Below are 69,950 nucleotides of genomic sequence, written 5' to 3' on the forward strand. Positions count from 1 at the left end.
TGTTCATTGCTCGTGAGAAAGGCATCGATGTAATCCAGGGCCTCTTTCTCCTCCGAGTCTGGCCTCATAAAGCAGGAGGCGTTACAAGGGGATGGTGAATCTGATCAAAGACAGAGCGGTGGTAATACCTGGGGCTGCCAAGCTGCAGGCTTGGTGACAGGCAGACGCCTTTGTGGTGCGTGTTGGAGCTCATGAGCAGGTCCCAGCGGCCCTGCTTCAGGATGAAGGTGACTTGGTCGTTGTAGCCAGCGCATCGAAGCAAGGCTTTCATGGCCTTCACTGCGAACCTGTGTGCAGAGCGAGCCTCTTGTTACTGAGTGAGCCCAGGCCAGGCCCTGCTGCGTGCCTGCGGGCGACGGTGCAGAACCCAGGCTGGGTGTCGGACTGGCGGTACCTGACGGGCTGAGGGGTGTGGGCGTGTCCTCCTGGTTATGCTCCTTCTCGTGCGAGCCTTAGGCAGGTGGGGGGCAGAGTATGGGGGGTAGAGTTAGGACGGGCAGGCTCTGCTGAGCACCACCAAAATTTCTACAAACTTGCCACCCCTGGCCATAGGTCAGCCCCATGCCCCATTCACCGCTGGGCTGGGGCTGTTCTCACGACCCTAACCCGCCGGTGAGGCTCATCTGAAAGAAGAGCACCATGGCCAGGATGTGTCGCCTATCGTCCCGACAGTTGAGGATGGCCACGAGATGGTGGAAAATCCAGTTACGCTCCTGGAAACGGAGCAAAACCATGGCCTTGGCATAGGAAACACAAACACCACATCATCGAGGTGGGCAAGGACTGGTCCTCCATTTACAAATCTAACCAGACCAGTGCCACATGTAACCCCTCTGGGTTCTTCCCTTTGGAGCCGGAGGCGAGAGGGGGAGGGGGAGGTGGCCCTGGCCCAGCAGGGACCCACGGGACGGCCTGGTTGGCGTACACCCACCACTCGGCTTGCTGGGCTGCCTCATGGTGCAGGGGGCAGTCTGCATCGTCACCCAGCAGCTGGGGGACGGCGCGGTGTCTGGGGGCTCGGCAAGCACAGCTTGGGGGGTCCCAGCACAGCTGGTCACGCAGCTGCTGCTTTGCACCTGGGCCCCAACTGAAGGGCTCCTCCTCTCCCGTGGGAAAAAGATTTAAAGGGCCCATGCTCTCTAAACCCCAGAGGGGTTACACACAGGACAGGGGATCCCGGGCGACTAGTCACACGCAGCTGGCATGGACTAGTTCCTGCTGGCTTAAAATGCCCAGTGGCCTACATGCTAGAGACCCAAACCCATAATCACTCGACTGGAAGCCCTTCCATGAGGCCAGCTCTGAGCACGTAGTGCTGGGGCTGCAAGAGAACTGCAGACAAAGAAGGGTGTCGGTGGGGTCGGTGGCCTTCCTCATGTGCCCAGAGATTGGGTGATGAGAGACAGAAGGGTGGGTGAGAGAATATCTTAGATTCACCCAAGACAAGCGCTGGAGCTTTCTGTGTTAGCTTCTCTCTCACCCACAGTCACTGGGCCAACCAAAGACATTCCCTCCCCAACCTTGTCTCTCTCATGTGCTGGGCCTGACAGGGCTACACCAACGCTGCGGAAAGACATGGCGGAGGCTGTCTTTGCCCAGCCATGCCTGCAAGAGCCACGCAGGAAGCGGTTTACGCCAGGCAGCGCAGGGTGGAGAAGTAGCCGACTGACCCCTCGGTCAACAGCCTTTCCCTCCGCTCTCCTCTGCTGGAGATGAAGGTCACAGGTCTGCTCTCTTCCCTGGGTTGCCCCAAACCAGCCACTGCCCTGCCTTTTAACTCCTCCTGCAGCTGGAGCATTTCCTGCAAGTGTGGTGGTGCAGAGAAATGGCTGGGCCCAGAGCAGCTCCTTAACCCCGATTGCCCATTATGAGGTTTGTGCACCCCATCGCATCCCCAGTGGTTGTCTCTTCTCTAAAGTGACCAGTCCCAATCTTTTGAATATGTCCTCATAAGGAAACCATTCCATATGCTTCATCGTTTGTCGCCCTTCTCTGCAGCTTTTCCAGTTCTAATAGATCTTTTTTGAGATGGGGCAACCACATCGGTACACAGCATTCAAGGTGCAGGCATACCATGGATTTATATAGTGGCATGATATTTTCTGTCTGATTCTCTATCCTTTTCCTAATGATTCCCAACATTCTGTTCGCCTTTTTGGCTGCCGCTACACATTAAGTGGATGTTTGCAGAGAACTATCCACAATGACTCCAAGATCTCCTTCCTGAGTGATAACAGCTAATTGAGACCCCATCATTTTATATGTATAGTTGGGATTATGTTTTCCAGCGTGCATTACTTTGCACTTATCAACACTGAATGTCATCTGCCATTTTGTTGTCCACCCAGTTTTGTGAGATCCCGTTGTAACTGTTCTCAGTCTGCTTTAGACTTAACTATCTTGAGTAGTTTTGAATCATCTGCAAACTTTGCTATCTCACCTTTTACCCCCTTTTCCAGATCATTTGTGAATACGATGAACAGCACAAGTCCCAGTAGAGAGGACAGGTCACCTCACCCGGGACACCCCACCCCTATCGGTCATATCTCCCCTTGGGGGTGGGTTAAACACAACAAGTCCTGCATCGTGGCAGGGGGCTGGACGAGCTGACCCTGCAATCCCGTCTCACCCTGAGGTTCTGAGTGCTGCTGAATAGCACCAGGAGAGAGTTTCAGCGTGTTCTGGCTCGACTATAGCACTGGCTAGAGTCACGCTGTCTCTCTTCAACCCAATGACTAGACCCAGTGGGAGGCTGAGAGACCCCCTCAGGCCGTGATGCGGACATACAGCGCTCCCTCCCTTGCTGCAGGGGCTGGTACTTACGGCCAAGGGGGCAATGCCAGCCTCTCTCTGAGAGATGTCATGATGCTGACACAGAGGCTGCTCCCGCAGCCTGTTGAGCAGCTCCCGTAGGACCTTTCCCGTGGTCTCGGGGTGGGACGTCAGCATCCTCAACATCTCCGCAGCAATGCTGCAAAGGGAGAGAGCCAATGGCACCTGGTCAGAGTCCTGCCAGCCTCCTTCACCTTCCTGGCACCAATGCTGGGTCTCCCACCACTGGCCAGCCCTTTGTTGCCCTCCTGCTGCAGTAAGGCCCCCATTGGCTGGTGCAAGCTTCATGGGGCCGGATCTGAGTGTCAGCCCCAGGGGAGGCCAAGGGATGCCGTACAGGGTTTTGCAGATTGGCCTGTCTCCAGGGCAAGCCAGCCTGCAAAACCCTCCAGGAGAAGCAGCAGCTCTGCAGGGAGCAGGAGATCTCTGGAGGGTTCTGCACTCCTATCCCTGGCAACACGACCAGTCCAGGGACCCAGAGTGCAAGCAGCGGCAGCCCCAGCCCTGTACCTGTCACATGACAGTAAGCAGCCCAGCAGGGTTCTGACCACCTCCTCGCTGTACTGGTAGCCCAGCAGGAGAAGGGCCCTGAGCAGTTCCTGCTGGGCCAGCAGCTCGCTGATAGAGTCCAGGTTGTGGTACATGCTCCTCAGAGCCTCAGACACCTGGAAGGGAAATGGGTAGAGGGGGGGCTTGGCTTCTTCGTGCTCCTATTGATCTGGGGTGCAAGGGACCTGCTGCACCTGAGAGCCATCTACCATCCCACATCCTCTTCTCCAGCCCCAGACCTAGAGCACAGGACCAGTTCCTGGCTTATCGATTCATAGACTGCAAGGCCACAAGCGGCCATGGTGATCACCTCGACTGACCCCTTCCTTCCCCGCATAGCACAGGCCAGAGACCTGCCCCCAGTAATGCCTAGCACCCAGAGACAGAGACACTCATGGATGGGCTCCCAGCAGGGTGTTCTCACTGCAGCTCTTACCCACTCCAAGTTTGGGCCGGGACCCCAGGATCACATGCAGCATGTGCCTGGCTGCCACGGAGTCATGGACTCTGATAGCATTGAGGAGGAAGTCCATGCACTCAGACGGGTGAAAGTACTTCCCAGACTTCTGAAACAAACCTGCCAGTGAAACCCCTTTTGCTGCCCAGCGCGGTTCCAGTCGGTGGCTGAGCAGCCAGGACTGGCTCAGCCAGGAGTGCAGGCAAACCCCACTTTGCTGGGACAAGGCTGGGTTACTGCACCTAGGCAGCACAGTACCCAGCCAGCAATCAGAAGCTGTAGTGTATGGCAGAGGCCAGCATGGCAGTGCACAGGGGCACAATACTGTGCAGCACGGCTACACTCTCTAGTGCTCAGCAGGGGTTGGCACTGATGCACAGATACAATGATGCCTTTTATTGCATTAATCTTTGGGGAAGCTCCCACCACACCTGACAAGGAGCGGGGAACACGTTTGGGTGAGCTCCAGTGCATCTTGGGATGTGGCATGTAGGCAGGCATATTGGGCTGCATTAGTAGAAGCATTGCCTGCAGATGGAGGGAAGTGATTATTCCCCTCTATTCGGCACTGGTGAGGTCACATCGGGAGTGTTGCATCAATTTGGGTCCCCCACAAGAGAAAGGATATGGACAAATCAGAGAGAGTCCAGCAGAGAGCAAGGAAAATGATTAGGGGCCTGGGGCACATGACTTACGAGGAGAGGCTGAGGGCACTGGGCTTATTTAGTCTGCAGAAGAGAAGAGTGAGGGGGGATTTGATAGCAGCTTTCAACTACTTGAACAGTGGTGTAGCAGGGTGCACACTCAGCGACGCAGAGCCTCCTGCTAGTTGTTCAGGAGTTAGCTCATCCCAGTCTTGGAGTGCCTCCTGCTGGCCAGCGCTGCTGTCCCTACTTCTCTTTCATTATCAGTCTCCACCACTATACTCCAGGCCCTGCATCCCTCCCATCCCATGGTGCCCTATCTCCTGGGTACTGCCCCATGGCAGTACCCCACACTCTGGGTCTTCCTCCCAGGGGAACCTGAATCCCTAAGCCCACCTTGCAGCAGTGGCTACTGCCAGTCATCATCTAGTCCCCTCTCACTGGGGCAAACCGCAGTCTGTAATGGCCCCTCATCATTGGTAAGGGGGTTGGACCTACTGCCTTTCCCTGCAGCCCCAGTACCTCCCCTGGTCTTTAGCCTGGGGATTCACCTGACCCGAGCTTCCCAGCTCTGCCTTCCTGTCCCCAGCACTGCTCTGCTTGAGATACCCTGTGCTCCCAGGCAGCTAGGCCCTTCTCACCCAGGGCTGGAATAAGCCTGACCCAGTGCCTCACTTAGGCCTTATATCAGGGCCAGCGGTGGCTGCCTCCCCAGTCGGCCTACGTCAGCTGCCTTTAACCTTTTCTCTGGGAGTGGGGTAACTGCCCCCTCGGGGTCGGGTACAAAGAGGATGGAGCACGGCTGTTAACCCGGATGGCAGATGACAGAACCAGGAGCCATGGTGTCAAGGTGCAGTGGGGGAGGTTTAGGATGGAGATTAGGAAACATATTTCACTCGGAGGGTGGTGAAGCACTGGCATGGGGTACCTCGGGAGGTGGAGGAATCTCCTTCCTTAGAGGTTTTAAGGCCCGGCTTGACAAAGCCCTGGCTGGGATGATTTAGTTGGGTTGGTCCTGCTTTGAGTAGGGGGTTGGACTAGATGATCTGAGGTCTATGATTCTATGAGGTGGAGTGGGCCATAGGCAGGGCGCTGGCCCAGCTGGATGGGGTCAGTCACACGCCTGGGTCTGTCTCTTCCCCCTGACTCCTAGGGTGTTAATTCCTGATAACTCTGGGCACAACAATCCCATGAAGCACTGACTGTAATTACCATGGCGATATCGCTGGTGTTGGTGAACCAGAAGGTGTTCTCGACTTGCCAGTCCCTGAGAACCTGTAGATACTCTTCACTCTTCTTTGCCAGCATCATGCCTGCACCAGGAGGAAACAGACAGGAGGCAATATAAATCAGATGTTAGGTTAGCAAATGGGGGAGTTTTGCAAGGAAGTTTAGAGAGGGTGTGTGACAGACAAGTACATCTAACAAACATACTGTAAAATCAGGCCAATAATCCCCCACCCCCTCTCAACTAAACAAATTAATCTCCCCTGGAAGAGTAAAAATAAACCAGGCAGAAGTGCAGCAGCAGCGTAGGGCTTTCCAGTTGATTGCACTGAATGCAGGATGTACGATTACCGTCCCTGTGGGCAGGTAGCATATGTGGGCATTTGGCCCAAGGAGCTACTGGCCCTCAGAGACCAGTAGGCCAGAGGGGCAGAACTGCTGGAGCCAAGAGAGATAGTGAGGTACATAGAGGAGACTTTTAGGGATGCAGTAGAGTGGTTCCACCCCAGTCTGACAGCCTCTGTGCTGCTGCTGAGGAGGGTGAAAATTTCCAGGAAGCAGAACATTGAGCTAGAGCAGAGGGAGATGATCCTGTAGTTGGGACCTACCTTCCAGATGAAGTCATGATGTCCTCTCACACTGAGGCTACCCCACCTGAGGGGGGAACCCCACTTACAAAGAAAACCAGGGAATAGTAATTGGGGATTCAACCAATAGACATATAAGCAGTTGGGTTTATGATGACTGGGAGAACCGCATGGTAAATTGCCTGCCTGGTGCAAAGGTTGCAGGTATAACGAGACATTCAGACAGACTTATGTGCAGTGCTGTGGTATGTAATCTAGCGTTTAAATCGGCCTCTGTATGAAATAGCTAATGTGACAGTGAATTTTTAAAGAGTCTCCAGATGTGATCCCTAGTAAGCCTGACTTCAGTACCAGGCAAATTGCTGAAACTTCAGGAAAGAACAGAATTATCAGACACATCGGTGAACACAGTTTGTTTGGGCAGAGTCAACATGGCTTTTGTAAAGGGAAATCATGCCTCACCAATCTACTAGAATTCTTTGAAGGGGTCAACAAGAATGTGGAGAAGGGTGATCCAGTGGATATAGTGTACTTGGACTTTCAGAAAGCCTTTGACAGGGTCCCTCACCAAAGGCTCTTAACCAAAGGAAGCTGTCATGGGAGAAGAGGAAGATTATCTCATGGGTCAGTGGTTAAAAGATAGGAAGCAAAGGACAGGAATAAATGGCCAGTTTTCACAGTGGAGAGAGGTAAATAGCGGGGTCCCCCAAGGATCTGTGTTGAGACCAGTGTAGTTCAACATAGTCATAAATGATCCAGAAAAAGGGGTAACCAGTGAGGTGGCAAAATTTGCAGATGATACAAAATGACTCAAGATAGTTAAGTCCAAAGCAGACTGCAAAGAGCTACAAAGGGATCTCACAAAACTGGGGGACTGGGCAACAAAATGGCAGATGATATTCAATACTGATAAATGCAAAGTAATGCACATTGGAAATCATAATCTCAACTATACATACAAAATTATGGGGTTTAAATTAGCACTCAAGAAAGAGATTTTGGAGTCATTGTAAATAGTTCTCTGAAAACATCCACTCAGCATGCAGTGGCAGTTAAAAAAGCAAACAGAATGTTATGAACCATTAGGAAAGGGATAGATAATAAAACAGAAAAATATCATAATGCGTCTATATAAACCCATGGTGCGCCCACACCTTGAATACTGCGTGCAGTTCTGGTCACCCCATCTCAAAACAGATATACCAGTATTGTAAAAGGTGCAGAGAAGGGCAACAAAAATGATTAGGGGGATGGAACAGCTTCCATATGAGGAGAGATAAAAAAGACAGGGGGCAAGTCTACACTTCAAACACTGTATCGCTGTAGCTGCACTGGCGCTGTAGTGTTTACGTGAAGATGCTCCTATGCCAACAAGCTCTTAATCCACCTCCTGAGAGGCGCTAGCTGAGTCAGTGGGAGACATGCTCCTGCTGACATAGCGCTGTCCACGCAAGGAGTTAGGTCAGTAGAAATACATCGCACAGGGGTGTGGATTTTTCACACCCCTGAGCAACGTAGTTATAACAATATAGGTCTGTAGTGTAGACTTTGGACCATTTAGTTTAGAAAACAGATGACTAAGGGGGGGATATGATAGAGGTCTATAAAATCATGACTGGTGTGGAGAAAGTGAAAAGGGAAGTGTTATTTACCCCTGCACATAACACGAGAACTAGGTGTCACCCTATGAAATTAATAGGAAGAAAGTTAAAAACAAATAAAAGAAGGAATCTAGTCACACAATGCACAGGCAACCTGTGGAAAGTGTTGCCGTGGAATATTGTGAAGGCTAAAAGTATAATTGAGTTCAAAGAAGAATTAGATACGTTTGTGAAGGATAGGTCCATCGGTGGCCATTAGACAAGATGATCAGGGCATGCAGCCCCATACTCTGCATGTCCCTAAACCTCTGACTACCAGAACCTGGAACTGTATGACAGAGGATGGATCATTCAAAATTTCCCGGTTCAGTTCATTCCCTCTGAAGCACGAGGCACTGGCCACTATCAGAAGACACAATACTGGGCTAGATGAACCATTGGTCTGAGTCAGTATGTCCATTCTATATAAGTTATGACAAGTAGAATATGGATAAGGGATGCTAAAGCCATCCGGGGAAACGTCATGGCTTGCAGGACTAAGGATAATAAGGAGGTTTTTTTAAAAAAGGGTATTAGGAACAAAAGAAATCCTAGGAATGGTGTAGGCTCTATTACTAGACGGAGACTGTTTAAAAGGATTCAGAAAAGGCAGAAGTGTTCAATAAATATGTTTTCCATGTTTGGAAACCCCATGTCAGTGTATTTAGGGAGGACAAGGGGTGCTCTTATATTTTTGCCGCAGCATGAAGGAGTGGAGGTGGTGAAGTCCATCCACAGCCTATTGGCAGATCTCCTGCTCCTGCTTCGCACAGCACAGAGTGAGACACCCCACCAGCTGGCCCAGGACTCTGAACTCCTCCACTACCTGATGGAGAGAGGGAGCAAAGGGAGTCACTCGCCCCTGCAGACCTAGCGCAGCGAGTCCCCCTGGCATTGCCCTAGCAATGGGTTAGAACCGAGGAGGCAGAGACCCACCGCAGAGAGACTGGGGACAATGACAGCAGGAGGAGCCGTGGGGCTCATCACCAGGGGCTGAGGAAAGCTCATCAGGGATGGGGAAATCTGGGCAGCAAAGTCAGCAAATGCTGCCCCTGAATGGAGACCCAGGTAACAATTGAACTAATGTCCAGTCACCATCTCAAGGGCAAACTCCTAATCCCAGCCCTTTCTCCCACCCCACTCCCTTCTCTGACGTCAGGCCCAGGAACTTGGGGTCACCTTGGATTCCTCTGCTCTGCATCCTGCCTCTCTCACTCCATCCTGGAGCTCCCCAGAGCCCTCCCTTTCTGCGCTGTCCCCAGCCTGCTGGCTTTCTCCCCAGGCTGCAGCCTTGTCCTCTCAACTCCCCCTCCTGCCAGCCCTTCCCTTTTCCCTCCTGCAGCTTGCTCCCTCCTCCTCCCCATGTCGCACCAAGCCCCTTGCCCTCCTCTCCTGGGGTCTGCACAGCTTCCCCCCACCCACACCCTAGTGCTCTGGCTCCTTTGGCCCTCCCAGTCCTTTCACTTTGTCCCCTCTCACCTCCCTTCTTCAGTCAGGGCTCCGGGTTTGTATAATTTTTGTTGGTGCCCAAGCAGGGCCGTGCTGTGCATAGGACGGACCGGGAGAACTGTCCCAGGCTCTTTGCTTGGGGGGCTGGCTCTGTGCTTTGGGGGACCCCACGCTTCAGGGGGACACCAGGCTCCCCTCTTGCCCCCAGGCCACCCTGGACCCCGCATCCCTCTGAAGCGCGGGCAGGGGTAGACACCACCATGTTGCACAACGGATACTTGACAAAATTACCGGACTTAGTGAGGAACACTGGGGAAGGGGCGGGGGTGTATTATGTCATTCAACCCTAAAATAGCACACCATTTTTCACACTGAAAACCCCCCCACAGTAATCTAGCTAATAACAACAACAATAAAAATAAATTAAACTAATAATGAAAAATATGTGTAGACTGTATATGAGATTATTACATGAAAAATGAAAATGAGCTTACTTTGGGCTTTTACAAGGCACTTATATCATTTAAACACATTTGGTACCCTGAGTAATGATAACACTTCTTGCAAATCACATAACTAGGAACCCACGGTCACCTTCCCTCACCCCATTGCAAAGGCACAGGGGTTATTGCTGGCTGCCCTAGGGCTGCAGAAAACCTTATGGGCAAAATATATGGAAAGAAGGGGATCAATTTGTACAGAGGGTTGAAGGGGGACTCCCACAGTGCATTAATTAACACTTAATAAATACATCAAAATTAAATATAGTACAAAGATAAGAAGCTGTAATGACAAACTTTATTTCATGAGAAGCATCAGGAAAGAAACCCAGAAGGAGTAATGGTAGGGGAATCCTAGGAGACCAAAGGGGCTGGTAGAGGAGCAGGCAGAGAACAGGGTAGAGACAGAGTTGCTGCAGGGTTGCCCCAGTTTTCTGCATCTCCTCCGAAACACTGATTTCTATCACTATAGGAGGGAACAATAAATGGAATGCCCAGAAGAATGAATGACTTGAGGACAGTTTCCTGAAGGGACCCTTACCCATCTTTTCTAGCTTCAACATTTATATTTTTACTTAGGTGCTTTGGCCCACAGAAATAAAAATCCGCACATCTTTCATGTGGTTTTGGACCAATGGAAAAAACTAGGTACAATTCAAGTGACTTTTAAAATTGCCTATGAAACCGAGTTAACAAAATAAATGAGCTTATGAACAATTATAGTTTCAAGTGAAAAACTTTGCAAAGAAATTGTAAGTTTTCTTACAGGAAAAGCCACAAACTGTCTGGAAAGAAAGAGAAGACTGAATTACTTGCCTAAGTGAAATTAAATACCCAGAGAATTGCTGGGCCTGCAATGATGATGACAGGGGCTTGCTCACCTGTGGCTCCCCCTCCCTGGGCTGTTGAGGCACAGCCAGGCATGTCTGCATCTGCAAGCAGGCACCCTGCTACAGATGGAGCTCCCCTTAGCCCTGGTGGTTGGGAGCATTCCAGCCAATGGACTTGGGAGGAGGGGGAAGGCAAAGTGGGAGATTGTAGGGAGCAGAGGGGGAGGGGAGCTGTCACTGGAGGCAGAAGCGGGGGCTCTCTGGTGAGGGGTGATGGGGGCAAAGGGGCCCGTGGGGGTCGGGTGGGGCGGCAGCGGGGTGTGTGGGTCTCTGTGGGGTGGGGGGGAGTGATGGACAGAACCAGCTGCAGCCCAGGTCTGCTCTGTGGGGGTTGCTATAGCCCCCCCAAGGAAACCCCCTCTGTACTTTGTATTTAACATCAGCCCCGGAGTGCCCATTGCTGCTCCCCCACCCCCAGGGCTGCGTCTGTCTCACAGTGACAGGCTTCTCCTGCTTTCGGCCTGCGGCTCCCTGCTGTGGAGGCGTGGCCAGGCAGCTCTGGCAACGCCCTCCACAGCTGCCATTGGCTGCTGTTCCCGGCCAATGGGCTGGCAGCAGGGTCAGGGCTGGTGTGGGAGGGGGACGGAAGCAACGTGCGGAGCTGCGCTGCCTGTGCCCAGACTCTCTGTGGCGCGGGGACGCTGGGGGGGGGAGGCGAGATCCGTTGGCGGGAGTCACCCCTGAGGTGAGGGGGCCCCCGAAAGCCTTTTTAAACACCCACTCGTCTCTCTAGCTTGGGCCCCTGAATCGCTAACCATTTAAACATTAAAGCCAACTCTTCTAAGAAAACAACCCCATTTAAAAAAGCAAAACTATTTTTTTTTTCAGAATAAAAACGAAACTGCTTTTAAAAACCATTTTGACCCCTCCATTTTTTGGGGAGAGTAGGGTGACCAGATAGCCAGTGTGAAAAATCAGGGTGGGGGGTAACAGGAGCCTATATATGAAAAAGACCCCCAGATCAGGACTGTCCCTATAAAATCGGGACATGTGGTTACCTTACTCTCCCCTAACATTCACCTTTGTGATCTGGGGAGGAGGAATTAAGTTGTCTGCATGACTGGGCTGCTTTTGGCTAATTTTTTTCTTTTAGTTAAAATACATTTTTCTTTGGGGGCCTTTCAGTATTAAACATTAAATCACCATACACAACAATCCTTAATGTTACTCTACCAATTCCCAAGTGTAGGGCCCCTTGCAGATATCAACGAATGTCTTGGGGATTGTTTGTTTGTTTTTAAACATGTTTCTTTCATGCTTAAAATTTGGGGCTGTTTTGAAATAAAATGGGTGCATCACAACCATAGTAAGCACCCTACAAATACCCAGAGCTTTTACATGTTTGATTTTCTTTAGCACAAATGCTTGTTCTAAAGTATTGTGGAGGTTTGTGAACCCTGGAAACATTTCAGTTTTGGGTTAGACCCATGTTTATTTTTGTAAATTATTATTTTAATGACTTTGAGTTGCTAGAAAGAGTGAGGCATAGCATTTGACCAACCCCTGGGTTATATTTAAACTGTCCAATAGCTTTCAACCAACTCCTGGGGTCATATTTAAACTATCCAATAGAATTCAACCAACTCCTGGGGTCATATTTAAACTGTCCAATAGAATTCAACCAACTCCTAGGTTATAGTTAAACTGTCCAATAGCTTCTGCTAACTCCTGAGGTTTTATTTCAGTTGCATATTAATCAAAGCTCACCATCCTCACTCACTCTCCTCTCTTACTGTGGGTGTACACCCATCAAATTTAATTACTGATCCCTTATACCATTAACCCCATGGCAACAAGGGTGGCTAATCTCAGTCACTTTGGCTATGACCTGGGGGTGTGGTTAAAACCATTCAGTTCAACAGAGTGGGTCAGCTCTATTGTACTCAAACATGTCTGAACCATCCCTGGTTTTTTTAAATGGTAAACAGATTTTTAGGGAGGTTCCCCCCCCCAGCCACGATTCTACAACATATATTTCAGCTTTTTGTTCTAAATGGGTATCTTTTACACAAAGACAACAGATCACACTGCAATAAGACTGGTGCCATTATTTAGTAAGGACAGAATGGCCAAAGAGTGACATTATGTAATATATATTTTCAAAGTTAAAAACAGGGAGCACACCTCCTCTTGCAGTCCAGCAGAAATTCAGTTCAAGATAGTTTCTGTTGAAAGAGGACAGTCTCCAAAAACTGAGATTTTACACCAGCCTAACTCTTTGTTTCAAACAGATTTCAAAAGTCTGTAGTTAGCAGGTAGATTCGATCATCACAACTCTGAATTAATAGATACTTAAGGACTTTAGGCCCTCCTCCTAACATTCCCTTTTTGTGATCTGGGAGGGGGAATTAAGTTGTCTGCACAACTGGGCTGCTTTTGGCTAATTTTTTTTCTTGTAGTTAAAATACATTTTTCTTTGAGGCCTTCTTAAAGTATTAAACATTAAATCACCATCACAACAACGCTTAACATTACTGTAAAATGTTTTTGTTTTAGCTTGCAAATTTTCCCTATGCTAAGAGGGAGGTTTATTCCTGTTTTTTTATAACTTTAAAGTTTTGCCCAGAGGGGAATCCTCTGTGTTTTAAATCTTATTACCCTGTAACATTACCTTCCATCCTGATTTTACAGAGGTGCTTCTTTTACTTTTTTCTTTATAATAAAGTTCCGTTTTCAAGAATCGGATTGGTTTTTAGTGTCCTAAAAACCCAAGGGTCTGGTCTGTGCTCACCTTGTTTACCTATTTGGTTAGTATATTATTCTCAAGCCTCCCCAGGAAAGGGGGCGAAGGGACTTGGGGGAATATTTTGGGGAAACAGGAACTCCAAGTGGTCCTTTTCCTGGATCTTTGTCTAACTCACCTGGTGGTGGCAATGATACTGCCCAAGAACAAGGAAGAATTTGTGACTTGGGGAAGTTTTTAGACCTAAGCGGGTAGAAATAAGCTGAGGGTCTTATATGTGGGTCCCCACATCTGTATCCCAGAGTTCAGAGTGGGGAGGGAACCCTGACAATATTGCATGTTTATCCCCTCACCATTCTCTAACTTAATCCTTTTAGATTTCTTACAAATAGTCTTTTTCTTAAGCAGGGTTCTGTAACATTTTCCGTGGACCAGACAGTCAATATAACACTGCAAGCAGGCAATGTCCAGTTTGGTCATGTTCTTTAAAACACGGTCAAGGTCTCCACTGAATTGCACAACATTTATCCCTTGCACTAAATGTTCTTGAGTTAAGCACGGACATTGAATAGCATAACCTATGGCAATAACACCAGCATCTTTAGCCTTCTCAAAGAAGTAGTTAGGAATAGAACAATTTCCTAATGCTCTTTTCACTGCATCAGAGGAGTGCTGGCTGTAACAGACAGTTGTGCTGGAGATGTGATTTAGCTTGCCTACTATGTGTGTTCTGGCTGGACTACATTATTGTTGTCTGGTGTTGTTTAACATCTTTATTAATGACCTGGATGTAGGTAGAGAGAGTAGACTGGTCACGTTTGCAGATAACAAAAAGCTAGGAGGAGTTGCCAACACTTTGGAGGATAGAGCTAAAATTCAGAGGTATCATGGTAAATTGGAGGACTGGTGTTCTTAAAGGAACAGCGGGGAAAGTCCTTGGAGATAGAATTATGGAGCTTGACCCAAAGCCCACTGGAGTCAGAGGACAGACCCATCAACATCATGTCATATTAGATTGGACTCCTACGGAGGACCTTGCTGAGTCACTATTCCTGGCCTGGATTTTCCTGCCAGGGAGTGCTGCATGACGAGATTGCTCAGTGCAGTTAGGAGGCAGACAGAGTCACGTTGAATCTGTGATGACCAGACCATGAGTTTGATCAGCTAGGCAATCCTTTCCATTGTTGTCAGCTGCCCATGCACCTCTTAGGACACGGTTCAGGGGAGCAGGACCTGAGAGAAACAAATTGGGACAAATTGCTAAGGAGAAGTACCAAAAAATAGCTCAAGCACATAGGAGAAAATCAGCTAGGCTAAGGCAAAAATGAGTTCTAACTGGCAAGGGACATAAGACAATCAGAAGCAGCTCTATAAATGCATTAGGAGCAAGAGAAAGACAAAGGAAAGTGTGGGGCCTGTTATATCCTTGGGGGCAGCCGGTTTAGGAAGAAATCACTTGAGGCCAGAGAGCAGACAGCTAACAAAACCACCATTTTATTTACAGACACAGAGCTCACCCAACCGGCCGAAACCGGCTGGGCTATCCCCTAATAATCTAACTCAGTTGCCATAGGAACAAAAACCATGACAACCAAATACACAACAGGGCCACTACTCAGCAGGGAAGGAGAGCAAATAATGGATGACACAGACAAAGCCAGGGTGTTAATGCCTTTTTTGCTTCAGTTTTCACTAAAAAGGTTAATGAGGACTAGATGCTTAACACAATATTAACAACAAGGGGGAAGGAATACAGGCTAGACTAGGGAGAGAACAGGTAAAAGACAATTGAGGTCAGTTAGATGTATTCAAGTTGGCAGAGCCTCATGATATTCACCCTAGATGGAGCTAGGCAAAGCAATCGCTGCATCTTTAGGAGGGCTGAGGCTCCAGAGGACTGGAGAAGGGCAGACACAGAACTTATCTTCAGAAAGGGGAACGAGGAGGCCCCAAGGAATTATAGACCTGTCAGCCTAACATTGGTACCCAGAAAGATACTGAACAAATTATTAAACAGTTTGTAAGAATCTAGAGGAGATAATAGGGTAATAACCAATATCACCATGCCAAACCAATCTAATTTCCTTCTTTGACAGGGTTACTTGCCTAGTGGATGGAGGGAGGCAGTATATGATGATGTATATGAAGTTTAGTAAGGCTTTTGACATGGTTCCACAAGACATTCTCATAAGCAAACTAAACCAGTCTGATCCAGATGAGATTGCTATAAGGGGGGGCGCACAACTGATTGAAAGACAGAACTCAAAGAGGAGTTATCACTGACTACGAGGCAAACTGGGAGGGTGTCTCAAGTGGGGTCCCCCAGGGGTGTGCCTGGTCCAGTACTAATCAATATTTTCATTAAGAACTTGGTTAATGGAGAGGAGATTATGCTTGCAAAGTTTGCAGATGACACCAAGCTGGGAGGGGTTGCAAGTACCGGTACTTTGGAGGACAGATTAGAATTCAAAATGAGCTTGCTAAATTGGAGAGTTGGTCTGAGGTCAACAAGATGAAATTCAGACAAAACAAATGTGACACTTGGGAAGAAAGAATCAAATGCATAAAAACAAAGTTGGGGATAACCGGCAAGGTGGCAGTGCTGCAGAAAAGGGTTTGGGGGTTATCATGGATGTCACACTGAATTTGAATCAACAGTGTGATGCTGTTGAGAAAAAATGGGAAATGTCATTCTGAGGTGTATTAGCTTGGAGCACTGTGTCCAGTTCTGGGCACCACGCTTTAAGAAAGATGTGAACAAACTGGAGCCAGTCCAGAGGAGAGGCAAAAAATGATCAGCAGTTTAGAAAACCTGAACTATGAAGAAAGGTTGAACAAATTCAGCATGTTTCATCTTGAGAAGATGGAAAGGGCACCTGATAACAGTCTTCAAATACATTAAGGGCTGTTATACAGAGGATGGTGACCAATTGTTCTCTATAATCGCCTGAAGATAGGACAAGAAGTAATGGGCTTAATCTGCAGCAAGGGAGATTTAGGTTAAATATTAGGAAAAACTCTAAGGGTGGGTAAGGACTGGAACAGGTGACCTAGGGAAGTGGTGGACTCCCCATCATGGAGGTTTTAAAAAGCAGGCTGGACAAACACTCATCAAGGACGGTCTAGGAATGCTTGGCCCTGCCTCAGTGCAGGGAATGGAGTAGATGACCTCTTGAGATCCCTTCCAGCCCTACACTTCTATGATTCCCTCTTCCCGGGCTCTGGAATCGAGGAGACCAAGTCTCTGCCAAGGACATTTCCCTCTTTTTGGGCAACAAACCACCCACAGAATCTACTTACTCTGAGGAACAGAAGAAGAGGGGTGAGGTGTCCCATGCTTGGGATTCAATGAAGCCTTGGTCGCCGAGCCCCGCCCCAACTACAGGACTAGGCCCCTTCCTGCACTCATGCCTCCAGACCTCCAAGATGTTCTGCAGCTCCACAAGGTTGGGCTTCTCATCCTCAGACATCAAGGTCTTCAGCACCTCACTCATGGCTTTCAGAGTTTGCATGCAGAGCAGAGGAGAAGCTGGAGGAAGTGGTGTTACCCAGCCAGGCGATGAACCAATGCCTTGTGTGACAAAGTTCCTCCTCTACCTTGGTGGGTCCTGCGCTTATTGGTGGATTTCCTCACCTCAGCGATCTTCCCCTCTGGTGGAACCCACATTCTGGGTCAATTCCTCATGTGTCTGAAGCGTAGTTGGGAGGTTTGGTGGTAAACCGTGGCCGCCCTCTAATCCGGTTTCAAGCCAAGGGCCCTGTGGATCTCAGCTGTTTATAGTGCCTCCTGTAACAGCTGCATGACAGCTACAACTCCCTGAGCTACTTCCCCATGGCCTCCTCCAAACACCTTCTTTATCCTCAACACAGAACCTTCCTCCTTGTGTCTGATAATGCTTGTAATCCTCCAGCAGTACACCCTCTCACTCTCAGCTCCTTGCACCTCTTGCTCCCAGCTCCTCACATGTGAATCTTATTGACTAACTGGGAGGCTTTTAACTAGTTCCAGCCAGCCCTTGATTGGTTTCAAGGTGTCCCAATCAATGTAGCTATCTCCACTGCCTTCTAGAAAGATCTTAATTGGCCCAAGGTGTCTTGATTAACCTGGAGCAACTGCCATTTGGTTACCATGGTACCAGGGATTTGTGTAGCTTGGGGCTAATATACCTGTTCCTCACTACTTTATTGTAGCCATCTGGCCTTGCCCCATCACACCTGGCGTGTGACACCTCCCAGGCCATGGCAGCTCCTGGTATTCCAGCTCACTCAGTCACTTGTACCCACAGGGGACCTACTGCAAACTCCTCCTGGCAACAGGACCCCACCTGCCTTTGCTGTCCCCAGGGAGGCCACTGCACGCAGTCCAACCCACTGGAAGAGTCAGACAGGATTCCGCATTTGGAGGGGGAGGGGAGATTTCCAGCCAAGCTTCGGTTCCCCTGGCCTGTGTGCGTCTGAAGCCGCCAATCTCAGGCCTGTGCCCCCAGCCACACACTGAGGATGAATGTGCTTGTGAAGGGAGTGTCTGTTCCGCAGTAATTGCAGGTGCATGTGAAGGATAAATGCCTACTACTGCTACCCTAGGAGGGAGTTACTCTTTTATCTCGGGCAGTGGGGCCTGTGCTTTGGTGCTGCAGGTCCTGAGCTGAAGTCCTGCCAAGGAGCTGTGATCATTACACTCTTATGCTAGTGCCAGGTAACTCAGGGGGCAGGTACATAAACAACGAGCAGGATTCCCACTCGGTTTGGGGCAGCTCCGCACGGCCAGTTTGGGGCTTACCTTGGCATACAGAGCAGCCTCCACTCCCTACATGGTACGGGGTCCCAGTGCTACAGAGCTCTGTGCCAGGGGCTGGCTTTGTGGGGGTTTCGCAGCTCATCTCTTCAAGGCCTGTGTGGTAGCAGCCGCAGCAGAGAATCCCAGGCCTGATTCCCCGCACGCTGGGTCTCCTGAATGGCCCCTGCCCTGGGGGGACTCCATTCCTCCCCCTACCAGCAGACATGACAGGGTGAAGGGGCAGCTGATCAGGAGTTTGGGGATCTACATTTAACATCCCTTTGCAGCTCTCGCCCGAGATCACATTGCTGGCGTCGGAGATTGAACCCAGTCCCATAAAGCAGGAGGCCTTAGAAGGTGATGGTGACTCTGATCAAAGACAGAGCAGTGGAAATACCTGGGTCTGCCAAGCTGCAGGCTGTGTGACAGAGATCTTAGAAAACTCTTGCCCCCTCACTCCCGCCCCAGCAGGGATCCAGGGCCTGCCTGTTCTGCTTGCTCTGACTGCCTCTCCTGCCACCAACAGACAGCCAGAGCCATCGGGTGTAACCTGGGCAGGCACTGGGCTCCCATCATCAACCCACCCCTGAAATGCCCTGTGCTTCAACATGCGTGGCCCCCCTGCAAAGGAGCCAGCAGACGGGGCTGCAACACCAGGGGGCATCTCATGCTCTGACCAGTCCCCTGCAATCCTAGGCTTTAACAACCCACCGTGCACCGACCATCCCCTTTGATGAGTGGAAAACATCCTCCAACCCTGCAGCGTGATGGATCAGGGTGGGCAATTCAGTCAGTCTCCACCTGATGCTTCTGCTGCCACCCGTAATGCCCCAATCAGCTCTAGAGGCTGCAGCTGCTGCCAGCAGGAGGGGCCATTCCCCCCGCCAGGGTTTTCCTGTCTCTCCATCTCATGGCAGCCCAGAGCAGTACAAGGTCTATGGAGTTTTCTCCCCCCAGTGACACCGTGATCTTGCCACCCAACCCCCAGAGGGGCCAGGCCCCACCACAATGCAGGGCCATGGCTCCGGCCATTTTTACAGCCCCCTCTGTCCACTCAGGAGGCGCCACTCACAGGCACGAAAGGGCTGAGGCACACACAGCTCCTGCTGCTGCTGTGGGCTCTTCCGCCAATTCTTCCCTGGCTCCAGGAGGCACTTGGCTCCCAGCCCCGCTGGGAACTGAAATGCCAGGCACCCCAGGGCCTTATCACCAGCTCATTCCCAGGCTTGGCATGGCAGTACATTTCCTTCCCAGTCACCGTCCCCTGGCATTAAACAAGGGACTCCGCGCTGGGCATGTGCACCTGGCAGCACACAGCCCCTGAGAACAGACAGGCCAGGCTGCAGGGCAAGGGCTCCCAGAGACAAACGGCAGGAGGGCAATGCTGGGAACTCCCAGGCCGCCTTCAGCTAGAGCATGAGGGCGCCCCGGCATCCTGGAGAGCATGAAGCTAGCTTCAGCTCAGTCTTTGTCCCCCCCCAGTTCTCTGCACTAGATGAGTCGGACTCCTGGAGGGACGAAAGTGTCGATCAGGAGTTCCTGGCTTATCCAGTGTCGGTTTCCAGCTCTTGTAAAAAACTGGTGACTTCCCTTACACAGGAGCTGGCGTTCTTCAGGCTGTGCTGAGCCCGTAGACGTTCCACTGTAGGGGCGTGTGCACCCAGGGCATGCGAGTCGCAGACGTTTGCCAGCAGTACCACGGAGCAGAGCCTGCGCCCGCCCCCCCGCCCCAGCGCACAGGCACGGGCATCAAAAGGGCACATCCGCCACCTCCCTCTCCAGTCCTTCACACCTGCATGCTGCCAGGTGAACATCCCTATTTCTACTGAGACCTCAGGGGCAAGGTTTATAGGAACTGACTGGGGTTGGTTCCCCGCCCGTGTTTCACCCCTACAGCTCGCTGGGGATCTAAACTGCCACTCACCGGTTTGAGCCTCTACCTAGCCAGGGCCTGTTCTCTCCACCCAGGCAGTTGCTAGCCCTGAACCCCTGCAGGAAGCCATGACACACAGGTGCTTGGGGCTCGTGAGAAAGGCTATCGCTGGCTGAATGATCCCTGCCTGTATGGTGGGGATTGAGGCCACTTTGCCAGCAGGTGCCCCCAAGTCCTGTGCTGTGGTGAGTCATTAGAGGGGATGCGGCTGGACAGAAAGGCAGAATTGGGTCCCCAAGCAGAGCCCCTCTACTACCTGCCTGTGTCCTAACCGCCAGGATAGTGGCCAATCCACCTTCAGGTCAGGTTCCAGCATCAGGCCCTGTCGATACCCAGAGCTGTTGCACCCAGCGTGTGCTGATAGACTCTGGAAGATCCAGTATGTTTACAAACACTAGACTCTGCCTAACACCAGGCACGGGGGCTGGGAGACGGGGGATGTGTAGTGTACAGAGCATAGCTCCCAAACGCTGAGCAGAGGGGCTGGGAGGCGGGGATGTGTAGAGTACAGAGCACAGCTCCCCTACCGCTGGGCAGGAGGCTGGGAGATGCATAGGATACAGGGCACAGCACCCCTAATGCTGAGCAGGGAGGCTGGGGATGTGTAAGGTACAGGCGCAGCACCCCTAAGTTGGGCAGGGGTTGGAGATGGGGCAATGTAGGGTACAGAGCACAGAACCCTAACGCTGGGCAGGGGCTGGGAGATGCGTAGGATACAGCGCACAGCGTCCTCTAACACCGGGTCGGGGGGGCTGAGAGATGGGGGGTGTAGGGTACAGAGCACAGCACCCCTAATGCCTGGCAGGGGCCTGGAAGCTGGGAATATGTAGGATACAGAGCACAGTGCTCCTAACACCAGGACACGAGGCCTCGTCCATGTCAGGGCAGAAATGATCACACCCTTCGAATGGGGAATCTGGCAGGAGCACTGCTTTACATTAAGGTTCTTTTGGTGATAGGCTAACCTTACCCCTGTCCTGCATTTTGAGTGTGAACAGCTGTAGATGGAAACCCAGATGGCAGAGATGGAGCAGGACTAACCGTGATCACTTAGTCTAGCCCTCGCCCTGTGTCTAGCCTGTACAAGTGTTGAAAACAGCAGGTGCCTTTTCTTGCCCTGAGATGATTTTGGAGATGTCAACGCTTGCTACGGCTTTCTCCCTATATGGGTTGTGGGATCCAGTGGAGCGGTCTGTGTTCTGTTTACAGGACAAGATGTGTAAATCTTTTATACCTCTATGTATTACTGTAAATACAGTTATTTAATATATCAAAGAAATAAAATAAATAAAAGCATAAAAATACATCAGAAAGCACCAAATTGAAACAGAGGATTGCTATGTACAGGGGGGATTGCTATGTACCGGGAGGGGAGGGGGAGCACATGACTAGTTAACTGCTCAATAGCTTTATTCAACATGTACTTTTTGACATGTTCCCACACCTGGTGTAGGGTTTATGTTCTACCCTCCGTTCCCATTTCCAGTCGTGTACATTTTTGGCGCTGTACCTGGTGACTGGACAGGGCAGGAAGCCAATGGGGAAGAAGTCATGGTCTGGCATGAAGTGTTCCACCTTGCTCCAGGCGGGTTCTGATGCCAAAAGCCCCCAGAGAAGGGAGGCTGGCTTTTACCAGAGCTAGGGCAGCTGGGCAGCTTCAATGACCGGGCTCTCCGCAGTGCACATTGTGGTCATCCTATGGACAAATGTCCATAGGCCGCAGCAGGCTGGAGGCTGGATCTTGAAGGCCTCCAGGATGAAGATGGTCTGAGAAGCCAGGCATCAGACTGTGGACTTGCTGTCCTGCTGCAAGCCTTTGAGGTCTAAGATTGAAAGGAAGGAAATGGAGGTCAGAGCCATGGCACTCTGGAGAGCCCCGGCAGGCCAAGCCAGCTCTGTACCTCTCGGCCCACAACAAGGAGGCAGCAGGCCGGGTGGCAGGAGGCAGGGGACTAGTGGGAACAACCGCAACCCTCACTAAACATCCCCGCCGCCCTCCACAGCTGGGGGAGCCTCCAGACACAGGCAAGAAGTCCCAATGAACCCCATTCACTCACTATTTCTAGGACTGCCTCATCCCTGCAGTATCTGAGAGCTCATCCCTGCCTGTATTTACCCTCCCCCTTCCCCCACAATGCACAGATGGGCACTTAGGCCTAGAGAGGGGGAGAGTCACAAAGGGGGCTTGGGCATTGTTAGGCGCCGCCTAACTTCAGGTGCCCTGCTGCCCTCCAGGAAATGCCAAGGAGGGAGCTCAGCCATTCTCTAGCTCCCGTTGGGAGGCCCAGCTATGAACCTGCTCTGGGAGTGAGGAGTCTGAGCTATGTCACCCACCCTTCCCTTTTCCCGAACAAATGTGGTGGAAATGCTGCTCTGCCCTGGTAGGGGCCATGGCCAGGGTTGTGCTCTTCCCACCAGCACAGCCAGGGGAGTGTGCGGAGGCCAGTGGCTGTAGGAGTGGTGAGGCAACTCCTCGCCTCACCCAATCTCTCAGCCTGGCTGCAGGGGGGTGTTGAGCTCAGAGGATGCAGAGAAGACTCAGCAGTTGGGTGGGGCACCATGATCATGGCACTACTGGACTCAACATTCAAGTGATTTTGAGTGCCTGATTGTCACAGCACTGAGCACCTGCCCTCTACCGGCCAGACCCTTTAAAGGGGGGTGTCACATGTTGCCCCCCCCCAACAAATTACTGGTCGCTCTGTAATTATCTCAGCCGCAGACTCCAGTTCGTGGCCTCACCTGGGACACGTTGGGACACTCACCATGCACAAGGAGGAGCAGTGGGACCAGGCTCTGGAGCACATGCTCCTTCATCTGCCTCCGGTTGGGCCCCCTTACAAGCTCCAGCAGGTCTTTAAAAAGGGTGATGGAGAGCACCCGGAGCTTGCTGGACACCTGCAAGAGACGATATAGGGAGGGGAGGAGACACTGTGACAGTCATTCTCATCCAGCGGGGCGAGCGCACACTGTGCCAGAGATGTCTGCCCTGCAGGGGGTATTGGTAACTCACCTCCAGCCATACAGCCACAGCTGGGGCCAGAGTCTCATGGGCATAGCGCCATTGAAGGCAATAGAGATGCAGATTTCCACCAGCTGAGGGGCTGGCCTGGTAACTTCTTGGCCAGGGAGAGCAGTAAGCTGGGGTGAGACTGCCACTGGGCTCTCACAGCCAGCTCTGGGTGCACTGACATCAGCACCCGCCTTTGTCAACCAAGGGGAAACGTTCAGGGTGGAGCTGCGCCAGGACAGGGGCGGCAGAGAGGGAGCGATGAGGAAAGATTCAAGAGCGAAGGGGGTGTAGTTTGTCCACCCGGCTTTGAAGGCGCAGCTCACACTGGTGTTGACCCACAGCGGCCCTCTAGCCAGGCCAAGGGGCCAGGCATGGGGCAAATTCCTACCTTGGTGTTTGTTTGGGCCATGCTCAGGGACCTGGGGTGAATTTAACCAGGGCCAAGGGGTGGTAAATGTGCAGGAGCTCCCAGATAGGGGGCCTTGGAAGCCATGACTGGAAGCCACCCAGCCTCCAGCGGTTTGGGGTGGGGCGAGAGGTCAGCTCAGAACAGCTGGGCAGGCTCTGTACAAAACACGTGGGAGGGGTATAGGGGCATCAGGGCTGCACTGCAGTGGGCACAGGCAGATGTTGAACTGGCACCTCTCTCGTCTTCCCTCCAGTTGTTGAGGCCTGTTTGCCTTTCCCTGGTGATGGGTGTAGTAAGTGCAGGCCATGATAAAGGCCCAGTATGAGGCCTGAGGCCTGAACTAAAGTAATGAACAAGACTTTGCTAACATAAAGCAAAGTTAAGCTGTGAGCCAGAGGCAGGCCCTGCTCACAGAAGCTGGCAAGGAAAGGGCTGATACGTATCTAAAAGGTCCTGAACATTCACATACTAGCACATTCAACACAGATAACAAAGAACAGGCTGGCCCATCCCAATGACAGGGGCAAAGGGTAAAATGATGGATAGAGTTGTTTGATCGAACCAACATGTACAAGGTAGAAGGCGGCACCTAAATCGTAGAAAGGTTGTACCGTGCTACGTGGAGGGTTGTACCTCATCGTCAGGTGTGATGTGTAACTTGTTTGTGTCTGTGTATAAGAATGCATCCCTGGGGCGGTGCCTTTGTCCGGCCGAGGGGGCAGTGGAAAGTCCCGCCACTGAGCCGGCTCCATTGCCAAGAGGCACTTTCTCGTAGTATGCCCTGTATTAGGCTAAGAAACCTACAGGGAACTGCAATTGTGTCGAGTGCAATAAACCTAGCCGACGTGGCTTTGCATCTTACTGGACTCTGTGGTTATTGGGGGTTCTCGTTGGGTCTGCTGTGTCAGCTATCTGCAGAGCTGGGGCAGCACACAGAGGGAACACACGCATGCGCCGAGTGATATCAACAAGGAGAAAGCAGAGCACCACACCGGTAGCACTCTGACAACACACTACTGACAACAATGGGCGTTGTGTTCATTAACACTATTTGGATATAACCCCTGCCCCATAAAGAACCTGTTCTGTTCCCCCCGGGCCTGAGAGGGGTTTGGTTTAAAAGCTCGCCCAGGGCGAGATCCTGCATCCTTGGTCCAGGCTGCCCTGTCCCTTTGGCCAGCTGGGGATCCAGGAGACCCTGGGAACAGCTTTAGCCAGGCCTGTGCCACTACTAAATAAAGAGCGGCAGGGTCCCATCAGAAATTCGGGAGGGCTGAGAGTAGGATTTACCGTTATGAGAGCTGGGAGTCCTCCAGGAGCCCCCACTGGGGCATTACCCCTGGAAGGCAGTAACAGATGGGCCCCTTTCTCCTGCCCGCTTGCTGGATCTCGCCACCCAGTGTGGGACTGAACATCAGTCTGGTGAATGCGCCGGCGGGGGCTAGTTTGTGGGTACAAAAGATCTGAGGAGAACTTTCCCCTCCTTTGGCGCTGCCCTGCCATAAGAGCGAAGGGGAGAGGAAAGGCGGTAGCTGCAGAACCTACAGACAGAGCCATTTCCTTATGGAGCTGACAGGCCAGCTGTAGGATTCCTGGCCAGGGAAAGGAGGGCAGATTTTCACCAAGGTACCATCACTTGTCACCCTGGAAGCCAGCAAGAGCATTGCAGCACCCTGTGCTGCAGAGGCCCCCTCGCTGCATGCAGGCTCAGGAATGCACGTCCTTCCCCAAGGGGAGCCTCGTCCCCAGGCTGCCCTCATCCTTGTCAGTAGGCCTGCGGGACACCAGGGTTCCCATCCTTTCTGCCATGTGCTCTCATGGAGAGTGAGAGGAAGGTGGGAATGGGCTCATGATTTATGACAATCCGTTTTCTGGCTAGGACCATAGCACAGGCCCTGCTAGCCCACCCCCTAGCCCCCATTCACATGTCCGCAGTTTGATGGGATCTCCTGTGAGCTGCCAGGCCTTACATCATCAAACAACGGCAGGAGTTGCTCAGCCACTTGCACAGCCGCGCGGCTGGCGCTCTGCCTGTCCATGCCGGCGAGGAGGTGTTTCAGCACGGCGATGGCCTTGCGGATGAGGTCTCTGTCTACCTCCTGGAGTCGCTCCAGGACATCTGGCAGCAGACGCTGGAGTTTCCCCACCTGTGTGAAAGGAGGAGCTGCTTTACGAAACACCCTCCAGTGACCCAACAAGCCATTTCCAAAACAATGTCTGCCTCCCCTGCAGACAGAGGCATGGGAGCTAGGGGTGCTGGGGGTGCTGCAGCACTCCCAGGTTTTACGCAGGGCTCTGCTCCTGGCCCCACACACAGGGTCCCAGCTGCCGGCCCTGAGCCAACCCCCAGCTATGGCCCCAGCCTTGGTCCCCTTGCCTTATCCACCCCCCGCCCCCGCCTCCTGGAGCCATGGCCCTGCTCCTGACCAAAGCTCTAGTGGTGGAGGGGTGTGTGGACAGGGGTAAGGGGGGGGGGGTGCAGCACCTCCACTATAAAAAGTCTTCCAGCGCCCCTGCCTCCAGAGACATATTACAGCCTCAATGCCTTTGCACAGCCAGCTAAAATCACGGGCAGTGGGTCCGGCAACCTGCAACATAAGCAGCTGCTTCCTTGTACCCCAGATCTCAGGGGATGGTTTTTATTAGCAGATATCATCCGTGGGAAGTTCTCTACACAACACGTTGACCCCAAATAAATCAAGTGTATTATTGTTCGAATAGCACCTCGAGGGCCTGTCTGCAATAAGGGCTTGTGCTGGGGGCTTTCCAGGCACAGTAAGAGACGGTCCCTGCCCTAGAGCTTACAGGCTAGACACACGAAGGAAGGATTTCTATCCCCATTGTACAGACATGGAACTCAGGCACAGAGAGGTTACGTGACTCGCCCACAGTCACTTAGGGAGTCTGGCAGAGCCAGGAACCGAACCTGGGTTCTCCTGAATCCTGGTCCTTACAGCCCAGCCTAGGGGAGGGAGTCGATTTTGCACACTAGTTCTAGGGTTAGTCTGTTACTAAAAGCCAGATTCAGTCATTTCTGTATTTGGTTTTCAACCTTTCAAAGACAGCCCCACAAAATCTCAACCGGCATCAGGGAAAAAATAGGTCATATACAGGCTAACCGTTTCCAGAAAGGAAAATGAACCACAAGCAAGTGAAAACCAGGCTGAAGTGCATGGAACGATGGGAATGGTGTATAACAAAGAGAATTACAGTCACGCCCTCTCCATGTCTGATCTAGTCATAGTCCGGGTTTAATAAACCGGACTGACCCCCTATTCTCAGGCGAAGTAAATTATCATTAACGAGTTGCCTTCAGATTGTCTCCTCTTTACCAGGCTGTCAGATCTGTGTATTTAAGCCCCAAGGGCTTTCTCTGCCTTCACTATACTGTGGGTATCAAACTTGTTATGAGATCTTAGCAGCAAAAGGCCCTTCCAGAGCTCTTCAGAGGAGGCGAGTGCTGCGGGACAGAGCCGTGGCGTCAACAGTTAAAACCTATGAGGCTTTAAAAGTGGATTTGTAGGAAAAAATGGTTCCTAATTGTAGTGAAATGGCTCTATCCAAGCGTCCTGATCACTGGGGTCGCCAGCATTCCCTGGGGTCTAGAGTCTGCAGCTCTGCTGCTACTCTAGTGCTAGGGTTCTTTGGATCACAGAGACCCCAGACACAATCAGGCCCAGCTGAGCCAGATGCTCCACACACCTAGAGACGCACCCTGCAGGAGCCAGGCCCTGCCCTGCAGAACAGCAGACAAAGGCCAGGCAGGGCTTGCCCAAGGGCACCCGCAGGTCAGTGGCAGAGCCAGGAATAGAAGCCAGGGCTCCTGACTCCAGGCCAGGGCCATACCCCCGGGAAGGTTTCAATGACCCCAGCCCTGCAGCAGCTCCCTGCGGTTCTGGGTTTATCCCCCAGCCCTCCTCCCCTCTCACCTTCTCTGGGAGAAGGGCCAGATTGAGGAGGCCTTTGAGCGCCAACCAGCGCACCACGGTCTGGGGGTCTCTCAGCTGCCTGCTCATCTCCTCCACGATGGCGTCTTCCAGCTCGTTGCCAAGGTCAGGGCACTGGAGGAGCTAACACACCAACAGCAAATCAAGCTAGAGAACGGGGCTGGCCTCTCGCGCCTCATCTCTGCCACGGGGCCCTTAGCTCCACTGGCCAAGGCCCAGCATGGGCTGCATGCAGGGCATCGTGATTGGTCACCGTGTGGGCCCCACTGAAACGCTGCTAGCGCGACGGCCCCTCGAGGCTCCAGCTGAGATCAAGGCCTGCCCTGCTCCCTCACTAAGGCTCAGCTGCACACGGAGCAGTGGTGTGGGGCGGGGGGGTCTGCAGCCTTGTGCTCCAAAGGGTCGCCCGGTCTGCAGGGGGCAGGTGAACTGGCCATGAATGGGCAGGCGGCTGCCCGGCCTGCGCATGGCACACGGATGTCAGAGGGGGCTCGAGGGCCAAGGTCACACAAGGGACCATTCTATGGAACTGAGCCTTGGGGAACAAGAGACACCTGACCCTGGGCCTTGCTCCAGCCCCGTGACACCAGCTGGGGCAGGTAACAATGCCCAGACTGAGTGACTCCACCCCTAAGGTTGTAGGAGCTTTCTCTGCCCCTGCTCACCCACCCACCCCCAGGGCCTTCAGGGCCACCCCTCTCCTGGCCATAGGCATGAGCGGCAAGTTCCATTGGCCCATGGTGCCTGGGCACCATGGGCCTCAGCCCCACCTTTCCCCCCACATCTCCCAGGCCATTTAAAACAGCCTGGGGCCCCCACCACCACTGGCAGTGCAGCAGAGCTGAGCAGCCTCCTGCCTGCTTGCTCCCATGGCTGCCGGCCCCTCCCTGTGGCCCCTGGGTGGGGTGGGCGCGCCCCTGCAGCCAGTAGGAAGCTGTGGGGGCAGTGCCTCGGGGTAGCAGCACATGGAGGGCCCCCGGCCCGCCCTGCCTAGGAGCCCCAGATAAGCGCCGCTCTCTCCCAACTCCTCCCAGAGCCTGCCCCCCCCACCCCTTTCCCGCACCCCACTCTGGCCCCCAAACTCATTTCCAGAGCCTGCACCCCCTCCCTCCACACCCCCTCCTGTCCCCAAACTCCCTCCCAGAGCCTGCATCCCCACCCTCTCCTGCACTCCCACCCTCTGACCCATCCCAGAGCCTGCACCCCAGGCCCCCTCCCCCACCCAAACTCCCTCCCAGAGACTTAGGCAGGTTGGGGGCAGAGTTTAGGGGGGCAGAGTTTGGAGGGGCAGGTTCTGCTGAGCACCAGCAAAATTTCTACAAATCTGCTGTCCCTGGCCATAGGTCAGCCCCATGCCCCAGTCACCACTGGGCCGGGGCTCTTCTCACGACCCTCACCCGCTGGTGAGGCTCACCTGAATGAAGGCGCCACGGCCGGGACGCACCTATCGTCCCGATCGTTGAGGATGGCCATGAGATGGTGGAAAATCCAGTTTCGCTCCTGGAAATTGAGCGAAACCATGGCCCTGGCATAGGAAACACAAACACCACATCATCAAGGTGGGCAAGGACTGGTCCTCCATTTACGAATCTAACCAGACCAGTGCCACAGGACAGGGGATCCCGGGCGACTAGTCACGCGCAGCTGGCACGGACTAGTTCCTGCTGGCTTAAAATGCCCATCGGCCTATGTGCTAGAGACCCAAACCCTTAATCACTCGACAGGGAGCCCTTCCATGAGGCCAGCTCTGAGCACGTAGTGCTGTGGCTGCAAGAGAACTGCAGACAAAGAAGGGTGTCGGTGGGGTCGGTGGTCTTCCTCATGTGCCCAGATATTGGGTGATGAGAGACAGAAGGGTGGGTGAGAGAATATCTTAGATTCACCCAAGACAAGTGCTGGAGCTTTCTGTGTTAGCTTCTCTCTCACCCACAGTCACTGGGCCAACCAAAGACATTCCCTCCCCCACCTTGTCTCTCTCATGTGCTGGGCCTGACAGGGGGAGCCCTCTGCCTCTGCTCATTTACAGCAAACAGGAGCTGTGTTTGTTTTTTTGATAAGCAGCTCCCGGAGCCCAGCGTTTACAACAAAACAAAGAGCGGAACCTTCACTTAAAAGGGTTATGGGAAGCTTCCGGAGATCAGTCACTGCATACTAAGATTATTCCCTGTTTACACTGGTGCCCCAGCGCAGCAGCAGCACAATACTCTTTATTCCTCTCGGGGAGGTGGAGTACAAGCAGCGCTGTAGCCACGGAGATACAGCGCTGTATGTGCCTTGCCAGTGTGGACAGGGAATGAGTTACAGCGCTGTTGGTGGCTTTATTGCGCTGTAATTCTCAAGTGTGGCCAAGACCTTAGATAAAGTGAAAAGGAGGTAGGGCAGCTGTGTAACCAATCTGGTCTGTCACTGACAGGAATTGTCAATGCCTAGCATGACTCTCTTGATTATACTGGTCAGAAGTGCCAGCTGAGCTGAAACCACTGCTCAGCTCCACGCGCAGGATTTCATGCAGCATGGCTGAAGCCTGGTCTACACTATAGGGGGTTCGAATTAGGTACGCAAATTCAGCTACGTGAATAGCGTAGCTGAATTCAAGCACTTAATTCGAACTACTCACCCATCCAGACGCGCGGTCGAACTCGCGCCTCGTCGACTCCACCACCGCCGTTTGCACTGGTGGAGTACCGGAGTTGAACGCGGTGCTTCCGGAGTTCCAAATATAGCATAAAGATCATACCCGATACTTAGAACTCCGAGAAGTCAAAATCACCCCCTCGACCCAGATGGTAAGTGTAGACTAGCCCTGAGTGTAAACGTGATTTAGGCCTTGGCTACACTTGAGAGTTACAGCACAATAAAGCCACCAACAGCACTGTAACTCACTCCCCGTCCACACTGGCAAGGCACATACAGCTCTGTATCTCCCTGGCTACAGCACTGCTTGTACTCCACCTCCTCGAGAGGAATAAAGAGGATTGCGCTGCTGCTGCTGCGCGCTGGGGCACCAGTGTAAACAGGGAATAACCTTAGTACGCAGTATCGACTCATCCCACCCCCCTTTCTGGCTCAGGTTACAGCCTCAGGTACTGACCCTCACCTAAAGTCATCCCCTGCTCTCCCATCCCCCATGCAGACAGTCCCAGTAAAACTAAACACCATTTCCAGGTCAATCCATCCCTCTCCCTACAGCGTCACAGGGCTATAGATAACAAAATGAAATTCACCAAAGACAAATGTGAGGTGCTACATTTAGAGAAGAAAAAGCAAATGCACAGATACAGAATGGAGGATAACCAGCTGAGAAGGATCTGGGAGCTGTGGTGGATCACAACCTCAGCATGAGTCAGCAATGCGATGCTGTTGCAAAAAAAGCAAATGCAATTTTAAGTTGCATTAACAGAGGTATAGCCAGGGCCGGCTCCAGACGCCAGCGTGCCAAGCGCGCGCTTAGGGCGGCAATGAGAGCCGCAGGGGGCGCGCTGCCTGTCGCCGGGAGGGCAGCAGGTGGCTCCGGCGGACCTCCCACAGGAGTGCCTGCGGAGGGTCCGCTGGTTCTGCGCCCGTGGACCTCCCGCAGGCATGGCTGCGGATGCTCCACTGGAGCTGCGGGACCAGCGGACCCTCCGCAGGCACGTCTGCAGCAGGTCCACTGGAGCCGCGACCAGCGACCGCCAGAGCGCCCGTGGCGTGCCGCCCTGCTTGGGGCGGCGAAATTACTAGAGCCGCCCTGGGTATAGCATGCAAGTCATGGGAGGCGAGAGTACCACTTACACAGTGCTGGTTAGGCCTCAGCTGGAGTACGGTGTCCAGTTTTGGTCACCAATGTCTAGAAAGGATGTGGAGAAACTGGAAAGGATCCAGAGGCGAGTGACAAAGGTGATCAGAGGATGGAACACAAGCCATAAGAAAAAAGGCTGAAGGAACTGGCTATGTTTTGTTTGGAAAGGAGGAGATTAAGGGGGACTAGATAATGGTCTTCAGATACTTGGAAGGCTGCCATAAAAAAGGATAGAGAAAAGTTGTTCTCTCTTGCCACAGAGGGCAGGACAAGAGGCAATGGGGTCAAACTACAGCACAGCAGATATAGATTAAGCCTCCGGAAAAACTTCCTAACTGTAAGAAGAGTAGGACGATGGGAAAGATGCCTAGGAGCTTGTGGAAACTCTTTCGCTGGAGGTTTTCAGAAGGAGGCTGGAGCCATCTGTCCAGGGTGGGTTAGAAACAAGAAGTCCTGCATTGTTGCAGGGGGCTGGACGAGCTGACTTTGCGATCCCTTCTCACCCTGTGTTTCTATGAGTGCTGCTGAATAGCACCAGGAGAGCGCTTCGCGTGTTCCGCTCGAATATAGCACTGGCTAAAGTCACACTCTCTCTCTTGGCCCAATGACTATACCCCGTGGGAGACTGAGAGACCCCTCAGGCCATGATGGTGACACACGGCACTCCTTCCTGCTGCAGGGGCTGGTACTTACGGCCAAGGGGGAAGCCAGCCGGTCTCTCAGAGAGCTGATGCCGCCGCCGAGCCGCTCCTGCAGCCTGCTGACCAGCTCCTAAGGATCTTTCTGTGCTCTTGGGCTGGGATGTCAGCATCTTCCACATCTCCGCAGCAACACTGCAAAGGGAGAGAGCCAGTGGCACCCGATCAGAGCCCTGCCAGCCTCCTGCACCCCTCGGCACTGGCACGCCTGCTGGGTCCCTCACCGGCCGGCCCTTTGTTGCTCTCCTGCTCCTGCAAGGACCCCGTTGGCTGGTGCAGGTTACATGGGGCCAGGTCTGAGTGTCAGCCACAGGAGAGGCCGAGGGATGCCGTACAGGGTTTTGCAGATTGGCCTGTGTCCAGGGCAAGCCAGCCTGCAAAACCCTCCAGGAGAAGCAGCAGCTCTGCAGGAGCAGGAGATCTCTGGAGGGTTCTGCACTCCTGTCTCTGGCAGCGGGACCAGTCCGGGGACCCAGAGTGCAAGTGGTGGTAGCCGAGCCCCGCACCTGTCACATATGACAGTGAGCAGCCCAGCAGGGTTCTGACCACCTCCTCGCTGAACTGGGAACCCAGCAGGAGAAGGGCCCTGCGCAGCTCCTGCCGGGCAAGTGGCTCGCTGATGGAGTCCAGGTGGTTATGAATGCTCCTCACAGCCTCTGACACCTGGAAGGGAAATGGGGAGGTGGGGCCTGGCTTCTCGCACGGCTATTGATCTGGGGAGCCAAGGACCTGCTGCACCTGAGAGCCATCTGCCCTCCCAGAACCTCTTCACCAGCCCCAGGCCTAGAACACAGCACTAGTTCCCAGCCTATCGATTCATAGACTGCAAGGCCACAAGCGGCCATGGTGATCACCTAGACCAGGGGTAGGCAACCTATGGCACGTGTGCTGAAGGTGGCACGCAAGCTGATTTTCAGTGGCACTCACACTGCCGGGGCCTGGCCACCGGTCCAGGGAGATCTGCATTTTAATTTCATTTTAAATGAAGCTTCTTAAAAATTTTAAAAAATGTATTTACTTTATATACAACAATATTTAGTTATTTATTAGACTTATAGAAAGAGATTTTCTACAAACATTAAAATGTATTACTGACACGTGAAACCTAAATTAGAGTGAATAAATGAAGACTTGGCACACCACTTCTGAAAGGTTGCTGACCCCTGACCTAGACTGACCCCCTGCATTTCACAGGCCAGAGAACTGCCCCCCAATAATGCCTAGAATCCAGAGACAGAGTCTCCCACGGATGGGCTCCCCCAGCATAGTGTTCTCACTGCAGCTCTTACCCTCCCCAAGCTGAGGCCGGGAACCTCCAGGATCGTATGCAGCATGTTCCTGGCCGTCACTGCGTCATGGACGCTGGAGTTTCTCATGCCGTTGATAGCAGTGAGGAGAAAGTCCATGCCTTCAGACGGGTCGAAGTACTTCCCAAAAATCTGAAACAAACTGCCAGTGAAACCCCTTTTGCTGCCCAGCGCGGATCCGGTCAGTGGCCTAGCAGCCAGGACTGGCCCGGCCAGGAGAGAAGGCAAACCCCACTCTACCGGGACAGGCCTGGCTTACTGCACCTGGGCAGCACAGTACCCAGCCAGCAATCAGAAGCTGTCATGCATGGCAGAGGCCAGCGTGGCAGTGCACGGGGGCACAATACTGCGCAGCACGGATACACTGTCTAGTGCTCAGCAGGGGCTGGCGCTCATGCGCAGATGCAATGATGCCTTTTATTGCATTAATCTCTGAGGAAGCTCCCAGAAACCTGACAAGGAGCTGGGATCAGGTTTGGATGAGCCCCAGTGCATCTTGGGATGTGTCATGTAAGGAGGCATATTGGGCTGCATTAGTAGAAGCACTGCCTGCAGATGGAGGGAAGTGATTATTCCCCTCTATTGGGCACTGGTGAGGTCACATCTGGAGTATTGCGTCCAGTTTTGGGCCCCATACAAGAGAAAGGATGTGGACAAATCAGAGAGAGTCCAGCAGAGGGCAATGAAAATGATGCGGGGGCTGGGGCACATGACTTGATAGCAGCCTTCACTACCTGCAGGGGGGTTCCAAAGAGGATGGAGCTCGGCTGTTCTCAGTGGTGGCAGATGAGAGAACAAGGAGCAATGGTCTCAAGTTGCAGTGGGGGAGGTTTAGGTTGGATATTAGGAAACACTATTTCACTAGGAGGGTGGTGAAGCACTGGAATGGGTTACCTAGGAAGGTGGTGGAATCTCCATCCTTAGAGGTTTTTAAGGTCAGGCTTGACAAAGCCCTGGCTGGGATGATTTAGTTGGGTTGGTCCTGCTTTGAGTAAGGGGTTGGACTAGATAATTTCCTGAGGTCTATTATTCTATGAGGTGGAGTGGGCCATAGGCAGGTCTCTGTCCCAGCTGGATGGGGTTAGTCACATCCTGGGTCTGTCCCTTCCCCCTGACTCCTAGGGTGTTAATTTCTGACTCCTGATAACTCTGGGCACAACAATCCCAGGAAGCACTGACTGTAGTTACCAATGTGATATTGCTGGTGTTGGTGACCCAGAAGGCTGTCTCAACTTGACTGTCGTTGAGGGGCTGCCAATACGCTGCACCAAGCTTCTCTGGAATTTTGGCTGACCCAGGGAGGGGAAACAGACAACAGGCAATATAAATCAGACCTTCGGTTAGCAAACGGGAGTTTTGCAAGGAAGTTTAGAGAGGGTGTGTGAGAAACAAGTACATCTAACAAACATACTCTAAACTCAGGCCAATAACCTGTTCCCCATCCTCCCCAAACTAAACAAACTAACCCCTGGAAGAGTAACCATAAACCAGGCAGAAGGGCAGCAGCAGCGTGGGGCTCTCCAGTTGATTGCACTGAATGCAGCATGTACGATTACCAGCCCTGTGGGCAGGTAGCATATGTGGGCATTTGGCCCAAGGAGCTACTGGCCATCGGAGACCAGAGGGGCTGAACTGGTGGAGCCAAGGGAGACAGTGAGGTACATAGAGGAGACTTTTAGGGATGCAGTAGAGTAGTCCCACCCCCAGTCTGCCAGCCTCTGTGCTGCTGAGGAGGGTGAAAGTTTCGGGGAAGGAGAACATCGAGCTGGGGCAGAGGGAGACGATCCCATAGTTGGGACCCACCTTCCAGATGAAGTCATGATGTCCTCTCACACTGAGGCTACCCCTCCTAAGGCGGGAATCCCACTTACAAAGAGAAGCCAGGAAATAGTAATGGGGGATTCAATCAATAGACATATAAACAGTTGGGTTTGTGATGACTGGAAGAACCGCATGGTAAATTGCCTGCCTGGTGCAAAGGTTGCAGCTATCACGAGACATCCAGACAGACTTATGTGCAGTGCTGTGGTATGTAGCCTAGCGTTTAAATCAGCCTCTGTATGAGATAGCTAATGTGAGAGTGAATTTTAAAAAAGTCTCCAGATGTGATCCCTGGTAAGCCTGACTTCAGTACCAGGCAAATTGTTGAAACTATAGGAAAGAACAGAATTATCAGACATGTCGGTGAACACAATTTGTTGAGGCAGAGCCAACATGCCTTTTATAAAGGGAAATCATGCCTCACCAGTCTACTAGAATTCTTTGAAGGGGTCAACAAGGATGTGGAGAAGGGTGATCCAATGGATATAGTGTACTTGGACTTTCAGAAAGCCTTTGACAGGGTCCCTCACCAAAGGCTCTTAACCAAAGGAAGCTGTCAAGGGATAAGAGGGGAGGTTCTCTCATGAGTCGGTGGTTAAAAGATAGGAAGCAAAGGACAGGAATAAATGGCCAGTTTTCACAGTGGAGAGAGGTAAATAGCGTGGTCCCCCAAGGATCTGTGTTGAGACCAGTGTAGTTCAACATAGTCATAAATGATCCAGAAAAAGGGGTAACCAGTGAGGTGGCAAAATTTGCAGATGATACAAAATAACTCAAGATAGTTAAATCCAAAGCAGCCTGCGAAGAGCTACAAAGGGATCTAAAAAAAATGAGGGACTGGGCAAGAAAATGGCAGATGAAATTCAATATTGATAAATGCAAAGTAATGCACATTGGAAATCATAATCTCAACTATACATACAAAATTATGGGGTTTAAGTTAGCACTCAAGAAAGAGATTTTGGAGTTATCGTAAATAGTTCTCTGAAAACATCCAGTCAACGTGCAGCGGCAGTTAAAAATGCAAACAGAATGTTGGGAACCATTAGGAAAAGGATAGATAATAAAACAGAAAAATATCATAATGGTTCTATACAGTGGTGAGCTGGAGCCGTTTCCCACAGGTTCCCAAGAACCGGTTGCTAAAATTAGACCTCCGTGGAAAACCGGTTGTTAAAGGGCCAGGAGGTGGGCAAAGAACTCCAGTCCGCGGGCCGGACCATCCTGTTGCTCCCAGGATTCCCAGCTGGGGAGGCTGAGGTTCCCCTGGCCCCTCCCCCGCTTCCCACCAGCTGCAGCGTGGCCAGCCACCGGCACCAGCTGGGCAGCTCAGCTGAGCTCGGGAGTCGTCCTGCTGCCGCTTTTTGAGTAGCCCGGCAAGTGTGGGGGGGAAGGGGGCTGCTGCAAGCTCCAGGGCTGGCCAGAGGGGAGGGAAGGAACAAGTGGGGCAATTGGCCCAGGCCCTGCAGGGGCCCCCGGCCCCACGAGGATGTCTCCCCCGGGCTCTCCCCCGCTTCCCCCACCCCGCAGAGCCGCAGCATGGCCAGCAGCTGGGCAGCTCAGCTGAGCTCCTGAGTCGTCCTGCTGCTTTGAGCTGCTGGCAAGGTAAGGTACGATGGAGGCTGCAAGCTCCAGGGCCGCGGGGGGGAGGGCAAGTGGGGCAATTGCCCCAGGCCCTGCAGGGGACCCCGGACCTCCTCTGCTTCCTCCCTTAAATCAGAACTTTTTATAGGGAACCGGTTGTTAAGATTTTGGCAGCTCATCACTGGTTCTATATAAATCTATGATGTGCCGAAACCTTGAATACTGCGTGCAGTTCTGGTCGCCCCATCTCAAAACAGATATACCAGAATTGTAAAAGGTGCAGAGAAGGGCAACAAAAATGATTAGGGGGATGGAACAGCTTCCATATGAGGAGAGATAAAAAAGATGGGGGGCAAGTCTACACTTCAAACACTGTATCGCCGTAGCTGCACTGGCGCTGTAGCGTTTAAGTGAAGATGCTCCTATGCAAACAAGCTCTTAATCCACCTCCCCGAGAGGCGCTGGCTAGGTGAGTGGGAGAGGTGCTCCTGCCGACAGGGGTGTGGATTTTTCACACCCCTGAGCAATATAGTTATAACAATATAGGTCTGTAGTAGAGACCTGGGACTATTTCGTTTAGACAAGAGATGACTAAGGGGGGATATGATAGAGGTCTATAAAATCATGACTGGTATGAAGAAAGTGACTAGGGAAGTGTTATTTACTCTTGCACATAACAGGAGAACTAGGGGTCACTTTATGAAATGAAGAGGCAGCAAGTTAAAAACAAACAAAAGAAGGTATCTGTGCACACAATGCACAGGCAACCTGTGGAAATTGTTGCCGTGGGATGTTGTGAAGGCTAAAAGTATAATTGGGTTCAAGATAATCAGGGCATGTAACCCCATACTCTGTATGTCCCTAAACCTCTGACTACCAGAAGCTGGGACTGCATGTCAGGGGATGGATCACTCAGAATTTCCCTGTTCAGTTCATTCCCTCTGAAACATGAGGCACTGGCCACTATCTGAAGACACAATACTGGGCTAGATGAAACATTGGTCTGACTCAGTATGTCCATTCTTATGTGAGTTATGAAGAGTAGAATATGGATAGAGGGTATACATCAGTGTAAACTCCATGGCTTGCAGGACTAAGAATAATAAGGAGGATTTCTTTAAAAAAAGTGTATTAGGAACAAAAGAAACCGTAGCAGTGGTGTAGGCTCATTACTAGATGGAGACTGTTTAAAAGGTTGCAGAAAAGGTGGAAGTGTTCAATAAATATGTTTTTCATGTTGGAAACCCCATGTCAGTGTATTTAGGAAGGACAAGGGTCTCCAGTGCTCTTACATTTTAGCAGCTGCATGAAGGAGAAGAGGTGGTGAAGTCCCTCCACAGCCGATTGGCAGATCTCCTGCTCCTGCTCCGCACAGCACAGGGTAAGACACCCCACCAGCTGGCCCAGGACTCTGAACTCCTCCACTCCCTGACGGAGAGAAGGAGCAAAGGGAGTCACTCGCCCCTGCAGACCTAGCGCAGCGAGTCCCCCTGGCATTGCCCTAGCAATGGGTTAGAACAGGGGGAGGCAGAGGCCACCGCAGAGAGACTGGAGACAATGAGAGCAGGAGGAGCTGTGGGGCCCATCACCAGGGGCTGAGGAAAGCTCAGCAGGGACGGAGAAATCTGGGCAGCAAAGTCAGCAAACGTTACCCCCGAGTGGGGACCCAGGTAACGAATGAACTAACGTCCAGTCTCCATCTCAAGGGCAAGTTCCTAATCCCAGCCCCTTCTCCCATCCCCCTCCCTTCTTTGACCTCAGGCCCAGGAGCTTGGGGTCACCTTGGACTCCTCTGCTCTGCATCCTGCCTCTCTCACTCCATCCTGGAGCTCCCCAGAGCCCTCCCTTTCCGCGCCATCCCCAGCCTGCCTGCTCTCTCCTGCCGGCTCTCTCCTGCAGCCTTGTCCTCTCGTCTCCCCCTCCTGCAGCCCCTGCACTGGCTCCCTGCTCTTCCCCACCTGGCACCAAGCCCCTTGCCCTCCTCTCCCGGGGTCTGCACAGCCTCCCCACTCCCACTCCCCAGTTCTCTGGCGCCTTTGGCCCCGCCCATCCCTTTCACTGTGTCCCCTCCCACCTCCCTCATTCTGTTCTGCTGCCCCAGCCTCTGGGGGCACATCATCCGAGCGACCCCCTCCAGCTGCCAGAGGGGAAGCCCTTCCACAGGGGGGATGGAGCAGCTGGAGCAGCTCAATGGCCCTGAGCATGCAGAGCAAGGGGCGTTCATCTGGCAGCCTGGCAGAAGCTGATGCCAAAGCATCCCACAGGCGTCTGACAAAGGGGGTGAACAGATACCTGGGTTCACAGGCTGCTCTCAGGGCAATCCTGTGTAAATGCACTGACCCTTCGGAGCAGACTTTGGTGCTAGGGGAACAGCTGGGAGAGTCCTGGACAGAATGATGGGACTCTACCCAAATCCCACTGGAGTCAGAGGACAGACCCATCGACATCAGGGCTCGTTAGATTGGATTCCTACTGAGGATCTTGCTAAGTCACTATTCTAGGCCTGCGTTTTCCATGCCAGGGCGTGCTGCACCACGAGGCTGCTCAGTGTAGTTAGGAGGTGGCCAGGGTCACAAGCTGCTCACCTGGAATTTGCGCTGAGACCCCATGAGTTCCATAAGCCACCTGATCCTTCCCACTGCCCTCAGCCGCTCATGTGCCTCCTTGGATGTAGTCCAGGGGAGCAGGACCTGAGAGAAACAAATTGGGACAATAGATGCTTAACACAATATTAACAACAAGGGGGCAGGAATACAGGCTAGACTAGGGAGAGAACAGGTAAAAGACAATTGAGGTCAGTTAGATGTATTCAAGTTGGCAGAGCCTCATGATATTCACCCTAGATGGAGCTAGGCAAAGCAATCGCTGAACCTTTAGGAGGGCTGAGGTCCCAAAGGACTGGAGAAGGGCAGACACAGAACCTGTCTTCAGAAAGGGGAACAAGGAGGCCCCAAGGAATTATAGACCTGTCAGCCTAACTTTGGTACCCAGAAAGATACTGAACAAGTTATTAAACAGTTTGTAAGAATCCAGAGGAGATAATAGGGTAATAACGAATAGCACCATGGATTTGTCCAGGACAAACCATGCCAAACCAATCTAATTTCCTTCTTTGACAGGGTTACTTGCCTATTGGATGGAGGCAGGCAGTATATGATGATGTATATGAAGTTTAGTAAGGCTTTTGACACAGTCCCACAAGACATTCTCATAAGCAAACTAAGCCAGTCTGATCCAGATGAGATTACTATAAGGTGGGCGTCCAACTGATGGAAAGACCATACTCAAAGAGGAATTATCACTGACTCGCTAGCAAACTGGGAGGGTGTCTCAAGTGGGGTCCCCCAGGGGTGTGCCTGGTCCAGTACTAATCAATATTTTCATTAAGAACTTGGTTAACGGAAAAGAGAGGATGCTTGTAAAGTTTGCGGATGACACCAAGCTGCAAGCACTTTGGAGGACAGATTAGAATTCAAAATCAGCTTGCTAAATTGGAGAGTTGGTCTGAAGTCAACAAGATAAAATTCAGTCAAAACAAAAGTGACGTAACACACTTAGGAAGGAAAAAAGCATAAAAACAAAGTGGGGGATAACTGCCAGGTGGCAGTACTGCAGAAAAGGATCTGGGGGTTATCATGGGTCTCACACTGAATATGAATCAACAGTGTGATGCTGTTGTGAAAAAGGGAAATGCCATTCTGAATTGTGTTAGCTTGGAGCTCTGTGTCCAGCTGCAGGCACCATGCTTTAAGAAAGATGTGAACAAACTGGGGCCAGTCCAGAGGACAGCGACAAAATGATCAGCAGTTTAGAAAACCTGACCTGTGAAGAAAGGTTGAACAAACTGGGCATGTTTCATCTTGAGAAGACAGAGGGGGCACCTGTAACAGTCTTCAAATACGTTAAGGGCTGTTATACAGAGGATGGTGACAAATTGTTCTCCATGTCCCCTGGAGGTAGGACAAGAAGTAATGAGCTTAATCTGCAGCAAGGGAGATTTAAGTTAAATATTAGGAAAAGTCTCAGGGGGGCTAAGCACTGGAACAGGTGACCGAGGGAAGTGGTGGACTCCCCATCATGGAGGTTTTAAAAAACAGGCTGGACAAACACTCAACAGGGACAGTCTAGGAATGCTTGGCCCTACCTCAGTGCAGGGGGTGGAGTAGATGACCTCTTGAGATCCCTTCCAGCCCTGCACTTCTGTGATTCCCTCTTCCCAGGTTCTGGGATTGAGGAGACCGAATCTCTGTTAAGGACATTTCCCTCTTGGGAGCACAAACCACCCACAGAATCTACTTCCTGTGGCCCCAGAACTAGAATGTTGGGAATCTAGCTCCGGCTTTGGCCAGGTTGGTGGGGCCCATGGTGAACACAAAGGAATGCCAGGTTCACATGAGGGCTCAGTGGAGAACACAGCAGATCCCGCCCACGCTCCTCCACCCCCACCCCATACAGATGTTTTTCAGATATAGTGGGGGCACTTGGCCCTCCAGCCCAAGAACCTTTGTAGAGAACGTACTCTGAGGAGCCGAAGGCACGGGGGTGTCCCATGCTTGGGATTAAACAGAGCCTTGGTCCCTGAGACCCACCCCACCTACAGGACTAGTCCCCTTCCTGCCGCCATGCCTCCAGACCTCCAAGATGATTTGCAGCACCAGAAGGTTGGGCTCCTTATCCTCGCACACCAAGGCCTTCAGCATCTCATCCATGGTTTTCAAAGTCTGCGTGCAGAGCAGAGGAGAAACCAGAGCAAGTGGAGTTACCCAGCCAGGTGATGAACCAATGCCCTGGCGTGTGACACCCCCCCAGGTCATAGCAGCCCCTGGTATTACAGCTCACCCACTCACTTGTACCCGCAGGGGACCTACTACAAACTCCTCCTGGCAACAGGGCCCCACCTGTCTTTGCTCTCCCCAGAAAGCCCACTGCACACAGTCTATCCCATTGGGAGAGTCAGACAGGACTCCACATTTGGAGGGCAGATTTCCAGCCAAGCTTTGGCTCCCCTGGCCTATGTGCACCTGAAGCAGCCGATCTCAGGCCTGTGCCCCCAGCCACGCATGAGGGATGAATGTGCTTGTGAAGGGAGTGTCTGTTCCCCACTAATTGTCGGTGCATGTGAAGGATAAATGCCTACTACTGCTACCCTAGGAGGGAGTTACTCCTTTATCTGGGCCTGTGCTTTGGGGCCTGTGCTTTGGTGCTGCAGGTCCTGCGCTGAAGTCCTGTCGGGGAGCTGTGATCATTACACTCTTATGCCAGTGCCAGGTAACCCAGGGGACAGTACACGAGCGAGTGGCAGGATTCCCACTCGGTTTGGGACGGCTCAACATGGCCGGTTTGGGGCTTACTTTGGTGTAGAGAGCAGCCTCCACCTCCTCCATGGTGTGTGCTGGAGGCAGGGAGAAGATGCTGGAGAAGCAGGTGGTGAGCAGGCTGGGTTGTGTCAGGACCAGCAGCGGTAGCTTCATTTTGCTAAGAGAAGAGACACATGCGCATTTGGGGTCTGAGGCGGGACTGATGTGCTAATATTGCCCTCAGGCTCCCAGGACATGGAAACACCTGCGGGGGCTCCAGCTGGCCGGTGGCAGATGAGAACAGGCCAGGGGGTGGTGGAAGGAGTTGGTGCTGCCTTCTCTCATACCAGCAGGCAGGGACTTAGTGTAGCCTGCAGCTGTCTGCTGTGACCCCACCAGCACTCACCGGCTGGGGCAGAGATCGCTGCGCTTCACCGAGAAATAACATCCTGCAAATGGCATGGACGGGAGACTAGAGCCTGCTGGCACCAAAGCGCCTCTGAACCCAGCGGCCACAGTGCAGAGGAGCCTGCCAGTCCTGCCCCGCTGGGGCAAGAGACCCTCCCACCACAGCCGTCTGCACTGTGGCTGCACAGTCCAGGCCAGCACAGAGATGCTGCATCAGCCCGCTGCCGGGCAGAACCGAAGCAGGGATCTAAGCCCTGCCCCTGCCCATTGCTCTCAGCCTGCTGGACAGGGCACACAGCTGTGTGCAGGGGGGCAGGAAGGTGGGGACAGCCCAGACAGCATTAACCTCTTCACCCCCACTGCCAGAGCATGGCCCCAGCACATGCAATGAGGTGCCAGGTGACTACTTCAGCTGCCCCTGCAGGACAGAGCCGCGCCCCTCGTGGCAGGCGGCAGCCAGTGAGGAACAGCTACGCCCAGTGCTGACGCAAATCCCGCCCCCTCTCACCCCCCGCAGAGACGCAATCATGGCCAATGCCGTTGCCTGCCCCGTTGTCAGGAAGCCAGTGCTCAGTGGGGAGAGTTGCTCCAGCTCCTGCCCCACCTCCCCTTCCCATTCCTGGGGAACTAATTGAGCCAACAGCGAGAGCCCAGCTCCAGCCCGCAGCATCCATCACCTTCCAGACACCCGATGGGCAGGCTTCTGGGAAGCTCAGAGCAGGGCACTAGCGGCACTGAGAGAGAGCCCACCATGGCACAGGAAGTGCCAAGTGCCAGGGCTCAGCCTGCCCAGCCTCTCAGCCACTGGGAGTCGCTGAGCTGCCAGTGTGATGCAGCTGGCACTGACTCCAATCGCTCCGCTCCAGCAGCACCTAACTGCCCCTCTCCTCAGAGGGGACTGGTCCTGCCTCCCACGCCTCCCCATATCTTCATAAGGCCACGTGGAGAGGTCACCAGGCACCGAAGGATCCTCCACCACCTACCCACTGGTGCCAGTCCACATGCACCAGCACCATCATCTGGTGCCACATTTCCTGGGGGAATCAGAAGATGGGGGAGGAGCAGAGGGGGGAATGCCCTGGAAAACTGGCCATGCCAAGTGGCTGGCATGTCTGGCTGCATGTAGCACTGGCTGGGGCTGGGCCGGGCAGGCTGGGTACCTCAGCTTCATGATGGCGAGCATTGCTTGCTGACGCATCACGCCGGTCAGGGAGTCGACGGACTCGTGATCAATCAGCTCCTGAGGAGACAATGTGGGGAAATGCCAGCTGGGCTCCAAGCTCCTGCAAGGCTCCGACAGGGGAGCAAAGCGCAGGGCCTGCAACACGTGGGCTCAGCAGCCAGGTCGTCCTACTGCAGGCTTGATGGTGTGCAGGGCTCCAGCCAGGGAGCGCAGTGCAGGGCCTGTGCTCAGTGTCCCAGTGTCATGCGCCAGTGCTCTGCAAAGGCTCCATCAGCATTAGCACCCAAGGACTCCACCTGAGATCAGGCCCCCTTGTGCCCGGTGCTGCACACACACAGTGAGAACCAGTCCCTGCCCCAGAGAGCTCACGAGCTAACTAGACGAGACAAGGCATGGGAGGGAAATTGAGGCACAGAGGGGGAAGTGATTTGCCCAAGGTCTTACTGCAGAACTGGGAGTAGAACCCCGGTGTGCTGAGCCCAGCCCACTGGACCACCCACCAGCCCACGCTGTCCCACATTCAGGGAAGGGAGGTTAGCTCTGGAAAGCTTTCTGCAGCGCTGGAGAGCAAAGACTTTCCAAATCTATGGAGCAGATTTGTTGCTAGTTCCCTAGTGGGCACTGACTGCGGAGTGTTGGGGCTCTGGGCAGGGAGACTGGCGTACACAGAGCGACCCGGTGACTTGGGAAGTTGGGTGCAAGGGAACAATCTACATTTCAATACAGTTATATGTTTAGGAACAAAGACGGCAGGCCACACCCACAGCATGGGGGGCTCTAACCTGGGAAGCGGTGACTCTGGAAAAGACTTGGCAGTCATGGTAATCAGCTGCCCATTAGCGCCCAGTGCGAAGTTGGGGCCAAAAGGGCTAATGCCATCCCGGGATGTACAAACAGGACAATCTCCAGTTGTTAGAGAGGTTATTTTCCCTCTGTATTTGGCACTGGTGCGACCGCTGCTGGGATCCTGTGTCCAGGTCCGGTGCCCACAATTCAAGGAGAATGTTGATAAATTGGAGGGGGGTCAGAGAACAGCCCCAAGAGTGACTGAAGGACTGGGAAACATGCCTGATAGTGAGAGACTCAAGGAGCTCAATCAGTTCAGCTTAACGAAGAGACAGTTACAGGGTGACTTGATGACAGTCTGTAAGTACCTACAGGGGAAGCAAATACTGGATAATGGGCTCTTCAGTCTGACTCGATCCAATGATTGGCAGCTGAAGTTCGACAAATCTGCAAAGATCTCCAGGCCAGTCACTAAACCCGCCAAGTAACACAGCCCCAGTGTGTGTTTTACTCACCTTTATCTTCTCCACTAGCAGGGCTTTGTCCATAAAAGCAGGCAGGCTTCTGAGGCTGCTGATGGAATCCAAGAACTTGAGTTTCTTGGCCTCGTCCTACGCCCCGCAGAGATTAGACACAAACAGGAAGGTTAGCGTGGAAAGGAGCTGCCAGTGGGAGAGATGTCAGAAAGCTTCCCCCCAGTGCTGCTCAGGCTTTGATATCCCAAATGGCAGAAGGCCATTCATCCGGCAACAGGAGTGACTATCTGGGGAGGGCAGGGCAGCTCTGTATGAAACCGGACCAGAGAGGGAGCAGATCTCACGGGGTAGGTGTCCAGAGAGGAACTGCAACATGGCAGCTAAGCAGCCAGACAGTGTTAGTAGGGGCTTGACAGAGTGGGAGGAACATCTGGGTGGGACACCCTGACACCCCAACATTCGCCACTGTCATGTCATTAGGATATGTTTTGTACAAAGTACATATTGTAAGGTATTGTAAAAGACTTTATCTGCTAGACATTAATGTCTCGTTGGATTGTATGTGCTATCGCTGTATGTGCAGTTATGAAGTTCAGCTATGTATGTGTTCCTGAAACACGTTGTGAGGTTCAAAACAGCCTATCAGATACAACAGTAAAAATGCCAAACAATGGCTTCTTGAGGAAATGCACACAAACAGCATAGAAACCTCTTCGAGATAACGCTACACAGTGGGAACTGTTGGACCCAGGTCGCAGCAAAAGAGTTTTCCAGCAGGTGGGAAGAGGAGATAAAAGGGGAACAATGACATCGGGGGGACCTCACGCTCCCTGCAATAAGACACCTGGAAACACCTGAGGGACAAAGATTGAACTATGAGAAGTGATGGTCTCAGGCTGAAGAGAGATTCCTAACCTGTGTAAGAAAACCTGGGAAATCCAAGCTGCACAGCAAAGAATCTTAAGAATCTGCCAGCCTGAGAATTTGCTAGTGTAGATCCTATCTATCTAGTGTGGAAAGCTTAGTTTGTATGTTGTGTTTATTTACTAAGGTAATCTGCTTTGTTCTGTTTGCTATCTCTTAGAACCACTTAAAATCTACCTCTTGTAGTTAAGAATCTTATTTCTTGTTTGTACCATAACCCAGTTTGTACAATTAGTAACTGGGGGGAGGGGCAAAGAGTTGTGCATGCCTCTCTCCACATCAAGGGAGGAGGCAAATTTCATAAAACCTTTGGGTCTGTACTCCAAAGGAGGTGGGCACCAGAGTACTGGGACAAGCCCCTTCAGCTGAGTCTTCCCAGAGCTGATCTCAGGGTCTGTGTCTTTCTGCAGCTGGGCGTGGCCCTGCCTGAGTGTATGGCTGAAAGTGGCTTGTGAGCCGAGCCCAGGGCCGCCCAGAGGATTCGGGGGGCTGGGGCAAAGCAATTTCAGGAGCCCCTTCCATAAAAAAATAGTTGCAATACTATAGTATCATGTATTTGGAAATGTAAAAAATAACCTGTGAAATACAATCAAAAATTAATTTTTAATAATTTGAAAATACACCTCTACCTCGATATAACGCTGTCCTGTGGAGCCAAAAAGTCTTACCGCATTATAGGTGAAACCGTATTATATCGAACTTGCTTTGATCCACTGGAGTGCGCAGCCCCACCCCCCGCAGAGCACTGCTTTACCGCGTTACATCCGAATTCGTGTTCTATTGGGTAGTGTTATATCGGGGTAGAGGTATACACGAAATACATGATTTTAAAACATTCAATGCTTTAATGTGTGTGTCATAACTATAAAGAGAAGGGAACTGCCCTCCTGTGTACAATACTATAAAATCCCTCCTGGGCAGAGACACTAAAATCCTTTTACCTGTAAAGGGTTAAGAAGCTCAGGTAACCTGGCTGACACCTGACCCAAAGGACCAATAAGGAGACAAGATACTTTCAAATCTTGGGGGCGGGGAGGAGGCTTTTGTTTGTGCCCTTTGTTTTGGTGGTGTTCGCTCTTTGGACTAAGAGGGACCGGACATCAATCCATGTTCTCCAAATCTTTCTGAACAAGTCTCTCATATTTCAAACTTGTAAGTAACAGCCAGGCAAGGCGTGTTAGGTTTAACTTTGTTTTCTCAACTTGTAAATGTTCCTTTTTGCTAAGAGGATTTACCTCTGTTTGCTGTAATTTTGAACCTAAGGCTAGAGGGGGTTCCTCTGGGCTCTATGAATCTGATTACCCTGTAAAGTTATTTTCCATCCTGATTTTACAGAGATGAGTTTTACCTTTCTTTCTTTAATTAAAAGCCTTCTTTTTAAGAACCTGATTGATTTTTCCTTGTTTTAAGATCCAAGGGGATTGGATCGGTGTTCACCAGGGACTTGGTGAAGAAGTCTCTCAAGACTATCTAGGGAAGGGAGTTAGTATTTAGGAGTGGTGGCAGCAAAACCAGATCTAAGCTGGTAGTTAAGTTTAGAGGTGTTCATGCAGGTCCCCACATCTGTACCCTAAAGTTCAGAGTGGGGAAGGAACCTTGACAGTATATATACATTTGCAATTACATAATGGGCTGTCGCTGGGTGATGGTGATGGTTGGTGCCAATGGGCCGGCGCTGCCTGGGGGTGGCGCTGCTGTTGCCCAGGGCTGGGTGGGGAGCTGGGCTCAGGGTTGGGGGGGCCTGTCAGGAAGGTGTCCAGCTCAGAGGGGCTTACCATGCTGCTTACTCCCACCTCCCCACTCTCCCAGAGCCTCAGAGCGCGCCGCGTCCAGGAGCTTTCCAGGCCCCTGGACAGCACTGCAGCAGCCTGGCTCCATCGGGACCTGAGCTCACAGCCCCGCCCCCTTACCATGCAGCTCTGAGCAGGAGGTGCTCAGGCCATGCCTCCTTACCATGTGGTTCTGAGCAGGAGGTGCTCAGGCCCAGCCCCCTTACCATGCAGCTCAAGCAGGAGGTGCTCAGGCCATGCCTCCTTACCATGCAGCTCAAGCGGGAGGCGCTCTGGCCCCGCCCCCTTACCACGTGGCTCCAAGTGGGAGGAGCTCAGGCCCCGCCCAAGCCACGCTGCTTTAGCTCTGTCCAGGGCCACTCCTGGAGGCGGTGCGCTGAGGCGCCGGGGGATGGGGGCAGGCGGAGGGAGCCTCCGGCATTCTCGTGGGGCCTCTGCGTGGCCGGGGCCTGGTGCAAATTGCCCCACTTTTCCCCCCCTTCTGGGTGGCCCTGCCCAAGCCCGGCAAGACAAGGTAAAGGGGGCCCAGGCTGGCAGAACAGGCGGGCTCAGTGGTATCCCGATACATCAGGTGGCACCTCAAAGGGGCTGGAAATTGAAAGTAGACAAATTCAAACTGGAAATGTACGTTTTTAACTGAGAAAGTAATAGACCATTGGAACAACTGAGTAAGTGGCATGGTGGGTGACCTTTTGTAACTCAAGGCAGGACATTTTTAAGATGCTTTAGTTTAAACAGGAATTATTCGGGGGCTGGTCTCTGGCCTGTGTTATACAGGAGGTCACAGTGGTCCCATCTGGCCTTAGAATCCATGCATCTTCCAGAGAAGGGCGGATGGTGCCTGTGGACAGGACACTAGCTGACAGGTCAGAGGAGGGCTCTTAGTACCTGTTCATTGCTCCTGAGAAAGGCGTTGATGTAGTCCAGGGCCTCTTTCTCCTCCCAGTCTAGCCTCATCAAGCAGGCGTTACAGTAGGCTGGTGAATCTGATCAAAGACAGAGCGGTGGTAATACCTGGGTCTACCAAGCTGCAGGCTGGGTGACAGAGATCTTAGAGAAAACCCTTACTCCTCACTCCCGCCCCAGCAGGGGAGCAGCCCCGATGCACAGCAGGGTCTGGCACAGCGATTCCTGGATTCCTCACCTCTTTGCTGCCCAGCCCAGCAAAGATCCAGTCAGAGCCCTGGTTCCCAACAGCCACCCCACTTCCCCGCCCACCATGCAGGCTCAGTCTGGGGATTTGGAGAGCGTCACATCTGGAAGGAGGGATGATGTCAGGCCATGAGTGGTGTCCCAACTCTCCAGGCCATTGCTGGAGGGGGCAGAGGGACTGGCAGTGAATTGGTCTGGTCCTCGTGTAGGAGAGGGAACAGTTGCCCAGTCTGTGTGAGAGATGGGGACCCAGAGCCTGCCCGTTCTGCTTGTTCTGACTGCCTCTCCTGCCACCAACAGCCAGCCAGAGCCATCGGGTGTAACCTGGGCAGGCACTGGGCTCCCATCGTCAACACTCCCCCCCAAATGCCCTGTGCTGGGACATGCAACAAAGGAGCCAGCAGATGGGGCTGCAACACCAGGGGGCATCTTATGCTCTGGCCGGTGCCCTGCAATCCTAGGCTTTAACAACCCACCCTGCACCAAGCAGCCCCTTCGACGGGTGGAAAATATCTTCCAACCCTGCAGCGTGACAGATAAGGGTGGGCGATTCAGTCAGTCTCCACCCCATGCTTCAGCTGCCGTTTCTAATGCCCCAATCAGCTCTAGAGGCTGCAGCTGCTGCCAGCAGGAGGGGCCATTCCCCCCTGCCGGGGTTTTCCTGTCTCTCCATCTCATGGCAGCCCAGAGCAGTACAAGGTCTATGGACCTTCTCCCCCCAGTGACACCCTAGTCCTGCCACCCAACCCCCAGAGGGGCCAAGCCCCACCGCAATGCAGGGCCATGGCCCCGGCCATTTCGGCAGCCCCCTCCGCCCACCCAGGAGGCGCCCACTCACCGGCACGGAAGGGATGAGGCACACACAGCTCCTGCTTCCGCTGTGGGCTCTTTCGCCAACTCTTCCGTTGGGGAGGTTTCGTCTCCTCCCAGGCACGGATGGGCTTTGAGGGGCCCTTGGGGACTTCCTCAGCCATCCTGCAAGAAGCCAGGACAAGGCATTGCTTGTGAGTGACGAGAGGCGACTGCCCCGTTCAGCATCAGGGCCAGCCCAATTATTTCTGTTCCACCAGCGCCTACAGATGCCAGCTGAGATCAGGGCCCTGTTGCACCAGGTGCTGCAGACAATCCCTGGGCCACAGGGCTCAGACTCTAACTAGCCAAGGCAGCCAGCAGGGAAACAAGTGAAGGGATGTGCTCAAAGTCACCCAGCCAGTCAGCAGGACAGGCAGGATTAGAACCCAGGTCTCCTTATGCCCAGCCAGCACCCCATCCCGCAGGCCAAACGGCCTCCCTGGGTCACTCCCACCTCTCCTTCTGCTGGTTCACAAGCTGCACAGCAGACAGGCTGGATCCAGCCACTCAGGATTCTTCCTGCCCAGGGAAATTACCCTAATCCCTTCCCCCAGGAATATTGGGGCCATGGCAGTTCCCAGGTGGGCGAGGCCAGGGGGGTGGGGCAGCTGGGGCGGGCTCGTGAGCAGCAGAAGTTGCTCACCCTCCCCCCCCCCCCCGTGAAAGGGCAGGAGCAGAAGGTGGGAGAGCAGCAGAGAGGCTGGTACCTTCTCTTCCAACGTGCCCAACCTCAATTGCATTTATCCTGACCACCCCCTGCAGAGCAGGGCCTGGCTGCTACCCCCCACTGAACAGACAGGGAACTGTGGCACAGAGGGAATAAGGGACTTGCCCAAGGCTATGCAGACTATCTCTGGCAGAGCTGGGAAATGGCCATGGGTCTCCTGGGTCCCAGGCTGGCACCTTCTCTTCCAACCTCCTGCCCCCTTTGTCCCTGGTTCAGTGTGAGCTGTGAGAGCTCTCTGGGGCACAGGAGCTGGCTTGTGCCCAGATGGAACAACGTTGCCTATTGCACAGATCTCACTTTTCCCAAACATTGAAAATGCTGCTAAAACCATACCAGGGCCCGCCAGGATCCCTGCAGCTGGTCATTGCAAAGTTGTGAACTGTTCCCTGGCCTCCCAGAGTGGGGCAGTGGGAGAGGGTGGGGCTGGCCCAAGGCCCTGCTGGATGGCGGCTCATGTGTATGGGGTCCCAGTGCTACAAAGCTGTGTGCCAGGGGCCGCGCTTTCTGGGGGTTTCACGGCTCATCTCTCCAAGGCCTGGGTGGCAGCAGCCGCTGGAAAGCATCCCAGGCCTGATTCCCCCCATGATGGGTCTCCTAAATGGCCCCTGCTCTGGGGGGCTCCATTCCTCACTCAACGTCTCCTGCTGACTCTCCAGCAGCTGCACAGCAGGTGTCCTAATGCAGCCCTAGCCCTGTCCAGAGCTCAGGGGCACTGTCCTGGCATTGGACTGTCTTGGTAAATAGAACAATGGCTCCTGGCAACCTGAGAATGCCTGTCCCCCTGGCATCCTCAGTGCCATTCCCTATAGAAGTGATGGGGTCAGCAAAGGTGATGGAGGTGGTCAGGCCTAGCTCGCTAATGACATTCCAGGTGCAGGGGGCGAGGTGCAGAGCCAGGGAGGAGATTGGGGAGGCAGGAGTGGGACATTGTGATGTGGCGCGGGCGGGAACTAGCTCCCCACAGCTGAATGCTCCGCAACACTGGCGGATTCAGATCCAAACCTAGATCAGGCTCCAAATTCACAGCTGGCCCCTCCCCCCGATCCAGAGCGGCTGAGACCAACAAACACCAGATCCTGGGGTGGGCTTCCCCCAGAGACAATCTCGTGCTTGGAAGGGAGATGCCCAGAGCCGGCAGCTCCACCACTCACGCTCGCAGCTGCCTGGGAATGAGCCAGGATCAGAGCATCGGATAGCGCGCAAAGCCCAGATCAGCACCCCCAGGCCTGCGAGGGACCCGCACCGTCTGGGGGTGGTTGATTTCACCAGAGAGGGAGCTTCCCACAGACTCTCCAGCTCCCTCACCTCTCATGCTTCTTCCCATTTGCCTTTCATCACTGCCACATGGACCAAGTTGGCCACTAGGTGCCTCCCTGTCTGGACACTTGCCTGGCCCCATCATGGCAGTGGCTGAGCAGAGGTGGCCAATAGAAGATTCTCCTACCTGGAGTCAGGAGTGGTCAGAAGACTGCGTGTATATGGTCCACCCACTTTCTGCTGCCGGTGGCAAAGCTGAAACGGCTGGCTCAGCGTTCCTCAGCAGCACGTGCCGGCTCTCGCTCTGTCAGAGCCAAGCCTGGCAGTGAGGGGATGAGGCTGTGCCAGCCAGCAGGGGGCATGTCACAATGGGCAGGCGAGTCACAAGCCAGCCAGTGTGTGACTCCCCAGCCATGGGATGCCCCAGCCCAGACTAGTTCTGGCCTTGCAGGGTTTAAGAGCCTGTCCTTCCCCACCAGGGTCATGGGAGGGACCTTCCACTCCCCACAGTCACAGACGTTTGGCTGGAAGGGACCGCTGGACTTGTCTAGTCCCAGCTCCTGCAGACCCCAGGCCAGAGCCCCTCCCTGCGTCCATGCAGCTGAAGCCAGGAGGTTGCCGGATGGATCCCTGAGTGGGAGAATCACTTCCATCCCGGCCAGTGATGAGCTGCCAAAATCTTAACAACGGGTTCCCTATAAAAAGTTCTGATTTAAGGGATGTGCGACAGCATGTATTTTTTGTACCAATAGGGTTACCATACGTCCATATTTTCCCAGGAGGTGATTAAGAACCGAAAAGCCTGACATGTTCAGGAAAATACAGATGTATTTTAACCCTACCTAAAGTTCTTTTTTAAAAAGATGGGGCTGAACTAGAAATGAGCTCCGTTTCACATGTGTGGGTGGTGATCAGGGACAGTCTCAATTTTTGGGTCTTTTTCTTATATAGGCTCCTATTACCCCTCCTATTACCCGTCCCGATTTTTCACACTTGCTGTCTGGTCACTCTAGGGTGTGCACATGTGTGGATCCCAGCTGCTCCCTGCCGCCCCCCCATTAAAGCAGGTGTGCAGGGTTACTGCCCTGGGAACTGCAGGGCACCAGTGGATGTGGGGCTGGCTGCAGATAGGGGCATGGGGCAGGGCTAGCTGGAGGCAGGGAGTGACATGGGCTGGCTGTGGGCAGGTGATGCAGACGGGCGGGCTGCGGGTGGCTGTGGGCAGGGGGTGGCTGCGGGCGGCTGTGGGCAGAGGCTGGCTGCAGGCTGGGGGTGGCTGTGTCACGGGCTGGCTGTGGGCAGAGGGTGGCTGTGGGCAGAGGGTGGGGCAGGGGGCGGCTGTGGGCAGGAGCTGGCTGCGGGCAGGGGGGTGGCTGCGGGCAGGGGTGGCAGGGGCGGCTGTGGGCAGGGGGTGGCTGTGGGTAGCTGTGGGCAGGGGTGGCTGTGGGTAGCTGTGGGCAGGAACGTGGCTGTGGCTGGCAGAGGCTGGCTGTGGGCAGGGGTGGCTGGGGCAGGGGCTGGCAGGGGTGGCTGGGGGCAGGGGGCTGTGACAGGGACGGCGGGGGAGGGGCGCAGACACTCACGGGGGGGGGGCTGGGAGCAGCAGGAGGCAGCCGGGGACTCACCAGGCAGCAGCAGGAGTCCCAGGGCCAGAGGTCCGAGGAGCAGGAGCAGCAACAGGGCCAGGAGGCAGCTCACATGGCTCTCGCAGCACAGCGCAGCGCCCCCCGGCGGCCGGGAGGAGGAATTACAGGCTTCCCAGGCAGAGCCCATCAAAGCTTCCCTCGCAGGGAAGCTAGTTAACAAGCGGTTCTAAAACCGCTTCTAAATTTAACAACGGGTTCGTGCGAACCGGTGCGAACCGGCTCCAGCTCACCCCTGATCCCGGCTCCTCCTCCTTGTGACAGTACAGAACGGGGGTTCCCGAACTCTCTCCTCGTCCAGCTCCCAGCCCATGCTTTAAGAGCAGCCCCCCCCCCCCCGCCCAACTGAGTCTCAGGCCTTGCTAGCCACTCAGTGCCACAGCAGCCCCAGGAGATGATTGTTGCGGGGGTCTCAGCCCAGGGAAGGCAGTGACTCCTAGAAGCAGGGAAAGCAGCAGCACCATAGCTCAGGGAAGTCTGGCAATGCCAGTGGCTGGCTGGGGTCTGACAGCCCAGGCACCCAGAGCAGATTGTCAAAGGCCAAAACCCTCTCACCACCGGCTCTGTAGCTCCCCCTTGCTTTTGGTCTGTCTTAGGCACCATCCTGGCCCTCATCCCCATGGCATCAGAACACTGCCCAACCTCGATTGCATTTAATCTAACCACCCCCTGCAGGGCAGGGCCTGGCTGCTACCCCCCACTGAACAGACAGGGAACTGTGGCACAGAGGGAATAAGGGACTTGCCCGAGGCCAAGCAGAGTATCTGTGTCAGAGCTAGGAAATGACCATGGGTCTCCTGGGTCTCAGACTGTTGCCTTTGTCAGGCAGGAGCAAGTTCCTGGCCCTGGAGTGATGTTGAGCAGACTGAGCTGCTGCTGTGAGACTGATATAGCTGCTCTGGGAGTCACAAGGCCAGTTCCTGGCTTGTGGATTGGCTGGAGCCCAGCACAGGAGGGACTCAGCCCCTTACAGATGGCTCCCAGGGCGCTTGGCTCCTGGCCCCGCTGGGTACTGACATGCCAGGTGCAGAGGGCGAGGTGCAGCGCCAGGGAGGAGATGGGGAGGCAGGCGCACTGAGGTGGGGCTGAGCGAGCAGGTGCTGAGGAGCTGCGGCTGGCTGGCCAGCAGAGAGGAGGAGCAGCAGCTTGGCTCTGGAGGTCCCAGCTGCAGTTCCACACAGGGCGCTGCCAGAGCCTGGCAGGTGGCTGGCTGAAGTGGCACGCTGTGCTATGGTGTGGGCAGGAGCTAGCTCCCCACATCTGAACGCTCCGCAGCACCGGCGGATTCAGATCCAAACCCGGATCTGGCTCCAAATTCACAGCTGGCCCCTCCCTCCGATCTGGAGCGGCTGAGACTCCAGCGCTCTGTGGAAGAGGCCAACAAATGGCAGCTCCTGGGGTGGGCTTACCCCCCGCCACAAGGCAATCTCGTGCTGGGAAGGGAGATGCCCAGAGCTGGCAGCTCCATCACTCTCATTCCCAGGAAGCTGGGAATGTGCCAGGATTAGAGCTCTGGGTAGCGCGCAAAGCCCAGATCAGCACCCTCAGGCTTGCGAAGGACCCGCACCGTCTGAGGGTGGTTGATTTCACAAGAGAGGGGGCTTCCCACAGACTCTCCAACTCTCTCACTGTGACAAAGTGGGACTGTTCTTAATGTTTCCTCTGAATACTGTAGGGGTGCCTCAGTTTCCCCTCTGCATTTCTTAAGTCTCTAGGTGGTGGGATAAAGGCCAGTGTGCATAAATGGCTGACACTGTTTCCGGGCAGCTAATGGCCGGGGCCTTCCCCTGCAAGGGGATGCTAAAGGTGTTGGAGAACAAAGAGATCAGGTGACCTCCTGGCCTGGGAAAGAGACAAAGGCCAGAGAGCAGGGGTTGGAGAGTTTCCGTTTGGAGCTGGCTGGGGATGAGGAGTGAAGTGCAGATGTGGGTGTCTGGCTCACTGCCCCCCAAAATGGACCTGGCTAAGGGGTCCTGTTCTCTGGACCTACAAGCTCTGTTTTAGACCATGTTCCTGTCATCTAATAAACCTCTATTTTACTGGCTGGCTAAGAGTCCCATCTGACTGCAAAGTGGGGGTGCAGGACCCTCTGGCTTCTCTAGGACCCTGCCTGGGCAGACTTGCTGTGGGAAGCACAAGGAGGGGCAGAGGATGCTGAATGCTCCAAGGTCAGACCCAGGAAGCTGGAAGCCCTGTGAGCTTCTGGCCCAGAAGAGCCTGCTCACAGAGAGGAGACTTCCCTAGACTCCTGACTGGCTTCATAGGGAGCAGCTCCAGAGTATTGCCCAGGGACTCCATGACACACACCTCTTATGCTTCTTCCCATTTGCCTTTCATCACCCCCACATGGCCCATGTTGGCCACCAGCTACCTCCCTGTCTGGACACTTACCTGGCCCCATCATAGCAGCGGCTGAGCATGCGGGTGTTGTTGAATTTAGCGTCTCAACCCCCCCATGGAGCAGGGACTTGCTCTCCCTAGTTTGCTCAGGCCCAGAGTGTCAGGGACTCATCTGATCTCACTCAGAAGACTTACAGCAGAGCTGGGAACTGAACACATCTCTCCTGAGTCCCAGCCCAATGCCTCATCTACCAGCCTGTGCCGCCTTCCATGCCTTGCCACCAGCCCCGCTAAACCCTCCTCCTTGTCTCCGTCCCCTCTGGGCTTGACTGGTGCGACCCGTTCTGTTTAGCCGCCCCAGACTCCCTCCTGTGTGCATGCCGCTGCCCACTTCCTCACTGGCACCGGGCTAGACAGCCAGCACCAGGGCACTTGGCAGCCAGGAGCTCGCAGAAGGCTCGGTGTAGCTGGCGATGCAATGGAAAAGCAGAGGTGGGCAATAGAAGATTCTCCTACCTGGAGTCAGGAGTGGGCAGAAGCCTGCGTGTATATGGTCCACCCACTTTCTGCTGCCGGTGGCAGAGCTGAAACGGCTGGCTCAGCGTTCCTCAGCAGCACATGAAAGCACTCGCTCTGCCAGAGCCAAGCCTGGCAGTGAGGGGATGAGGCTGTGCCAGCCAGCAGGGGGCATGTCACAATGGGCAGGCGAGTCACAAGCCAGCCAGTGTGTGACTCCCCAGCCATGGGATGCCCCAGCCCAGACTAGTTCTGGCCTCACAGGGTTTAAGAGCCTGTCCTTCCCCACCGGGGTCATGGGAGGGACCTGTGATGGGTTGGATCACAGAAACCCCCCGGGAGCTGCCACCTGATGTGCCAAGACTACCTCTGCTCCTGTTTTCCCTGCCAGCTCAGGACTCCAGCACCCTGTCTTGCTAAGCCAGACACTCCCATCTGCTCCAACAAAGACCCAGGGTCTGAATTACTTGCCCCAAAGCTGCAGGTTTACCTGAAAATAGCTCACAGAAGTATGCTTGTCTTTAGCACTCAGATGCCCAACTCCCAATGGGGTCTAAACCCAAATAAATCCGTTTTACCTTGTATAAAGCTTATGCAGGGTAAACTCATAAATTGTTCACCCTCTATAACACTGATAGAGAGAGATGCGCAGTTCTTTGCTCCCCCAGGTATTAATACATACTCTGAGTTAATTAATAAGTAAAAAGTGATTTTATTAAATACAGAAAGTAGGATTTAAGTGGTTCCAAGTAGTAACAGACAGAACAAAGTAAGTCACCAAGCAAAATAAAATAAAATGCACAAATCTATGTCTAATCAAACACTGAATACAGATAAGATCCTCACCAGTTCCGGAAGGCTCCCTTTTACAGACTAATCTCCTTTTAACCTGGGTCCAGCAATCACTCACACCCCTTTGTTCCAGTTTCCTCCAAGTATCCTGGGGGTGGGGAGGCTCTCTCTTTAAGCAGCTGAAGACACAATGGAGGGGTCTCCCACGGGTTTAAATAGACTTTCTCTTGTGGGTGGAGATCCCCCTCCTCACTCCTATGGAAAGTCCAGCTCCAAGATGGAGTCCTGGAGTCACCTGGACAAGTCACATGTCCATGCATGACTCACAGTCTTTACAGGTAGAAGCCATTGTCCACATGATATCTTGCATGTCTCCAGGAAGACTTCTTATGTGGACTGGAGCATTCCAACAGGCATTGTTCCCCAAGTGCTTCCTGATCGGGTACTTAACCTTGCGAATTCCTTCCTAAAGAAGCTGACCAAATGCCTCACAAAGCTTACTTAGAAATCAAGCAAGTATACAGCCAATATTCTTAACCTCAAGTACAAAATGATAGATGTGTCCAAATAGGATGACTAGATATAGTAGACCATAACCTTCACAGAGATATGTTACATGGCACAGGCAGCACAAAACATATTCCAGTTATGTCCTATTTCCATAAAGACTTATGGGAGGTACCGTCACAGGACCTTCCGCTCCCCACAGTCACAGACGTTAGGCCAGAAGGGACCACTGGGCTCATCTAGTCCCAGCTCGTGCAGACCCCAGGCCAGAGCCCCTCCTCGTATCTATGCAGCTGGAGCCAGGGGGTTCCCCAGATCCCCGAGTGGGAGTGTTAGGCCTGAATGAAAATATAGCAGACAAAACAGTTATGCCAACCTGACTGAAGTCAGGCTAACAGAGGTTTCTGGGTAATCCCAGAGTGGAAAAGTACTGAGAAGCAGCATTGTTTCACAAAGCCCTGGAAAACGTGAGATAAGCCAGGGATTGCATTCCTGGCATAGCATCAGCTGTGCTAAGGACAGTGTTTGAAAAACTGATAAGAAACTCAAGCATCCCACGGTTCAGATTCTAACTCTCTGGTTGAGTTATAGGCTTGTTTAAAACTCCCCTGTATTTCTAACTTTTGGTGTTTGTTAAGATATAATTAATAATCTAAAGTTGTAGACATAAAGTCTAGGCATGTGTGTATATTAAAAGTGTCTAGTTTTAAGTTGTTAAACAAAGGGGGGTGGGTTTGCTCAAGTGAGTGATGTATGACGTAATAAAACTGTCTATATAGGCTAATACTAAGCTGTAAAGAGTTGCTGGTTCTCACTGGAGACAAGCTGCTCTTTACTGACGCATGCACTTGTCAATAAAGAGCTTTTTGATCGGACCTTGCTGGTGTTGCCTGTCTCTCTGTGATCAGACAACGAATTTCGCTGTCGGGGTTAAAGTCCCCAACAGGAGCATCAGTTCCATCCTGGCTCCTCCTCCTTGTGACAGCGCAGAATGGGGGTTCTTGAACTCTCCCTACCCCCAGCTCCCATTCCCAGCTCATGCGGGCAGCTCTTTGCACCTGCCCAAGCTGCCGGGTGCCTTGGCCATGGGATGTAAAATGGCCCCATCTCTGCTTCCCCTTCCACCGCTGCAACAACGCACAAGCTGCTTTAAGAGCAGCCTCCTGCCCCTCCCCACCAGCTGAGTCTCAGGCATTGCTAGCTGCTCAGTGCCTTGGCAGTCCCAGGAGATGATTGCTGCGGGGGTCGTCTCGTGTGACATTATGAGTCTGATCTAATATCTCACTGAAGAAAAACAGGGCCAGAAAGAGTTAATTAACTCACAGACTAACCTGACCCAGGGCTGAATGTTAGAAACTGGTTAGGAAGATATGTAAATGAATAGAGCTTTGAAATGCAGGTCTGCATTGTTAGAGGTAGAAGGGTAGGTGTTTGCTCAGGTCTTATGTGATGTAAGCAAACAAGACTTGTTTATTGCTATGGCTTTAATTTAAAGATCAAAAAAGGAATATTAACATTTAGGAAGATGCTTGGGTGAAATAGTATTATTTTCTATGTGTCTCTTTGAAGGTTGTGGTAACCCGTATCTGAACTATTTAATGGCTAAATTACCCTGTGTTAATTGCCAGCATGTTTGGGAGAAGGAGCATTAGGCCTATTGTTTTCTCAAGCCAAAAGGCTGCTGGAAATGTATAAGAACCCTAGGACATGATCCTACTTCATCTCAGATCTGCTTTGGGTTTCAAGAGGGGGAAACCTTAAGCCATAAGGATTGAGATCCCCAGTCACTGACTGGAGTCACCCTGAATATGGACATTGGACCATAACCTATGGACTATTTCTAAAAGGACTTTTGGCAACTACAAGCTCACCTCTACTATGTATCTGACCCTCAAGAACTGAATTCAAGTCTGTATGTATATTGGTCTTTTAACTAACACTCTCTCGCTTTTCTTTTGTAATAAATTTTAGCTTAGTTAATAAGAATTGGCTATAGTGTGTATTTTAGGTAAGACCTAGTTAATTGGACCTGGGTATGTGGCTGATCCTTTGAGATTGGAAGAACCTTTTATTTTATATGATGAGATAAGATTTTCAGTAATCATCATCATAGCTGACGTGTGTGTCTGGATGGAGGCTTGAGGTTGGGCACTTTAAGGGAACTGCAGTGTTTGAACTTCTGAGTAACCAGTGGGGTATGGTAGAAGCTGTTCTGTGCTGGCTTGGTAAATCTAAGTATTGGAATAACCACCAGCTTCTGGGGTTTGTCTGCCCCGTTCTGTTTGCAGTTCACCCTAATTGAGTGACCTCAGCTGGCTCCCCCGGGCAGCACTGTCACATCTTGGCCCACGGGGAGGCAGTGACTCCTAGAAGCAGGGAGAGCAGCAGCACCATAGATCAGGGAGGTCTGGCAATGCCAGTGGCTGGCTGGGATCTGACAGCCCAGGCACCCAGAGCAGACTGTCAAAGGCCAAACCCCTCTCACCACTGGCTCTGTAGCTCCCCCTTAGGCACCATCCTGTGCCTGTAGATCTTCCACCGTAGGGGCGTGTGCACCCAGGGCACTTGAGTCGCAGACATTTGCCAGCAGTACCATGGAGCGATGCCTGCGCTCCCGCTCTCCCCATGTGCTCAGGCACGGGCATCAAAAGGGCACGTCCGCCACCTCCCTCTCCAGTCCTTCGCATCTGCGTGCAGCCAGGTGAACATCCCCATTTCTACTGAGGCCTCAGGGACAAGGTCTATGATGAAATGGTTGGGGTTGACCCCCCCCCAATCCCATGTTGCACCCTATGGCTCGCTGAGGATCCAAACTGACACTCATCGGTTTGAGCCCCTACCTAGCCAGGCCCTGATCTCTCCCCCGAGGCAGTTGAACCCCTGCAGGAAGCCATGACACACAGGCGCTCGGGGCTCGAGAGAAGGGCTATCGCCGGCTGAATGACCCCTGCCTGCATGGTGGGGATCGAGGCCACTTTGCCAGCAGGTGCCCCCCAAGTCCTGAGCTATGGTGAGTCTGGGGAGATGGGAGGATTCAGCCTCATGAGAGGAGATGTGTCTGGACAGAATGGCAGAATTGGGTCTCCGAGCAGACACTAGAAACTGCCTAACACCGGGCAGGGGTCTGGGGCTGGGAGATGTGTAGGGTACAGAGCACAGCACCCCTAACGCCGGGCAGGGGGCTGGGAGATGGGGATGTGGAGGGTACAGAGCACAGCACCCCTAACGCCGGGCCGGGGGGTTGGGGCTGGGGATGTGTCAGGTATGGAGTGCAGCACCCCCTAATACTGGGCAGCAGGGCTGGGAGATGCGGGGTGTAGGGTACAGAGCACAGTGCCCGCTAACGCTGGGCCGGGGGGCTCGGGCTGGGGATGGGTAGGGTACCGAGTGCCACGGAGTGTGGGGGAGACAAGGCCCTGCACCTCAGGCTTCCTGTGATTCACCATGACTCTCAGCCAGCCAGTAAAACAGAAGGTTTATTTAGACGACAGGAACACAGTCCAAGACAGGTCTTGCAGGTTCAGACAACAGGACCCCCTCAGTTAGGTCCCTCTTGCGGGGGTGGGGGGGGGCAGGGAGGCCAGAGCCCCGTTGGGAGATCAGAGCCCCATCTGGGCTCCCCTCCATTTTCCCAGCCAGCTCCAAACTGAAACTCCCTCCAGCCTCTCACTCAGCCTCCCCCCGGCTCCTCTCCCACCCTTTGTCCAGTTCCCTGGCAGAGGTGTCACCTGGCCTCCAACCCCCTTCCAGGGTTCTCATGTTACCTGCTCAGGTATCATCCGTCAAGGAAAGTCTCCCATCCCCCAATGCAGACAGTCCCAGCAAAACTCCCCTGCAACCTTCCCAGGCCAACACTCCCCCCTCAGCATTCAAAGAACACATTAAGAACATTCCCAGTTCGACACACAGGGCACAGCACCCCCTAATGCAGGTGAGCTGGGGAGAGGCTGGAGAGCACGTGGGCCTAGCCCCATGGGGGGATCAGCCTGTGCAATCAGCTGTGCCCAGGTATAGTGCTTGGGGCTGGATCCAGCTGTGCCATGGGCTAGCACTGCAGGCCTCCCTGTGCTGAGTGGAGGTGCGGGGCAGGTAGTAGGTCCCTGTCCCAGGCTTGTAATCCTGGGTCTCTTTCTGAACACCCCGGCTCAGGACTTCGGACGTTGGCTTCACATCTCCCTCATCCCCTCCCACCAGGCCGTGCAATAACCACGACGTCTTCTCTTGCCTCACCAGCAACCAGAGCCATGGCTCCACGCAGGACAAGTAAGAGCCTTGCGGGGCAAGGAGCGGGTGGGAAGGTGAATCCAGGACCGGCTCTAGGTTTTTTGCCACCCCAAGTAAAAAGGAATTTGGCTGCCCCCGTCCCAGCCCTGGGCTCTCCCCCCCCTACATGCACCCCCTTCTGCCCCCGCATTGGGCTCTCCCCGTCCCCCTACCCCACCCCATCCACACCCCTTGCTGCCCCAGCCCTGGGGTCTCCCCATCCCTCCTACCCCACCCCACCTGCACTCTCTGCCGCCCCAGCCCTGGGCTCTCCACCACCAGTGCTGACTCCACTCTCTCCTCCCTCGGCTCCAGCCGGCCTGGCGCTGGCAGGGTCGAGGGATGCAGTGGGGCTCCCGGGCTGTGCCTCAGCCCAGGGTCCCTCCAGCCAGGGCTCTCGCCTCCAGGACTGGCCGGGACCCAGGAGGGCAGAGCGGGGGGACCGCCCCAGCAGGGGGCTGAGGAACCAAGGCAGGGTAGCCCCAGAGAGCAGAGCCCCAGAGAGCGGGACGTGGGCCCCGCATGGCAGCGCCCTGCCCTCTACGGTCCTGCTGCTTCTGGCTGCCCTGCCGCAGTCCCTGGGTGGCTCGGGCCGCTTCACTCAGCCCTGGCTGCGGCGCTGGGGGGTGGCCGCCCTGTGGCACCTGCAGGCGGCTCCGTGCGCCCCGCAGGGCAGCCCCCAGCCTGAGTGTCCCCTGCTCGGAGCCCACCCGGCCCAGCCACAAGGTGCGGGTGCTGCTCCCCCAAGGCGCGAACCGCAGCGGCCCCAGGGCGCCCCCTGCGCACGACGCGCTGCTGCTGCCAGGGCCGGCTCTAGGCTTTTGCCACCTGAAGCAGGAAAAAAAAGCTGTCCAGAATGCCGCCCCTGAAAATGTGCCGCCCCAAGCACTTGCTTGGTTTGCTGGTGCCTAGAGCCGGCCTTGGGTGAATCTCCAGGGAGCCCAGCCCCAAGAGCAGTGAATGGCAGACAGTGACTCCCATGGCTGGCGCCAGAAATGGCCCCAGAGCTGGCAGTCCCAGCTGGGCCTTCGATGCCCCCTCTACCATCCCCACCCTGCCCTGGGGCCTGGCAGTCCCAGCTGGGCTCTCACCGCCCCCCGCCCCCAGCCAAGGCAGGGTCTGCACGAGTCCCTGAGCCATTAGCATCAACAGGGTGTGACCTGCCCCCGGGGGGCCTGTCTGGGGAGCCGGCTGCCCCGCAGCCTCTGTCTGTGGTTTGCTTTGCTCTGGAGCGCAGGAGCTGGTCCAAGAGGTAACTATAGCAGGACTGCTTGGAAATAGTGACCATAATACAATTGCATTCAACATCCCTGTGGTGGGAAGAACACCTCAACAACCCAACACTGTGGCATTTAATTTCAAAAGGGGGAACTATACAAAAATGAGGGGGTTAGTTAGACAAAAGTTAAAAGGTACAGTGACTAAAGTGAAATCCCTGCAAGTTGCATGGGCCCTTTTTAAAGACACCATAATAGAGGCCCAACTTCAATGTATACCCCAAATTAAGAAAAACAGTAAAAGAACTAAAAAAGAGCCACTGTGTCTTAATAACCATGTAAAAGAAGCAGTGAGAGATCAAAAGACTTCCTTTAAAAAGTGGAAGTCAAATCCTAGTGAGGCAAATAGAAAGGAGCACAAACACTGCCAACTTAAGTGCAAGAGTGTAATAAGAAAAGCCAAAGAAGAGTTTGAAGAACGGCTAGCCAAAAACTCCAAAGGTAATAACAAAATGTTTTTTAAGTACATCAGAAGCAGGAAGCCTGCTAAACAACCAGTGGGGCCCCTTGACGATCGAAATACAAAAGGAGCGCTTAAAGACGATAAAGTCATTGCGGAGAAACTAAATGGATTCTTTGCTTCAGTCTTCATGGCTGAGGATGTTAGGGAGATTCCCAGACCTGAGCTGGCTTTTTGTAGGTGACAAATCTGAGGAACTGTCACAGATTGAAGTGTCACTAGAGGAGGTTTTGGAATTAATTGATAAACTCAACATTAACAAGTCACCGGGACCAGATGGCATTCACCCAAGAGTTCTGAAAGAACTCAAATGTGAAGTTGTGGAACTATTAACTAAGGTTTGTAACCTGTCCAATAAATCGGCATCGGTACCCAATGACTGGAAGTTAGCTAATGTAACACCAATATTTAAAAAGGGCTCTAGAGGTGATCTCGGCAATTACAGACCGGTAAGTCTAACGTCGGTACCGGGCAAATTAGTCGAAACAATAGTTAAGAATAAAATTGTCAGACACATAGAAAAACATAAACTGTTGAGCAATAGTCAACATGGTTTCTGTAAAGGGAAATCGTGTCTTACTAATCTATTAGAGTTCTTTGAAGGGGTCAACAAACATGTGGACAAGGGGGATCCGGTGGACATAGTGTACTTAGATTTCCAGAAAGCCTTTGACAAGGTCCCTCACCAAAAGCTCTTATGTAAATTAAGCTGTCATGGGATAAAAGGGAAGGTCCTTTCATGGATTGAGAACTGGTTAAAGGACAGGGAACAAAGGGTAGGAAGTAATGGTAAATTCTCAGAATGGAGAGGGGTAACTAGTGGTGTTCCCCAAGGGTCAGTCCTGGGACCAATCCTATTCAATTTATTCATAAATGATCTGGAGAAACAGTGAGGTGGCAAAGTTTGCAGATGATACTAAACTGCTCAAGATAGTTAAGTCCAAAGCAGATTGTGAAGAACTTCAAAAAGATCTCACAAAACTAAGTGATTGGGCAACAAAATGGCAAATGAAATTTAATGTGGATAAATGTAAAGTAATGCACACTGGAAAAAATAACCCCAACTATACATACAACATGATGGGGGCTAATTTAGCTACAACGAGTCAGGAAAAAGATCTTGGAGTCATCGTGGATAGTTCTCTGAAGATGTCCACTCAGTGTGCAGAGGCAGTCAAAAAAGCAAACAGGATGTTAGGAATCATTAAAAAGGGGATAGAAAACAAGACTGAGAATATATTATTGCCCTTATATAAATCTATGGTACGCCCACATCTCGAATACTGTGTACAGATGTGGTCTCCTCACCTCAAAAAAGATATTCTAGCACTAGAAAAGGTTCAGAAAAGGGCAACTACAATGATTAGGGGTTTAGAGAGGGTCCCATATGAGGAAAGATTAAAGAGGCTAGGACTCTTCAGCTTGGAAAAGAGAAGACTAAGGGGGGATATGATAGAGGTATATAAAATCATGAGTGATGTTGAGAAAGTGGATAAGGAAAAGTTATTATTCCCATAATACAAGAACTAGGAGTCACCAAATGAAATTATTAGGCAGCAGGTTTAAAACAAATAAAAGGAAGTTCTTCTTCACGCAGTGCACAGTCAACTTGTGGAACTCCTTACCTGAGGAGGTTGTGAAGGCTGGGACTATAACAATGTTTAAAAGGGGACTGGATAAATTCATGGTGGCTAAGTCCATAAATGGCTATTAGCTAGGATGGGTAAGAATGGTGTCCCTAGCCTCTGTTCGTCAGAGGATGGAGAAGAATGGCAGGAGAGAGATCACTTGATCATTGCCTGTTAGGTTCACTCCCTCTGGGGCACCTGGCATTGGCCACTGTCGGTATCATAGAATCATAGAATCATAGAATCTCAGGGTTGGAAGGGACCTCAGGAGGTCATCTAGTCCAACCCCCTGCTCAAAGCAGGACCAACCCCAACTAAATCATCCCATCCAGGGCTTTGTCAAGCCTGACCTTAAAGACCTCTAAGGAAGGAGATTCCACCACCTCCCTAGGTAACGCATTCCAGTTCCTCACCACCCTACTAGTGAAAAAGTTTTTCCTAATGTCCAACCGAAACCTCCCCCTCTGCAACTTGAGACCATTACTCCTTGTTCTGTCATCTTCTACCACTGAGAACAGTCTAGATCCATCCTCCTTGGAACCCCCTTTCAGGTAGTTGAAAGCAGCTATCAAATCCCCCCTCATTCTTCTCTTCTGCAGGCTAAACAATCCCAGTTCCCTCAGCCTCTCCTCATAAGTCATGTGCTCCAGCCCCCTAATCATTTTTGTTGCCCTCCGCTGGACTCTCTCCAATTTATCCACATCCTTCTTGTAGTGTGGGGCCCAAAACTGGACACAGTACTCCAAATGAGGCCTCACCAGTGCTGAGTAGAGGGGAATGATCACATCCCTCGATCTGCTGGAAATGCCCCTACTTATACAACTCAAAATGCCATTAGCCTTCTTGGCAACAAGGGCACACTGCTGACTCATATTCAGCTTTTCATCCACCGTAACCCCTAGGTGCTTTTCTGCAGAACTGCTTCCTAGCCATTCGGTCCCTAGTCTGTAGCAGTGCATGGGATTCTGCCATCCTAAGTGCAGGACTCTGCACTTGTCCTTGTTGAACCTCATCATATTTCTTTTGGCCCAATCCTCTAATTTGTCTAGGTCCCTCTGTATCCTATCCCTACCCTCCAGCGTATCAACCACTCCTCCCAGTTTAGTGTCATCTGCAAACTTGCTGAGGGTGCAGTCCACACCATCCTCCAGATCGTTAATGAAGATATTGAACAAAACCGGCCCCAGCACCGACCCTTGGGGCACTCCACTTGATACCGGCTGCCAACTAGACATGGAACCATTTATCACTACCCGTTGAGCCCGACCATCTAGCCAGTTTTCTATCCACCTTACCGTCCATTCATCCAGCCCATACTTCTTTAACTTGCTGGCAAGAATACTGTGGGAGACTGTATCAAAAGCTTTGCTAAAGTCCAGAAATAGCACATCCACTGCTTTCCCCTCATCCACAGAGCCGGTTATCTCATCATAGAAGGCAATTAGGTTAGTCAGGCATGACTTGCCCTTGGTGAATCCATGCTGACTGTTCCTGATCACTTTCCCCTCCTTTAAGTGGTTCAAAATTGATTCCTTGAGGACCTGCTCCATGATTTTTCCAGGGACTGAGGTGAGACTGACTGGCCTGTAGTTCCCTGGATCTTCCTTCTTCCCTTTTTTAAAGATGGGCACTACATTAGCTTTTTTCCAGTCATCCGGGACCTCCCCCGATCGCCATGATTTTTCAAAGATAATGGCCAATGGCTCCGCAATCACATCCACCAACTCCTTTAGCACCCTCGGATGCAGTGCATCCGGCCCCATGGACTTGTGCTCGTCCAGCTTTTCTAAATAGTCCCGAACTACTTCTTTCCCCACAGAGAGCTGGTCACCTCCTCCCCTTACCGTGCTGCAGAGTGCAGCTGTCTGGGAGCTGACCTTGTCTGTGAAGACAGAGGCAAAAAAAGCATTGAGTACACTAGCTTTCTCCACATCCTCTGTCACTAGGTTCCCTCCCTCATTCAGCAAGGGGCCCACACTTTCCTTGACTTTCTTCCTGTTGCTAACATACCTGAAGAAACCCTTCTTGTTACTCCTAACATCTCTGGCTAGCTGCAACTCCAAGTGTGATTTGGCCTTCCTAATTTCACTCCTGCATGCCTGAGCAATACTTTTATACTCCTCCCTGGTTATTTATCCAGTCTTCCACAGTAGACAGATACTGGGCTAGATGGACCTTTGGTCTGACCCGGTACGGCCGTTCTTATGGTCTTATGGAGCCCCACTAGCAGGTCCTGGCAGCCTCGCGGGGTGGGATCTGGCTTTGTCCTGGGTCACCCAGCCAGCGACCCCCTGCTGACACCCTTTCTCTCTCCCACGGAAGGGGCCTCATTAACCCCACAGGTGGTGCCAGGAGTGCCTGGACGGCCCCCCTGCAGTGCAGTTCCCTGGTGGAGGGACACTCCAAGCCCATTCTCTGTGTGGATGCCACCGACGAGCTGCTCTTCTCCGGATCCAAAGGTGCACGCCTCGGGGGCGGGCTGGTTGCTGAGCTCTGGGCGTGATCGCTGGGGAGTGAGCCTGTTACCCCAGGGCGTGGCTGAGCCGCCCTGAACTGCAGGGACAGGACACGAGCCTCCTGCTCAGACAGCGCCGGCCTGCCTGAGAGCCCCAAGCCCCACAACGTGCCGGTGCAGTTCTGGCTCCCCCCAGCAGAGGGCAGCCATGCTGCATGAGTCATTAGGCTGAACAGCTGTGTGGTGACATCCCTGAAGCCAGTTGTTGGGGCCTCTGCCCAGCCTCTAGTGAGCAGGTGTTTACCTGGCACTGATAGACCCTCCCTCCGTTGGCAGGTCTGGCGCAGGTGCCAGGGGCTGGGTGGCCCATGGGGACTGAGCTCCCCTCTCGCCCCTGGGAGCAGGGGGAGGCAGTGACGGGGGGAGCTGTGGGGTTCCTGTGCTGAGGACGGAAAAGTCCTGCAGTGTCATGTGCTCCTGCTTCCTCTCACAGACTGGAGCTGCAAAATGTGGAACCTGGTGACGGGCCAGGAAATCGCCTCGCTGAAGGGCCACCCCAACAATGTGGTGTCCATCAAGTACTGCAACCACTCGGGGCTGGTCTTCACCGTCTCAACCTCCTACATCAAGGTGTGGGACCTCCGGGACTTGGCCAAGTGTGTCTGCACCCTCACGTAGGTACCTGGTGCACGGAGGCTGCTCCGGGGGCCTGACCAAGCTAACCGTGCTGCCCTGCCAGTGTCCTGCACCCAGGGCAGCATTGCAAAGGCTGGGCTTGTCTGCAGGGCTGAGTCTAGGAATGCTGCAATGCTGGCTGCTCTAGGCTGTCCTGGCTTGCGGAGGCTCTGTGGCTTGGTGCTCTGCTGGGATAGCCTGTCTCTAGCAGTGTCTGTGAGTTTAGTTGTGATGGTTAGCGCCACTACTCAGGGTACCCACTAGGAGGCATAGAGCAAGGAGGTAAGGGTCTCTGTGAGCAGAAAGCCAGGCTGGCATTCGCCTTCACCCCACCCTCTGTGTGCTGGGTCTCTGAATCGCTGCACGGTGTGAGCGATGGGCTCAAGGAAAGACCCCGACTAGTGACTCTAAGAATCCTCAACTACCACCACTGTTCCTGTCTGATAAAAGGCGGCTCATGCCCTGAATCAAGCAGAAGGATCCTTTCCTGAATCTCACTGCACTCCCGGCCTCGCTGGTATTTAACTGCATTGCACTGCGATAAAGTAAAATAGAGCCCCTGCCTCACCCAAAATGGTCTCTGGTTGTTCAGCAGACAGAGGGCATTTGGATCACCATGTCCAATCAATTCCCACATTCTGGGGAATGTTCCAGGCAGCCACAGCCAGAACCTGATTGACCTAGGGGGAAATCGGAAAACTGAAAGGGAGAAAATGGAGGTCACGGAGCCTCTACTAGCTCTTTGGCGCAGCCCCAGCCTCCAATATTGCTGCAATTGTCTAGAGATCAAAGAACTGGTTGATGAGACCATTTATGCCTTCCAGCAGAACAATACAGAAGAGCTCTGTTAAGGACTCTGGCTCCCTCCTCTCTGGGCTGGGCATGGAGAAAGGAAGGCTGTCACTGTGCTATCTTTAGCTGCCTGGGAAGTGCTCAGAAGCTGCAGTAGTGGGAGTCAGAGAGAAGGATGCACCAGAGGGTGTTATACATAGCCAGGCGTTTGCAATCCATGGGTGGGTCAGAGAGGTGACTCCATTACTCCTGTCAGTCATCATAGATTTAAATTAACAGACATGTCCTATCTCCTAGAACTGGAAGAGACCTTGAAAGGTTGGTGAGTCCAGCCCCCTGCCTTCACTAGCAGGACCAAGTACTGATTTTTGCCTCAGATCCCAAGGTGGTCCCCTCAAGGATTGAACACACAACCCTGAATATAGCAGGCCGATGCTCAAACCACTGAGCTCTCTCTCCTCCCACAGCACCTGCTAACTCCTGCTGAACCCAGCTAGTGGTTGGGAAAGGATCCCCTGGGGCAGAAAGGCTGATCTACACCATGCATCTGACCCTGCATGATGTCCCAGGCAGGGGCAGCTGCGGTTCCTTGAACCACCCTGGGAGGCAGCTGGGCTTCATGACGTAAAGGCAGAATTGATGTTCCCCACTTTGGCCCATGCATCCTCCCTCCCCTGCCTCCCCATCCCAGAGCAGTGGCTCCACCAATGAGACCGTCCTCTGGAGCAAAGGAGGTGCCGGAGCTGACTCCTCTCCGGACAGCATGGCTCCGCTGTGGCTATGAGCTCAAAGGACCGCTGATGACCCCTCTGTTGGCAGGCTGGTACCTGGATTCCTCCTTCTCTTACCCAGAATGAGCGACTGACTATTTCCTGGCCCGCTCTCGCAAACTCTTTTTTCCGTCACCACATGCCAGAGCCTCGGCGCCCTCCTCTCCCTCCTTGACCGCATCAGTACTGCAGCCTCTGGATCCTCCCTCCCACACCCCGCACTGTCTCCAGGCCACAGACTCCTCCGCACTTGGG

At 53.1% G+C, this 69,950-nt stretch overlaps 2 protein-coding genes across 4 annotated transcripts; both read right to left on the reverse strand.

The window, feature by feature from the left end:
- Positions 1-21,759: 21,759 nt before the first annotated feature.
- Positions 21,760-28,159, reverse strand: LOC120403077 (maestro heat-like repeat-containing protein family member 7). Of its 3 annotated transcripts, none has more exons than XM_039533770.1 (4): positions 27,520-28,159; positions 25,561-25,737; positions 22,934-23,066; positions 21,760-21,991 (listed from the first exon to the last, which is right to left on the reverse strand). In XM_039533770.1, exons 1-4 carry the CDS (start codon positions 27,604-27,606, stop codon positions 21,951-21,953), a joined length of 438 nt encoding a protein of 145 aa, XP_039389704.1. In that variant the 5' UTR covers positions 27,607-28,159; the 3' UTR covers positions 21,760-21,950. The 3 variants fall into 3 exon arrangements, with proteins under 3 accessions (XP_039389704.1, XP_039389703.1, XP_039389705.1); XM_039533769.1 differs by having other exon boundaries at positions 22,911-23,066; XM_039533771.1 differs by lacking the exon at positions 25,561-25,737 and having other exon boundaries at positions 22,911-23,066.
- A 3,936-nt stretch (positions 28,160-32,095) lies between these two features.
- Positions 32,096-56,202, reverse strand: LOC120403041. Its single transcript, XM_039533694.1, has 11 exons — positions 56,077-56,202; positions 49,580-49,716; positions 48,478-48,575; positions 44,915-45,010; positions 43,591-43,670; positions 42,077-42,200; positions 41,360-41,446; positions 39,311-39,415; positions 33,303-33,452; positions 32,520-32,676; positions 32,096-32,148 (listed from the first exon to the last, which is right to left on the reverse strand). The coding sequence occupies exons 2-11, from the start codon at positions 49,713-49,715 to the stop codon at positions 32,120-32,122; spliced, it is 1,062 nt and encodes a 353-aa protein (XP_039389628.1). The 5' UTR covers position 49,716; positions 56,077-56,202; the 3' UTR covers positions 32,096-32,119.
- Positions 56,203-69,950: the final 13,748 nt, after the last annotated feature.

Source organism: Mauremys reevesii, linkage group 4 (assembly GCF_016161935.1).
Source record: "Mauremys reevesii isolate NIE-2019 linkage group 4, ASM1616193v1, whole genome shotgun sequence".
In the NCBI taxonomy this organism is placed as follows: Eukaryota; Metazoa; Chordata; order Testudines; family Geoemydidae; genus Mauremys; species Mauremys reevesii.

Coding starts and splice junctions, on each gene's coding strand:
- LOC120403077 (XM_039533769.1), bottom strand. CDS start 27,606: ATGAGCAGGCAGCTGAGAGACCCCCAGACCGTGGTGCGCTGGTTGGCG. Junction 25,738..27,519: donor TGGCCCTTCTCCCAGAGAAG/GTGAGAGGGGAG, acceptor CCTTTCACACAG/GTGGGGAAACTCCAGCGTCT. Junction 23,067..25,560: donor TCCTGCCGTTGTTTGATGAT/GTAAGGCCTGGC, acceptor CGTCTCTTGCAG/GTGTCCAGCAAGCTCCGGGT.
- LOC120403041 (XM_039533694.1), bottom strand. CDS start 49,715: ATGGCTGAGGAAGTCCCCAAGGGCCCCTCAAAGCCCATCCGTGCCTGG. Junction 42,201..43,590: donor CTCGCCATCATGAAGCTGAG/GTACCCAGCCTG, acceptor CTCTTCTCTTAG/CAAAATGAAGCTACCGCTGC. Junction 41,447..42,076: donor AGGCTGCTCTCTACACCAAA/GTAAGCCCCAAA, acceptor CTCTGCACGCAG/ACTTTGAAAACCATGGATGA.